The sequence below is a fragment of the Oncorhynchus kisutch genome, linkage group LG8, assembly GCF_002021735.2.
Source record: "Oncorhynchus kisutch isolate 150728-3 linkage group LG8, Okis_V2, whole genome shotgun sequence".
Classification (NCBI taxonomy): Eukaryota; Metazoa; Chordata; class Actinopteri; order Salmoniformes; family Salmonidae; genus Oncorhynchus; species Oncorhynchus kisutch.
In genome coordinates, this window is record NC_034181.2 from 25,674,679 (window position 1) to 25,746,219 (window position 71,541).

A 71,541-nucleotide genomic window follows, 5' to 3' on the forward strand; every position below is an offset into this window, starting at 1 on the left:
CTGCCAGCTACCCTTCACATGTCTCGCTCATTTTTCTTGACAGCACTAGCGCCATGTCCCTGCCTGCTACCCTTCACATGTCTCACAGGAGGCTGCTGAGGGGAGAACAACTCATAATAATTTAAATGTTTTCTTTTTTTATTTCACCTTTATTTAACCAGGTAGTCTAGTTGAGAACAAGTTCTCATTTACAACTGTGATCTGGCCAAGATAAAGCAAGCAGTTCGACACATACAACAACACAGAGTTACACATGGAATAAACAAACATACAGTCAATAATACAGTAGAAAAAACAGGATAGAAATGTATATATACAGTGTGTGCAAATGAGGTAAGACAAGGGAGGTAAGGTAATAAAATAGGCCATAGTGGCAAGGTAATTACAATATAGCAATTAAACACTGGAGTGATAGATGTGCAGAAGATGAATGTGCAAGTAGAGATACTGGGATGCAAAGGAGCAAAATAAATAAATAAATACAGTATTGGGGATGAGGTAGTTGGATGGGCTATTTACAGATGGGCTATGTACAGGTGCAATGATCTGTGAGCTACTCTGACAGCTGGTGCTTGAAGTTAGTGAGGCAGATAAGAATCTCCAGCTTCAGCGATTTTTGCAGTTCGATTTTTGGAGGCTATTTTGTAAATGACATCACCGAAGTCGAGGATCGGTAGGATGGTCAGTTTGGAGAGGGTACAGGTCGCAGTGGTGGGTAGTATATGGGGCTTTGGTGACAAAACGGATGGCACTGTGATAGACTGCATCCAATTTGTTGAGTAGAGTGTTGGAGACTATTTTGTAAATGGCATCACCGAAGTCGAGGATCGGTAGGATGGTAAGTTTGGCAGCAGAGAACTGGATGGAAAGGCGGCCAAAGGAGGAATTGACTTTGGGGGTGACCAGTGAAATATATCTGCTGGAGCGCATGCTGCGGGTGGGTGCTGCTATAGTGACCAGTGAGCTGAGATAAGGCAGGGCTTTACCTAGTAAAGACTTGTAGATGATCTGGAGCCAGTGGGTTTGGCGACGAGTATGAAGCAAGGGCCAGCCAACGAGAGCGTACAGGTCGCAGTGGTGGGTAGTATATGGCACTGTGACAGACTGCATCCAATTTGTTGAGTAGAGTGTTGGAGGCTATTTTGTAAATGACATCACCGAAGTCGAGGATCGGTAGGATGGTCAGTTTTACGAGGGTATATTTGGCAGCATGAGTGAAGGATGCTTTATTGCGAAGTAGGAAGCCTATTCTAGATTTAATTTGGGATTGGAGATGCTTAATGTGGGTCTGGAAGGAGAGTTTACAGTCTAACCAGACACCTAGGCGTCCACATATTCTAAGTCAGAACCGTCCCGAGTAGTGATGCTGGGCGGGCGGGCAGGTGCGGGCAGTGATCGGTTGATGAGCATGCATTTAGTTTTACTTGCATTTAAGAGCAGTTGGAGGCCACGGAAGGAGAGTTGTATGGCATTGAAGCTCGTCTGGAGGTTAGTTAGCACAGTGTCCAAAGAAGGGCCAGAAGTATACAGAATGGTTTCGTCTGCGTAGAGGTGGATCAGAGAATCACCAGCAGCAAGAGCGACAGCATTGATGTATACAGAGAAAAGAGTCAGCCCGGGAATTGAACCCTGTGGCACCCCCATAGAGACTGCCAGAGGTCCAGACAACAGGCCCTCCGATTTGACACACTGAACTCTATCAGAAAAGTAGTTGGTGAACCAGGCGAGTCAGTCATTTGAGAAACCAAGGCTGTTAAGTCTGCCAATAAGAATGTGGTGATTGACAGAGTTGAAAGCCTTAGCCAGGTCAATGAATACGGCTGCACAGTATTGTCTCTTATCGATGGCAGTTATGATATGTTTAGGACCTTGAGCGTGGCTGAGGTGCACCCATGACCAGCTCGGAAGCCAGATTGCATAGCGGAGAAGGTACGGTGGGATTCGAAATGGTCGGTGATCTGTTTGTTAACTTGGCTTTCGAACACCTTAGAAAGGCAGGGTAGGATAGATATAGGTCTGGAGCAGTTTGGGTCTAGAGTGTCTCCCCCTTTGAAGGGGGGGATGACCGCAGCAGCTTTAATGGCATTTAATGGCATTAATGGCCGTAATGGCGCAAATGGAATGGCCTCAAACTTCTGGAAACCATCTGTTTGATGTGTTTGTTATCGTTCCACCAAGTCCGCTCCAGTCATTACCACGAGCCCGTTCTCCGTAATGAAGTTACCACCAACCTCCTGTGGTTCACACAGGGAGCACCCAATGCTTTTCGGTCAATGACTGAGAGTGGCCAGATGCACAATGGATACTGAAGTTCTGGGAAGAGGAACACAATATTGTAACTGACTGCCCGGTCTGGAGGGGATCTGCGCAGAACAATGTTTCATTGGGTTATGTAAACATTTTTCTATAGCAATGACATCAGCAGGACATACAGCTATTTTAAAGAAAGGATGGTTAGACGTCAGTTCTTGTGTAACCCGAACAGCAGAGCTATGTTTCCTCTTCAAATCTCTTCTTTACCCCAAAACGACTCTACAGGAGAAGGCTACAGGCTTCAGTAGCTTATCCCAATGAAAGTATTCAGAGAATTGATTGATGGGAACCTCTATCGCGTGTTTGTATGAGTGTGTGTGTCTGTCATGTGTGTGCGTGTGCGTGTGTGTGTGTGTGTGTGTGTGTGTGTGTGTGTGTGTGTGTGTGTGTGTGTGTGTGTGTGTGTGTGTGTGTGTGTGTGTGTGTGTGTGTGTGTGTGTGTGCATGTGCGTGTATGTAGCTCTGAAATGCCATATCTGTCAGGCCTCACCAGGATTTTGGAGGAAGCCTGAGGGGATCTCTCTCCCCAGATAGACGTCACCATGTGGAGCAGCGCTCTGGCCGTGTGTCTGTGCCAACCCCAGAGGGAGAACCACTGATAACATTTCACATGGCATTTCCCTTTACTAGTGCTGTGCCATGGGGTCTGAAGAAATGCCAGGGGAGCATTGGTTGTATCAGAGACATTTAACTCAGCGATCAGTTTGTTTGATATGCCTGGCTGCTTTGAGTTGGCTCAGGAGTTTCTCATTTCCATGTGACCTGCACAGGAAAAACCTAGGAAAAACTCTGTTCAGGAAAAACTCCTGTCCCTAGTTCTAACTAAGTAGGATTGTAAATATACTGATTTAGACTTGCCTATGGTTCATGTTCTATTATTTACTGTAGAGAAGGTGAGTGTTGACATGTGCTCCATGGTTTCACTGGCTTGATGAAAACCACAGGGATGCGTTACAATGATTATATGTACAGTATACGACTGATAGGGGGCGCTGTGTTGAAGCCATCGTGCCTCCATCTTGGCACTCCCCCACCGCTGTAAAAGTTTTTTGGGCAGCTATAGAAATGCATATATTAATGTTTACATGTGTTTTTGCCACGTATTCTATTACAGGCACCTTGATGCATACTTTTCATTTATATCATGTGAGCTAAAAATACAAATACTTAAAAAAAATATATATATAAAATGAATTCTATGAATAATTCTATGAATTATTATGGAGAATTGCTCCTACTGGGGAGTGCCTATATGGCCGACCGGTGGCTTCAAAGCCTCTGGATGGCCAATACATAGCATCAGCATTCCAGAGTTTATATACATCATTGATGTGTTAGCGACTTGTTGTGGCTTTGTGGAAAACATGTGTGAAGCACCAAGGAGAGGGAGAGAGAGGGAGTGATGGAAGGAGAGAGAGGGCGTGATGGAAGGAGAGAGAGGGAGTGATGGAAGGAGAGAGAGGGAGAAAGAGATGCATAGAAATAGATGGAGACTGGGCCATTTATCACCCAGTGTAACAATATCACCATGTTATTTAATGTACCCAAACCTTGTGCTGTGAAAAGAGATGTTACCTTGCAGAGTAATTTGTAAACATCATCATTGCAGCTAAGAATGACAGATAGGCCTATATCATCTTGTGTTAGCTGCTGCAATATCTGCAGAGTTCCTGTACTATAGACATATTTATCAGAGCATGAAGTACATACTGTCATCATTACTATTGTACATCAAAACATGAACTGTTACCATGGCAATCGAGTCACACTGGCCTCCAACATCAATACACTGGAGGACAGTCAGAGTGCATATACTGAACACACTAAATGCTATATTATGCTTGTTTTTAAAGGCTGAGTCTCTGAAGTTATTGTGGAGTTACTCTGGACATTGAGCAGAGCAGAACCCAACATGCCTCAGAGGGAGGTGCAGTGTGTGTGTGTGAGTCGACCCACACCTTGAAAGCCACGGTGAGTCATGATATAGAGATCTCTGGTCCCCCACCTCCGGAGTTACCTCCACGTGTGTTGTGAAGCGAACCTCAACATGAAGCTGTGTATTTAAACCCTTGTCTCACTTGTAGCGTCAGTGTTAGATGCTCCACCAGTCTGTATTTAGTCACACTCACAACTAGCAGTGTTCCTCTGGAAGGCCCACCAACCCCTTAAACATAGCTGCTCTGTTCCCTCCCAGCCAGGGGAAGATCATGTTGTTTCTCTTCGATTATCCCTCAGGCAGATGGAGGCTAATGAATGTGTGTTGGAGAAATTAGTATTAGCTGTAAACAGTGATACCTGCCACTGATAATTGTGTTTGCTGCGTAATTGTCTGGCCCGATATCAATTATATGTCTCTGCTTGACAAACAATTTAATGCCAAAGCCAAATAGCTTTGAGCTGTGTGTGCTTGCTTAAAAACACCATTCATGTTTTGGGAATTAAAAGAAAGCGAGGGCGACTTGAGTTTAGCTTGACAGAACATTATTAAAACAAGTGTAGATTTCATGGTGACAAGCAAGAATGGAATGTCACTTCCACAATAATGGATTAACACATTAGAAGGTTGGTCTATCCACGCCCAGTAGTTGACTTTCAACCCTCCTAATTCCAATGTTGACTGTGACATTCACCCAGTAAAAACACTCCCACGTAGCTCAGAAACACTGCTGAGTCAGAGAAACACAAGATGAATAAATAGATGATGCTTTTAGATCGATAATGCACACTTGTGTCTCCCTGGGAACTTGACCTCAAACTGTCGCCATACTTACTGTGGCATTTCTATCCTGTTTAGTTGATAAGTGCCAGGCTGATGTGTTCAGGCTGATGTGTTCAGGCTGATGTGTTCAGACTGATGTGTTCAGGCTGATGTGTTCAGGCTGATGTGTTGAGGCTGATGTGTTCAGGCTGATGTGTTCAGGCTGATGTGTTCAGGCTGATGTGTTGAGGCTGATGTGTTCAGGCTGATGTGTTCAGGCTGATGTGCTGAGGCTGATGTGTTCAGGCTGATGTGTTGAGGCTGATGTGTTCAGTAGTGAAATACAAAGAAAATGGTGTGTGTTTTAATGATATTGTAGAGATTGAGGGGGAACAGCCAAAGTTTGTCCAAACCTATTGGCAAAGGCCATAGGGTGTTCACATTTAGGGAGGCTACTACAGCATATGTTGGAAGAACAGGCCTGTAACACTGCTGTGTAAGAACAGTAGCATATTTTCTCCCTGATTTATGTATTACTTTCTGAGGGAGAGAAGTTGACCTCTGTGTGGCATGCAGTAGCAGATGCCAGGCTGGTGCCAAATCTAATGAATGTCATTGATTGTTGAGATCCTGTGACAGCAGCAGAATCATTACTTGGGTGGACTGAGAGGAGGGGAAATTTCAGGCAAGTTGCAACTCAATGTGCTGCTAAAACACATTACAGTATTGTGTTCATAAATCACCATCACAGTGTATACAGCAAGCATGTTTAACACCAGTAAATTAGCCTAACTTTAACACTTAGTACAACTAACTATCAATACTAGGCTTAATCCTTGTGTTTTGTGCTCGGTGTTGTTCACATTACTGATGAATCTGCCTCATTGACAGGAAAAGATCCATTCTAGCATGTGACAGATGTATGTCCTGGAGAGGGGAACAGGATATCCCTTCACTTCAAGGAAGTCCGCTCTGCCTCCTGACGTCATACAATGGGAGGGAAAGCAGACCCACCTCTGGAGAGCAGTGGTCAGCCTTGTGCACCTCTCACACCATACTGCTACATTATGCATATTTATGATGCACACATGTTACATATCAGTCATGCCTGTCATCCGTCAGCCTACAAATGATATTCTTGTCATAAATACTCGTGAACCATGACAGCTGTTACGACACTCCTACAACGCAGGTTGTGTACCAAGTATTTTCAATTTATTAGTTTGTGATAGATTTGTTCATTCATCCACTACTGTGGATGAGCTGTCAATCATCATATTAACCTGACTGAAGTGTCAGTCAATGGAGCGGACGTCATCTCTGGGGAAACATCTGTTAGGCTGAAGTTACCCATATGCACAGATCTAGGATCAGCTTAACTGCCCAATCCTAAAGTTAACCAATAGAGGGAAAACTGAAAACTGACCTTAGGCCAGTGTCCAAGGGAAGCTACATCGTACTCAGTTAGACTCAAGGGATGCTGCCATTTTACTGGCTGGATTTAACAGGAACTTATTGGCTGGGTATTGGCAGACTGTCATGGCATTGTGGGTACTCACGTGCTTACGCATATCCATTTTACTAGCCCTGGTTCTCGTTGCCAACCAGGCCCAGAGGGTAGAGCCAAGCTGAACAGCCATCCCTCCTGCAGTGCCAAGCTGCATGAATGGGCAGGACTAGATATATCCATTAGCTCTGTGTGCCCTGTAAAATACCAGGAGAGGGTACAGTACAGCTGAATTCTCACATCTAGAACTGTGCTCTGCTCTCTGACATGCACAGGCTTGCATGGAGAGCTTACAATATGCATGAGACAGATTAAAACCTATTCACTTGTTTTCACTTTTATTATGAGTGGAATGGTTTGCATTAATGGTTTGGGATTTGTGATTAAACAATATCAAGGTTAATGCAATATGATCAGAAAGTGATTTTGAAAATCTTTATTTGTTTATTGAGAAGTCTGTCTTAATAACTCACACAATGGAATAGGTACAAACTTACAGTTTCATGTCTGGTTCAAAGCTTAGCCTTATATGTATCATCTAAATATGTGGCTCTGGTTCAAAGAATGTACAGCTACATACAGCAAAGAGGAACTTAGTAATTGCTTCCTTCCCTCAGTGTGCACTTACCAGTTTAAAGAAAGGAGTGAACCGTTGGGAAGAAAGTTACTCCGACTGTGAACTGACGTAATGTTCCCCATTTGGTACTTACTGTTCAGTCTGTAACAATAATCATACGGTATAAAATCCAAGACTCAGAACTTGTGAATTAAACATTATCAAAGGCAGCTTTAATCTTGGAGTCAGGGTAGCAGCATGTGAAAATACACTGTTCTATTTGTGGCACAGGCTACTTTAAAGAAGCTGTGAGTCACACTTTCGCCCAGAGAAAACTTTGTGACGATAGTTGAGGGAGAAAGATCCCCTCTGGCACCCTAGCTTAGAGATTCTCTTGCTGAGCCTGTGCACATGTTAGGAGTTCTCTGCTGACAATGTGACATGAAGCAGCCTGTGGTTGAAGAAGCTGAAGAACCTGCATAATCTGAAGTGAACAGATTGTTGTCAGACACTGACACTCCCAGGAACATCTTCTGAGCTTAGTCTTTATGTTAGGACTGAACTCCACTATCTAAATGGATTTTTAAATGAGCTAGGCTGCTGTAAATTATTCATGTTGGTTAAGAAATCCTCTAAGATTGTGCAACTGGGCCAGTCTCCTATGCTGACTCAATAACAGTTGGATTAAGGTACCTCTAGAAGATGATCTCTGGTGAGTTTGGTATTTTACCCTCTAATTGCTGAGATTAGGATGGAAAGACGCTTAACCGATCCTAGATCTGTGCCAACTATTGAGGTGGTATCATGCAACTCCTACTACTCTATCCAACGTACTATTCCTTTTCTGCAGGATGTTCGACCTCCTGAAATGTGTTTGGATGTGGAGAAGAGGGGGCATATTGGTCTTGGCGTGCATGGCATGCATCACATCATTTGATGTCAGCGTTTGTAGTTTATTTGTGTGACTCTGACCGAAGGAACCACCGACTCCAGAGGCTGTCGATGTCAAACCACATGAATTGAGACCTGGAAGTGTCATAAATAATGCCTGTTCCTTCCTCTTGTACTTCCTGCCTTGTCTCGTTGTGTGTTCATGTTTATGTATGAGGAGCATGTATAATTTACCTTCAAGAAAGTTACTCAAGCATCCCGAGTGGCACATTGCAGCCTGAAGTTTGATTCTCCGACACAATGATGCGGCTGGCTTCCGGGTTAAGCGAGCAGTGTGTTAAGAAACAGTGCAACTTGGCGCCTCTCGCAAGCCCAATGGAGAGTTGCAGCGATGAGACAAGATTGTAACTAGTAATTGGATAGCACAAAATTGGGGAGAAAAATGGGGTACATTTTTAAAAGACAGTCATTCAAGATGGATATCCAAGATAATACATGTTTAACCTGTCTTTACATAATGACTGGAGGAGAAAAGATATTCGACCACTGAAGATGACTCATCAGGTACAGTAATTGAGGTTAGCTGTATATATATTTTCTCTTAACACTCACAAACACACACAGAGACACACACACACACACACAAACACACTCACACACACTCACACATACACATACACAAACTCACACACACACACACACACACACATTCACACACTCGCACACGCACACACAGGATTCAGTGCCTTGGCTGACAAGACAACCATTTTAAAGACACTCCACTTTCAGCTCTGAAAACCTCATGGTTCACTGACGCTCTCAGGCTCTGCTGTTAATAACAGAACCTGTCAACAGACAAGTCATTTTTCAGGAAGGGAATAAATAAGTGGTGGGAAATGTAATCCAAATGTTAAACCGCTATCTCAGTAAACGCTATTATTACGTTATCATTATCATCAATTCTATGCGATGCAATGCTGAACATCTGTGAACTGTAAATGGAGAGTGAGCCAGGGACAGGCCTCGTCAGAACAGAATGAGAAGATGAATAGACAGGCAGAGCTGAGGTCAGAGGCAGGCTGACGAGGAGAACCACGTCAAGGACCAGGCTGTCACTAGGACTGTATGTCTCTCTCTCTTACGTAACCAAAGTCCTTCCCATAGAAATAGAATTCTTGATCGAGCTCTACCTGTTTCTATGGATACGAAGTCAAACAAGGTGAAAGCAAATATCATACAGTTAGGAATGAGTAATTCAATAGGATCTCTATGGGAAAGATGATCTTAAATAGTCAAACAGGAACATCAAGCACTGATGCAATAATAACCGTGGCATAATTTTACTACATTTATTTAAATGAATTCATTTAACCATTATTTTATCAGGGAGTCATAGTGACACCAAGGTCTATTTTACAGGTGAGTAAAAAGAATGACAGAATATATACATATGAAAATATAAAAACCAAATGCAAGCAGAATGAAAAACAGTCATTTATCAGTAATAAGGTCCTGAATCAGCTTTCTGAATGGTCCTAGAGGCACTAAAACATCACATTTAACATTTTGAAGATTGTTCCACAAATGAGGTGCAAGAAAAAACCTGATTTACCGAACTAGGTAGAGACCAAAATAACTTTGAGTTAACATCCCTGAGACTGGGTGTGGTAACTCATAAGTCTAAAGTGTAGTGATGTTAGTTACCGTGGGAGTTTTTGTAAAAGGGGGGTTGTTCTTACAAAGCAACTTTGAACGGCTATCAATTGAGAAAGCAAAAGAATGGACAATCTGAAAGTAGAAATTCAATATTTCTCATCCACCCACCCTAAACCTCATCCACCCTTACCTTCATATTCCTTTACCATCCACCCTCACAACAACCAATTCAATCAGCTATTTCCGGTCTGGAAATAAAAGTATTGTCATTTTCCAGCTCCAATGTCAATGTGACCAATGCTGCACTCTGAATCATCATCAAGCTTCCTCAATTCACCAAAGTGCTTTAACAGACCCTCACGTCTCCCTCTGTTCCCTGACATGTGAATGCACTAGAAACTGCTGACATGGGAAACCAGTCAAAATTGAACTGTAGGAATGTAAATGCAAGTGAGTTTAAAGTATAATGTATTGCCTGAGGCTTTGTGGAATTCATTCTGTCAGTATTTCACAGTTCTTAATCAAAACACCCGGGAAATGTTTTACACCTGGGGAGAGTTTCACTAAGACAGGTAGTTCATTGTATCTCTAAGAATAGCAACCATTTCATAGCAGTCTTTAAAACACAATTCAACCATAAACGCTTGAAATAAAGACAGACCATTTGATATGTGCAAACCCCAATAACTCAGTCATATATATATGAAAAAGTTTTATTAAATACTTCACTTTTGTACACAATAAGTTCTTTTTTTCCAATGTCTAACAGTGTAATGGCTCTTCTTGTATGATCAACATCATTCTCCCCCTCCTTCACAGTAAAACAGTTATGTCCATCTGTCCTCACAGAGAATGAATCACAGTTTGAAGTTAGCTAGTGTTTCTCCCCACACATAGCCTCCCCGCCCTCTGCAGAAGTGCTGTGTACATTACAGTCCTGTAGTGTAGGGTTTCCCAAACTTGGTCCTGGGGCCTCCCCTGGGGCCACATTTAGTTGTTTTGCCCTAGCATTACACAGCTGATTCAAGTAATCAAAGCTTGATGATGAATTGGTTATTTGAATGAGCTGTGTAGTGCTAGGACAAAAAAAAAAAAACGTGCACCCAGGGGAGGCCCCAGGATCGAGTTTGAAGCATACATCAGCCCTTATGGTTCTACTTTCATTAGAAAAAATAACATAACAGTTTTATCTGGTTCCAGCCCAGAGTTACTGTCCTCTTCACTTCCACACTCTTCCTCAAAAACAGATGGTTTTCACATTCGTACCTCCATCTCCTCATCATAACATAACATCCAGTCATCTTATCCTCCGATTATCAACATACACATCAGCCCTTTTCTGTTCAAAGTCATTGTGCTCAATACACTGTCCTTTCCAGAGCCTCTCCATCCAGATTCAGCTGCAACTCTGCTGATAGATTGGCAAAGGTTACCAATCAGCAGTCCATTGCTTTACACAGGTCCGACCCCATTCACTGTCCCACCACCTGCCACTGCTTCCTGGTTCAGTGCTGCAGTAGCATGTTGAAGTCTGTCCGGCTGTATAAACGGTTCCCCGCGTGGTGCTGCTTCCTGGTTCAGTTGCAGCGCTGCAGCAGCATGTTGAGTGAGTACTCCATGCGTTGGCGCAGGTCTGCGGGGCAGCCGGAGGTGAGCAGGGAGCTCAGTCTGAAGGTGGAGGACACACGCTCCTCGTTGATGTATGTCAGCATGTACTCCTCCCTCTGGGTGCACAGGATGATCTTGGTGTGGTCGTGGTAGAAGTTGACCTGTTAGAAAAATATATATGGTTTAATAAAGTACTGAAAATACAACAAATAGCATAATACCAACATTAATGTAGATTATCTCATATTTAACCCCCCTGGGAAACTGATGAACAGTGTGCCTGAAATGTGGAATAAGTACATTTGGGTTCTTATCTGAAAATATATCTATGAGTCGATAGAAGACAATAACTGATTTGAATATTTAGCTGATGTATGTGTTATGCATTTACATGAAGTGTTCTGTGGATTTACCATAGCTGCACTGTGTCTATTTTGCATAATGTCTATTTTGGCTGTGATGATGTGTGTTTACCTGAAACGTGCCGTCGTTGAAGAGCATCATGAGGGCACGGTCAGACTTGAGCCACTGCAGCAGGTAGAGTCTGGGCATGTGCGTGTCTGGCTGGCTCACTAGGTCTCCACCCTACACAGAAAACACAGGAACAGGTTTAATCATTGACTGAGAGAAGATTAGGAGGAGGAGGAGAGAAAAGACGACAGAGGGAGAGAGCAGTACAGGAAAGGAGAGGGGGGCTGGAAAGGAGAGTGGAGTGAAGGACCGGGAGGAAGGACAGGAAAGGAGAGTGGAGTGGAGGACTGGGAGGAAGGACAGGAAAGGAGAGTGGAGTGAAGGACCGGGAGGAAGGACAGGAAAGGGGATTTTTTGGGGGAAATGGAAAAAGTAGGAAGATAGTACTGAGAGGATAGATAGGATCAACAGGAAAGGAAACGAGGAATAGAGGATGAGAGGAGAGGCTAGAGGCTAGACTTACATCCATCAGGTTCTCTTCCATGTAGTGAGCGAAGTACTTGAGGACGGTCACCTGACCTATGAAGTGCTCAGGCACGTCAGATGTGGAGAACACAGAGCACTGACCCAACTCAGCATAGTAGTGGACAGTCCTACAGACAGAGAGAAGAGACAGAGGGAAAAGAGAGTTAGCAACCAAAATAAACACTTGCATGTTTCTGAAGGACAAGATGCATGCCAAACAGATGTATTTATCAGTATGACAGCAAAGACCTTCTCTGTCGCTTACTTTTTGTTGACTTTTACATCTGAAGCCGGCAATACTTTCCACTTCTGTTTATTTACGCCCATCAAGCATTGTGATGTTCAATCTGACAGCTGAATGTAAAAACCCATAGAGCCTAAACAATCTCCAACTAAGGTATGAGTGATGTGTTGTGTGATAAAGAGAACAGAGTACGCACTTCTTGTCTGCGAGGAGGCTCATGTGTGTCCCGTTGTTGAACAGAACGCCCACTATGTGGTCTGAAAGCTGGTAGCCAAAGCCATACTTGTTGGAGTAGTCCACCCACTTAGTGACCCACTGCAGATTACTGCACTCCGTCCCTTTGGGGATGTCATCCGCTAGAGACAGAAAGGTAGTGGTGATTAAAACACAATTCAACCATATGCAATAACAAAGGGAGTCCCACTTTATCATATTAAGTTAAATTGGTGTTGGAATCATTTCTTTACATGGTAGTAAGTACTACAGTATAATTACACTGTACCTGCCTTATTTAAACAAAATCATGTCTCATCTCCAGGATTATAAGTGCATTAGGCTTACCTTTGGGCATGTTTTCCAGGCATCCTCTGAGAACGCTGGTGATTGTCTCAGCCACACTGCCAGTGGTGCTGTCCTCTAGACATTCGCTACTGCTGCTGCAGCTACCCAGACTGCCCCTGACAATAAGCCGGATGGTGTCTCGCGTCGTCGGGGGCAGGCCCTCTGTTGCCAGGGCGACAGGCCTCCCAGCAGATGGTGACGGTGGCCTTCCATCCTGAGGTGAGGAGAAAGAGGGAGGGGTTAAATAACATGGCCTCACACTTTCCTTTATCATGATTAGGTATTTCCTCATACAATTGCTTTTCCATAATCTGACTTTTCACTACTCCCCTAATGCTGTGCATTACAGTAGTCGGTGTTGACTTTATATTTTATTTCATCATGACTATCATGGTCAAATAGAGAGTGATGAGCTTCTCACCTCAGTCATCTGTTTGATCTGCTGCTGCTGGCTGATAACCGTGTTCTTCAGGTCATGTCGAAGCTTGTAGATCTCCTCTTCCTCTTTGGTGAGTTTATCTACCAGAGACAACACACAGTCAGCAAATATTCTGGATGGCCTCACCCTGCAGCCTCTCATTTATACCAGATGTGTGATTAGATAGGAAATCTGCCAAAAACACTCATGATACATCAGTGGATTTACGACACCACAGCTTTAATCCTCACTTGGTAATTAGCAACATTGTATAATAATTTTACAAGGTAAACAAATTTGAACTGATTTAATAATTGGCGACATTGACTAAGGCGGTCTTATGAGGAGAATAATTGATATACTCACTCAGAGTCTCGTAGTATTTGACCTTGTCTCTCTTCCCGCCGAAGAGGGCAGCCGCGGCCTTCTTGAAGAAGCTCTTGGCAGGGCTGGAGACGTGGAACTCTGGAGCGGAGTGGCAGCAACTAGCAGGAAGACGCTCTGGCACAAAACCCTGGAAGGAGGGAGAGAGGGGGAGATGTTAGGAGAATGAAAAAGTGCAGATAGGATTATTTGTCTATCATAAGTAGGAAACAGAATGTTAAAACAAAATTAGATTTGCAGTCTCATGCTCCATACGGTACAGAGAGAGCAAGAGAGAGAGGCTGAGTGAGGGCTAGCTAACTCACCTGTGAGAAGAAGTCATGGCGCAGTATGTGGTCCAGGTGAGGTCTGTCCTCCGGGGTCTTGGCCAGGAGGCTGGAGATGAGCTGTTTGGCCTGGGGCGACAGGGAGGAGGGCAGGGAGTAACGCGCCTCCCGGATACACCTGTACGTCTCCTTCAGATTGGTGGTCTCGAACGGGGGTCTGCCCAGGAGCATGGTGTACCTGGAGAACGGAGGGGGAGACTTAGTTGGTGACTGGTTGTCATAACAGTGTATTTACATATGGAATGGAATTTTACAGAGCCGTCTATTGACAAAAAACTTGAAATTAAATAGAATGTACTCACATGACACAACCCAGGGCCCAGACGTCTGACTCGCAGCCGTGGCCCTGCTTGTTGAGCACCTCAGGGGACAGGTAGTTGGGTGTCCCACAGATGGTCTTCCTCCTGTTCCCAGCAGGCTCTAGCTTGGCAGCCAGCCCAAAGTCTCCCACCTTCAGCTCCATCGTCTCACTCACAAAGAAGTTACCTAGGAGGGGAGAAGAAGATCACAAATATTGTACCATTTACTGAGTCATCAATAACATAAAGTGGTTGGTTTATAGATTGACAGGTGAAGGTTGCAGGTTTGAATCCCTCTGCATTGTGCTTGGCAAAGCCGATTGAATGATAACGACTCTGGCTTCTATTGTGTCTCTTGCCATAGATGCTTACCAAGTTTGAGGTCTCTGTGTAGGATCTCTTGTTCATGCAGGTACTTCAGCCCTGAGACGATCTGACGGAGGTAGTATCGCACTTCCGGCTCTGTGAGCACTTTGCGTGCCTTCAGGATATGTGCCAAAGACTGTACAAAGATAACATGGGAAAAAATATTAGATCAGTCAAGGCAGTCTATGGAAAATAAAAACAAATTATTTTTTGTTTCCCCATTTTATATCTGCTGCCCAGTAAGGGCTGTACTTTTGAGGTGCTGCTACTGTATGTAGGAATTTCTCAGTTCAGTTCAGTAATAAAGGCTTAGTATTCAAGTGTAGCAGTTAACACTCACTCTTCTACTGCAGTATTCTAGGAGGATGTAGATGTTATCTTTATCCTCGAAATGATGGTAAAAGTGCACGATGTGTTTATGGTGGAGAACTCTGTGTAGCTCGATTTCCCTGTCAATCTATGGAGAAGATATATAATAGTGATTATTAAAAGCAATTCATTAACTAATTATTCAAAAGTCCTGGACATTCAGTTTCAATCTATATAGACATTATAATACATGATGAATAGTGGTGCGCGCTCTTACCTTTTCCCGTTGGTGCGGTTTGGAGACGCGCGTGTGGGGAATAATTTTCGCTGCATAAACTTTACTCGTGGACAGGTCGGTCATCTCATAGCACTTGGCGAAACCTCCCTGAAAAGAAAATAACACAATCATATTGATAAGCACATTTACCAGGTTCCTTTTAAGTGTGCATGCTTTGGAATAACAGTGTACTATTCCCAAAGTAGACACATAAAGAACCATATTGTCTTTGCGTAATTTGCGTTTTGTTGTAATTCATTGATGGCTACCTTTCCCAGAACTTTCCCACGGCAGTAACATTTCCCGGTGGCAGGATCCGTGATAATCTTCGACATCTCTGCAGGTGCATGACCGTGGTCCTCAGTTCTCTTTCTCCGCAGTTCACAGGACCCGGGTTGGTTGGGCTCGTACATCCTGTTGCTATTCGTCGGCTGTTGAGAGATATTCCTCAGTAATTCCATAGCGAGGTGATGACTTCGTTGCTCGTACTCTGAATGCAGTCAAGAGTGCTTGGGTTTATATGCAGCCTGGTCTCATTGACTAGCCAGAATGATATCGTAGGCTCCGCCCCTTTGTCTGGCTGGCTCTACGACGTCAGTCTAGAGATCCGGTAGAGCTCCCTCACAGTCAGGACTGGCATGTCAATGACTGGTGTTAATATGCTTACGATAAAGGAAAAGGCTTGGATAAAATGAAAAATATTTACCCAATCTTGCAATCCTAAATATTAATCATCATCATCATTATAATCTTCATTATTACCATTACATCATCATCAACACCATATACTCAGTGTCAAGGTGTGGGACAGTGTCACATACCAGACTTATATCAAGCACAAGCAAAATCTTGATAACAACTCATCAAATCTGATAGTTGGGTGAATCAGTGATGAAAACCAAATGGTTAAATCGTGTGTTCTGTATGTACAGTATTAATCAATCAATCAAATGTATTTATAAAGCCCTTTTTACATCAGCCGATGTCACAAGTGCTATACAGAAACCCAGCCTAAAACCCCAAACAGCAAGCAATGCAGAAGTTTATTTATTTATTTAACTAGGCCAGACAGTTAAGAACAAATTCTTATTTACAATGACCGCCTAGGAACAGTGTTCAGGGGCAGAACGACAGATATTTACCTTGTCAGCTTGGGGATTCGATCTAGCAACCTTTCTGTTACTGGCCCAACACTCTAACCACAAGGCTACCTGCTGCCCCATATAGAAGCATGGGGGCTAGGAAAAACACCCTAGAAAGGCAGGAACCTAGGAAGAAACCCAGAAAGGAACCAGGCTCTGAGGGGTGGCCAGTCCTCTTCTGGCTGTGCCGGGTTGAGATTATAACAGTACATGGCCAAGATCGTCAAACGTTCATAGATGACCAGTAGGGTCAAATAACAATAATAATCACAGTGGTTGTAGAGGGTGCAACAAGTCAGCACCTCAGGAGTAAATGTCAGTTGGCTTTTGATAGCCGATCATTCAGAGTTAGAGACAGCAGTATGTGTTGTAAAATCATATACATTGCTACAGCGCATAGAAATGCTACAAAATTGTGAGTGTAAATTAATACAACTATGGTTTTCTGCCACTATGATTTTAATTTGAGGTTCTAGCACCATCAGGTGGTTATTTTACAGTCCTCCAGGTTGGAATACAGTTTAACGATCTGCCAGTATGTCATAGCAGATTACCATAGTTCCTGGGCACAGCCATGGGTACTCTGTGGTGTACAGCAGAGCCCTCTGCAGGCTTTAAATCTGTGGGTTATGATCACATTGACCCAGGCTCCCAGTGGAGACCGTGTGCCACCTTGATTTCCCTACATAGCACATTACTTTTGACATGATACCGATGGGCCCTGGTAAAAAGTAATACACTATATAAGAAGTAGGGTGCCATTTGGGATGCACAACCTTCCCACCTCCTGTGTGACTGCTTCTGTCTGCTGACTAAGGGGGAGACGTGCAAAGCCCCCACCCCCGCCACATCTAAACAACAGGAGTTGGCTTAAGAATTTGCCCGTGCTTCCCTCACTGGTCTACTACTGTTCCTCTGCTCTCTCCTGCCTGCTTGGCATGTGGAAAGACAATACAATTAACGTGCCTTTTTAGTTAGAGTGGGGATTATATGATATGAAGTCAGACAAATGCTGGGCTCTCTACTGTATGTCCTGCTCTAACCTCTATATCAATGCACACTAGCCAGTACAGTGATCAGCTTGGATAACTAATGCTCTTCTAGCTTGTTCCAAAGTAGCCTCCTGTAACTCAGTGGAAGTTAAAATGACTAGGTCCTACAGAATGGACATTTTATAAGACAATAACCCAGCTGGGAACAAAAAACATTGTCAACATCATCCAGAAAATAGAATTGTATTAATTTCTCTCACAGTTTGCAACCTTACTTTCACACCACAGTGGGAAAGACTAATTGACATAATTACTTCAAATGCTCTGCATATTTGTTCTCACCAGGTGAGTAACTGGCACCTGGTTTAATTACAGTGTAAGGACATGTTTATAATTCCCTTCCTTTACATTTGACCAATGAAGCTTGGCACACACCTCACCCTTCATATATTGTTCAATAAATCAACAAACTGCTCTTGCTAGTATTACAATGTGTGGATGAAGCTCTTAATTTGGAATTAGTGAAAACACGAGATGAACTGCTACAAAAAAGACCCACTAAAGCTAAAGAACACTCTGTAATGTTCACCTCCACATATACTTTGAAGTCGCGCAAAGTGGGAGATGATGTCAGGAAACAATGGCATATTTTATCATCGGACCCAGCTCTGCCAGCTGAATTTAAGAATCCACGATTTATTGTATATAGGAGGAAGCAATTTACGCGAGAAATTGGTCCATGCCAACTGCCAGCCACAAAAGAAAATGAGCCGGGCTCTTTAACGCCCTCTTCCGAATGGTGCACAGTGCAACAATATGATGGAGTGTGAATATTTCTGCCACCCACATACAAGAAAACGGTTCCAAATAAATGACATCATTACGTGCTCCACCACCCATGTTATTTACATTATTAAATGTCCATGTGGGCTGTGTTCAGTAGGTTAAACCTCTGCTTCTCTCAAACAGACAATTAGTGAACGTAATAGTTCAAGCAGGAGAAACGACAGGTATTATCTAGTCACAGTACATTTTAAAGTCCAAAAACATGACATTTCTACCTTTAGAATTTGTGGCATAGAGAAAGTGAAGATATCAGACATGGGAGGCGATATAAATAACACTCTGAGCAAAAGACAATGTTTTGGGATTTTCACCCTCCAGACATTATTTCCTAAAGGACTTAATGATGAAATGCCTTTATACATTATGTTGTAAATGTGAACATGAATTAATGCCACCATTTCAAATTACTCTGATGTTTTTCTTGCGCTGTAACCAATGATTTATGAAAACTTGCTTGATGGGTTGATGTCCTCATTGTGGTTTGACAGACGTGTTGTTACGCCCTGACCTTAGAGAGCCGTTTTATATCTCTATTTGGTTAGGTCAGGGTGTGATGTGGGGCATTCTATGTTATGTGTTCTGTTTCTTTATTTCTATGTTTTAGCCGGGTATGGTTCTCAATCAGGGACAGCTGTCTATCGTTGTCTCTGATTGGGCATCATACTTAGGTAGCCCTTTTCCCCTCCTTCAGTGTGGGTAGTTAACTTTGTTTGTGGCACTTAGCCCTGTAAGCTTCACGTTTGTTGTTTTGTTGGCAACATTTTAAAATAAAAGGAAAATGTACGCTCACCACGCTGCACTTTAGTCTACTTTCAACAACACCCGTTTAATATGTTTTATGTTAACACTTAAGTAAGCATTACAAAATATAACAATAAATATAACAGAAATATTCAAATAATTTTCCCTCAACTCCAATCCCATTCGATGCATTGAACGGATGTGGGTGGAGCTATGTCTACATAAGGGTGTAAAAACATTTTTTTAACTCACAAATGCTCTGAGGAAGGCCATGAGGCCGATACGTAAGAGCAGTGATACTATCAAGAGCAGTGTGCAGGTTTCTTCTTTTTTCTCATCTTGTTCAACTGTTACCATGCACCTGCAACAAAGATAGCTCAGATGTGCGAGTGCCTTTTGAATTTTGAATAAATCAAAAAAGAAAATGTACACAAAGACAGAAGCAGTTGGCGATACTGGGTTTGATTTGGGGTGATAATTAGCATATATTGGGTTTGGTGTGAACCAGTGAATGACATTAGGACTAATCCAGTCATCGATGCACAGTATAAGGTCATAGGGTCATGCCTGGCCCAGGGCTGAGCGTACAGTGCTGATGTCATAGGCCCAGGCCTGGTTGAGGCCGTCGCCCTGCGAGGCTCGGTGGGGCCACTGGGGGAAGGGGAAGCGGCAGGCGACGACACACGCGTCATCGGGAAGCTCCCTCAGAAGCTTCTCACACAGCACCTCCATCTGAGGACCAATCAGAGAGGCTGGTTTTAGTCATCAACCAATCAGATCAACACTCTCTTGATCCAGCATACCCAATAATTTCTGAGTTAAGACTGTTTGAATATAATTTAGTTATTAAAAATCTAATTGTAGAAATAATCGTATTATAAGAGCAGGAATTGTTCTTGCTGTGCGGAGGCCTAGCATGGATAGAGCGCTTACCAATCCTGGGGCTAGGAATACAGTCACATTGTTGTAGTTTGACAAATCAGTCTGTCAAATGAGAGAAAACACATTTAGTAAAGAGTATGTGTCTAATAAACACAATGTTAAAGAACTATACTGTACCTTCCAGAAGTCCTTGTTGACAAAGTTTGCCTGGCTGGGTGGTACTCCTGTCCAGCGTGCCTTCACTCTAGCATATGCCAGCAACATGGAGTTTATCTCAAATCCAGTACACTGGAGGCCAACAGAGTAGGCAGCAAACACCTAAGACAAGAAGGTAGAGGAAAGTTGAGTCATACAACTACCTATAACTTCACTGCAGCAAAAGAGTGACTTCACTATCATTTGTCTGTTGCTTGTTGTCCTCGCCACACAAGATCCCTTGCTAGAACAGAGAGAAATGTAAGTGTCAGACACGGTATGTGTCCCAAATGGCATCTTATTCCCTATATAGTCCTCTAAGAAGTACAGAATATAGGGGAGAGGGTGCTATTTGGAACAAAGCCTCTATTGTTCATAGCAGAGTTTTATTTCACCAGAGCCAACTCACCAGTCTCCCGTCTCCTGATCCCAGATCAACTAGTTGGCCTCTGCGTCCCTCCAGCAGCTGCATGACGTTTACGATCTGAGCTTTACTCGAGGGCAGGTAAGGCACCTGTATGAAAATAATATTGCCAGTCAATAATATGGGAGACGGTTAGCCTGGTCCCAGAACTATTTGTATTTTTTCTAACTCCATTGGTCATTGTCCAGCCAAACATGACATCGATTGACAAGAAGTTGGCATGTAGCACAAACAGACTGGGACTCAGGCTAGCGGACGGGGTATGTGGGAGACGCCACTGAGTTGTATATCACCTTAATTGGTTCTAGGTAGGACATACTTATCCCTTGGGGTTTTACAGTTGTAGACAAATAAAGCACTACTGTAAAAAAAAAAAGCCAGGGGATTGAATGGAGCCTAATGTCATCAATTCAGCTGCATAGGTGGAAAAAGCCTTGCAAAAGGGCCTTGCACATACAAGATGAGACATCAATGACCCAGCCAAGACCAAAACAAGACCCAGCCAAGACATTCATACAAAGGGTTGGAAACATGTGGCGATCCAATCTATCTTCCATTCTTTATGGCCCTGACCCCCCCCCCCCCCCCCCCCCCCCCCAAATCCCTTGGTTGGTATTACCCCAATTCGTGATCAACTGTGCCTGACGATAAAGTGCTCTTGTCTGATGATTATGATGAACTGATGGTGAAGAGAATAGCACAGGATCCATTAATCAAAAACACTGCATCATGGCGTAATTTGAAAAAACAACCTACAAATATGACTTACCAAATTGTTCCTCTAAAAATATTTGACTTACCAAATACACCCCTTTCTTAATTTGAAGGCACCATGAAACACACATGGAGCATTCCAAGACAAGCAGCTAAGCATTCTTAAGAGCATTACTGTTTATTGATTTCACTGCCCTTCCTGAGCACATTCGTGTGAATGAGATGTACCTTGAGTCTTCTTGGAACTTTGCGGAAGCCAGGAAGGGCAAACATAGTCCACATTCCGTAGAGGCCAGCGAGAAAAGCCCCAGTAGCAACTGTCAGGATGGGGTTGTCCTTACTGCTATGGACCATCCTGGAGCCTTGATCCTGGAGAATGAATTCTGTGGAGTCCTCCATGATAAACTGTCTCTATTAGGCTACATAAAGCAGTGGTTAGCATCCATATTTGTACTGTACTAGGCCAATCAAAACAGCAGAGGCAACAGTCAGGTAGACAGGGATAGGCTTAATGTCTTGATTCATTGTTTATTTTTGACACAATCATAAATAAATATCGGAACACAAAAGTTGTTGCCGGCATTCAAAGTAGTTGTAAAGCAATGCAAATAGAGTTTCTCTGATATTGACATTTGCAACGTGTAATAGACATCGAGAATTAATAAAGTAATTCAATAGACATGCAAGGATTCAAGCCCCCAGCAGAGGGTGCCATAGTGTTATATGATCGTGCAAAGCAATTTCTAGAAAACTTTTGTTTACGAAACTTCAGTCATCAAAATCTTTTCAAAAGTAACAATTGTTCAAAGCGAATATGCTACTATATCAATGCATGCGTTAATATTGGTGAGTTGATCATTACCCAAGATGTTTAGCAAGATATTTCCCATATATGTTATACACGTTGATTCTGTAAGCCTATGTGTTTTATAGAACATTTTGCAGACACATTTGTAGACGAGAAAACATGTGTTGTAATATTATTGCACGACATAAATTGGTTACTTAAGATAGTTGCACAAATAGGCTACAATTTAGTAAAACACGCACATTAGGCTTTGCAACTGCGACCTACCTGACGCGCCCCCGTTTTAGCAATCCCTTATTTTATAGGTCAATGAGCCATTCAGGCGGCCAGTAGACATCAATCAAAAGGCCAAACGCTTAATTCCCGCACATGAGTCATTAATAAATAACACACCCAATCAAATCCGTTCCTGGTACATGGATAGGTAATTTCATTCCATAACTGAGGTTACCAACAACTAAAGAATGGGTAGTGGCCACGCTACAGCCAATGAAATTGCCTGTCTATCTCATTATGTAACTTTTGTTGTGTCTGGTAGTGTCATTAAGTAACCCAATATAACATTTTAATCAGATATATTGTCCGAAACACTTATATTTTACACAACACAATCTAGTCAGATGTAGGCCAAATGAATGATGCTTTATAGGGCAACATGGAAGACTTCAAAGTCATATTTATTATCATAATGGCACTGGAAGTGTGCAGAGACTTTCTCCTGTTTCTCCAGTTTTGCCTTTTGTCTGCAGCACCTTCACAAATCAGCTTTGGGTGTGCAGTAGATTCAGCCTATTATCATAATGACATACAGAAGGTTATTGTGACCTTAACTCAGACTAGTCTGACAACCTGATTCCTCCCAGCATTTTGTTCTCCTCAGGACTGTAAGAAATAGCAACATAGATTAGGTGTGGTCTAGTTGATCACAATTGTAACCATTGGATAGCCTGGTCCCAGAATGGTTTGTACTCTTGCCAACTCCATTGCTGGCATTGTTTGTCATGGCCATGAGTGACAGGGAGGTGGCATGAAAGTACAAACAGACTGACACTCAGGCGAGTCAGACCAGAAATAGCAACAGAGAACAGGTGCGGTCCAGTTGTCTAGAACAGTAGCCACATGAGCCTGGCACAGATGATAAATGGGCTGAATGAAATGTGGAGGGGCTGTTGACTATGATGGCATATTATTGTATATTGGTAATGTAAAGGGGGATACCTAGTCAGTTGTACAACTGAATGCATTCAACTGAAATGTGTCTTCCGCATTTAACCGAACCTCTGAATCAGAGAGGTGCGGGGGGCTGCCTTAATCGACATCCATATATACACTACCGTTCAAAAGTTTGGGGTCACTTAGAAATGTCCTTGTTTTTGAAAGAAAAGCCATTAAAATAACATCAAATTGATCAGAAATACAGTGTAGACATTGTTAATTGTACATTACTATTTACTATAATTCCTATCCAAGTTTGTGTGACATTGGCACAATATTTCCCACATTTTCTAACATCCCCCATCCAAGGTTTAAAGACAATATTGCAAATCTCATAAAGGCCATACCTAGATGTTTGAATGTGCTGTATTTTGCTGTATAGGCCTACCCCTATATACTTTTGCTGTATAGGCCTACCCCTATATACTTTTGCTGTATAGGCCTACCCCTATATACTTTTGCTGTATAGGCCTACCCCTATATACTTTTGCTGTATAGGCCTACCCCTATATACTTTTGCTGTATAGGCCTACCCCTATATACTTTTGCTGTATAGGCCTACCCCTATATACTTTTGCTGTATAGGCCTACCCCTATATACTTTTGCTGTATAGGCCTACCCCTATATACTTTTGCTGTATAGGCCTACCCCTATATACTTTTGCTGTATAGGCCTACCCCTATATACTTTTGCTGTATAGGCCTACCCCTATATACTTTTTCCATTATGATCTTATCTATTTTCCAAGATGATGATAAAGGCATAATTGTAACTGACACATTGTTGCACATCTTGACCCCATCTGCTTAACCCCGGCACGCCGCTGCCAGAGACGCTATCAATCATGTGCACCAGCACCTCCTCTTCTGTTTACTGTTCTCTGAAGCGGAGCATGATTTCTGGGCGGGGGCTGAGAGACTGACGGCAGTGATGCTCAGAACGAGTAGCCATTATTGACTTTACAAATAATTAATTTCAGAAAGAAGGTCTTGTAATATCGGTCGAGGTTTACTGTTTTCATTAACATTTGGCTCATATCACAATACATTTTGTTTTATTTATTTATTATTGGGAAGCACAGCCTACATGGATTTATACGGAAAGGTAAGATCTTACCAGCATCTATCTGTATAGCATCCAGGTTTAATGAGGCTATACAGAACTCCAAATACACATCATCATTACATTGAACAAATTAATGTAGTAGACTAAACGCACATTTGTGAAATGTAATATTGTTTATTCTAAAAGAATGCATAGTTTTTGCTAATGCCACAGAGGAAATGTTATAGTTGCCAAAATACTTCATTAGTAAAATGAAAATGGTCACAAAAATATTTTGTAAAAATGTTTATGCAGTCTTCATGTAGTTTTAAATGGTTTTCTTGAGCTTATCAAGAGTAATGCAGGGCCCACAGCTGTTGTCAAAGTGACTGTGTTGTATGCTGAATGATGTAGTCACATCGCTTTAATATTCCAATCTCCTGGAGCGCTTTTTGCATTATAAAGACTACAAGCCCCATATTGTGAACTTTGACGTCGTTGAACGTGCTTACTACGCTTTCCAACGGTTCAGCTTCGGGAAAACACGGGGACAGCTCCGAGGTGCTGAAATTGCCTCGGCTCAAACAGAACCGTCTCCAACAGTAAGAATTTATATAACAACAGCCTGATATATAAACTAGGAAAAGCCACTGACTGACACGAAGCCTTCGAATGAGGTTTGTTTGCTGTAATGTCGTCAGATATGTTTTCTTCATCATGTCATTTTTTCTAGACTGTGATATAATTTCGGAAAGAACTGGATTGACCTAGGGCGGCTACTATAGATTACAGTGTATTTGCGATTATCCAACATTCTGTGAGGTTTTAACCAATTTAAGAGGACTACATCTGTGTAGCAAAATGGAAGCGTGTATTTTCGTCGTCATCATAACATTTTAAAATGGAAATTAGCGCATTAAACACCTAAAATGATGTGTCCTTGTATAGCTTATTGCGTAAGGTAAAATTACATTTTGTTTACGAAACATTGTACCGTGTTGTTAATAGTGCAATTGTAGACTTGCTTGATGTAAAACCGAAAGCATCATTCTTCGTGTAACAGAACAAACAGAACAGGCACATGCTTGACATGGCAGATTGCTGAGGCACAGTGAAAACATTAAGGCTATTAGGAACAAAGATGTCTGCTGTAGCCTAGTTGTATTTTTGTAGAATGCTGACAAATGATGGCGAATTTTGCAAGAACGATTCAACATTCCACATTTTGTATTTGCTAGAGTCAGTAATTGGATTGTAGAATTGATTGGCATACCCCTTGATAAATCAAAGTCTAATTGATCAAACACCTTGTGAAGGATCTGACTGATGTTCATTGGCAGGCACATAGATGTGAGGATGTAGAACACAGGTGGACTCTTCAATTCCCCAGGGTGTGTAGTGCCTTTCTGGTTTATTCCACTAAGCCATCTGCTATCAGACACACAGTCTGTGTTTTTAACACCTAACTGAGAGACTGGTGTGTCAATCTGGTCTGAGCATTTCATATTAGTCTTACGTTAATCAGAGACACTCCATTTAGTATGAAATGTTACGTTTTGTATGGTATGTATTCATTTTGTGGTTGTTCACCACCCATTTCGTATATAATATATGTTACGAATTACAATTTATATTATATGTTACTGTAACAGTATAACTTTAGACCGTCCCTCGCCCATACCCGGGCACGAACCAGGGACTCTCTGCACACATCAACAACAGTCACCCTCGAAGCATTGTTACCCATCGCTCCACAAAAGCCGTGGACCTTGCAGAGCAAGGGGAACCACTACTTCAAGGTCTCAGAGCAAGTGACATCACCGATTGAAACGCTATTTAGCGCGCACCACCGCTAACTAGCTAGCCATTTCACATCCGTTACACTCACCCCCCTTTTGACCTCCTCCTTTTCCGCAGCAACCAGTGATCCGGGTCACGGCACCAATGTAACAGTATAACTTTAGACCGTCCCCTCGCCCCAACCTGGGCTCAAACCAGGAACCCTCTGCACACATCAACAACAGTCACCCACAAATCATCGTTACCCATCGCTCCACAAAAGTCACGGCCCTTGCAGAGCAAGGGGAACCACTACTTCAAGCTCTCAGAGCAAGTGACGTCACCGATTGAAACGCTATTTAGCGTGCACCACTGCTAACTAGCTAGCCGTTTCACATCCGTTACATACGAATTTGCCAAATGTACAATATGTTACACATTTGCAAAAGGTAGAATATGTAAACAATTTACAAAACGTATGATATGTTACTAGGTGGCTAACGTTAGCTAGCTGGCTAATATAGCTAGGCTAGGGTTAGGTTTAGAGGTTAGGGTTAAGGTTAAGGTTAGGATTAAGTTTAGGAGTTAGGTTAAAGGGTAAAGGTTAGGGGAAGGGTTATCTACAAGGGTTAAGGTTAGGGTTAGGGGATGGTTTAGCTAACATGCTAAGCAGTTGCAGAGTAGCTAAAAAGTAGTAAGTAGTTTAAAAGTTGATAATTAGCTCAAATGTTAAAGTTTACCCTGATGAGATTCGAACTCACAACCTTTGGGATGCTAGAGATTTGCGTTATATGACCAACCACACTACTTTTGTTTTGCCTTAAGTAACCCCTGTCCTATGTAACCATACCAAACGTAACATCATATTAGTTTGAGTGTCACAGGATTTACGTTTACTATGTTATGTCTAGTCTATGAAACCAGGCTGAGTCTGTGTGTGATTAGTTGAATAATTTATTCTTCTTTTACACGTCCTTAACGTCCCTCCTCCATGCAACATTTCTAAACCTTAAATAGTACCATTTCTAATTCCAATGAGTTGATTTTAAGTTTGTCATGACCTTTTACACTGTGACTCCTGATATTACCAGATGTCTGCCACTCAGGGGACCACTCAAGGGAAGGAGGGCGGGGACCAGAACTTTGATTACATGTTTAAGCTGCTGATCATTGGGAACAGCAGCGTGGGTAAAACCTCCTTCCTTTTCCGCTACGCTGACGACGCCTTCACCTCAGCCTTCGTCAGCACTGTGGGCATCGACTTCAAAGTCAAGACTGTCTACAAGAATGACAAGAGGATCAAATTGCAGATCTGGGTAAGTCTGTCTCTAAAGTCCAGGGTACTTACTATTGTAATAGATCATGTCTAATGTAAGTATAGCTTTTCAACTACAGTTTGGACAAATATCAGCTATTCATTCAACTGCAATATTGATCTTATCTTGCCTTGGTTAATGAACAGTAATTTTGATCATTTGATCTAAATACTCAACAGTATTAAGCTCAAAATGTCAATGCCAGTTTTAGTAGATTACCAGTGCTGTAAAATGGCTACATTCAAAACAGTTTAACAATGGCCAGAAAAGCCATTAAGCAGTGCTGAGCTTTTCAAGATGATTCTGCCTTTGCAACCACACACCAACTTACTTTTTTGCATGACATCATGGAGAAACTCAATACTTTGTATCTCTCATTGAAATCTATTTTGATATCACCAGCGTATTGCCACTAGCTCATAAGTAGTATGCATATTAGGAGACATCCTGACCTACAGTAGTCATAGGAACTATAGGCTCCTGTTAGAAGTTGCCCGCAGGCACAGCTCTAGTTTACATTATCCCAACCCTAACATTAACCATTAGAAGGAAAAATACATAAGAGACCATAAATCAGCCTCTAGAGGCAAATTCATTCTTCTCCTACAGGGGCTCGGCATCAGCCTAGAGTAGTCAATCTATTTCAGACATTGTCAGTCTCTCATCATTACAATTATGCACTCTCATTCATTCCCAAGGGGCTCGTAACTATTGAAATAATCAGTGTCTTCTCATGTAATTTGTATTCTAGCCTCCCAAGGAGTTTTTGGAGGACTAACCTAACAGTGGGCTAATGGAGGTTCTATTGAACATGAAACAAAAGCCTTTACTAATTGTTAAGGGGAGTCTGGAAAAATAAACTCCCCTGTCCAATCTCCCTTTCTTTTAACCGAATGACCCTGGTCTGTAAACCACATTAGACTGTCAATCCATAGCCAGGCCCCTTCCCCTGTCCCCTACTCTTGATCAATAACTATCTAGCACTGTGACAGGTTTTAACTAGATGGCTCATGGTTGGCCAAGCATTCATTCCCTCCATTTCTCCTGAGTAATTTGTTTTCAGAAAACACACTTGTAGTTAAACTTAACAAACATAATTGTTTGCTGCTTCAAATATTATGGTTACCAAGCAACTGGTATACTGACTTCTACATTGTTATAGATTTCTATGAGCCAACTAGGATCAAGTCACAATTACATTTGAGGTGGCTTGTGCCGCTTATCTGTATGAACAAGGCCTAGAGTGATTGAATGCGAGACAGGGCAACGTAGAGAACCGAGACAGGGCAATGTAGAGAACCGAGACAGGGCAACGTAGAGAACCGAGACAGGGCAACGTAGAGAACCGAGACAGGGCAATGTAGAGAACCGAGACAGGGCAATGTAGAGAACCGAGACAGGGCAACGTAGAGAACCGAGACAGGGCAACGTAGAGAACCGAGACAGGGCAATGTAGAGAACCGAGACAGGGCAATGTAGAGAACCGAGACAGGGCAATGTAGAGAACCGAGACAGGGCAATGTAGAGAACCGAGACAGGGCAATGTAGAGAACCGAGACAGGGCAATGTAGAGAACTGAGACAGGGCAATGTAGAGAACCGAGACAGGGCAATGTAGAGAACCGAGACAGGGCAATGTAGAGAACCGAGACAGGGCAACGTAGAGAACCGAGACAGGGCAACGTAGAGAACCTAGACAGGGCAATGTAGAGAACCGAGACAGGGCAATGTAGAGAACCGAGACAGGGCAACGTAGAGAACCGAGACAGGGCAATGTAGAGAACCGAGACAGGGCAATGTAGAGAACCGAGACAGGGCAATGTAGAGAACTGAGACAGGGCAATGTAGAGAACCGAGACAGGGCAATGTAGAGAACTGAGACAGGGCAATGTAGAGAACCGAGACAGGGCAATGTAGAGAACCGAGACAGATGGATGTGTCATCGTTAGCAGGATGCTTGTAACCCTTAGCTGAAGGACATCATCACTGAATAACACTCCTCTCAGACTGTGTTCCCCTCCTGTGGTTGGCCGACTTTGCCTAAGGCTCTTTTAATTAGGAGGTTTCGGAGATGGAAGAATTTGTTTCTGAGCAGCTCTGAGGCAGCTAAGGCTTCAGTTTAAAGCCTTCTTCCTCCAAACACCCACTCTTTCTCTCTCTTAGAGAGGCAATGCTGTTCGCTGTCATATTTACTGTCTGTTCCACCAATTCATTGGTCCCAGACAGGACTGTAGCAGTTAATCAGCTGATTTGCATGGGACACAAATCACACACACTTTATCAGGAAGCAGAAAAGCAGGGTTGAATGTAAACAGTTTAAATTATGAGTAATAAGGGTAATTGTTTTTTGTCAGTGAAGGAAAGACAAGCAGGTTCTAACAGAGGCAGAATTGCCAGAGAGAGCATTCAAATGAATAGCTCTAGGTTGTCTAATTGGGCGTTTTGAGAGAACTGTTCCTTCAGTGGTCATTTTATAATAATGGATGATGTCCTTGTTGGATTTACAATATTAAACACATGTGAAATAGTGTGTCATAGTCATTTGCAAATACAGTTACGTTTACTGGTTATAGTTTTATGTATTATCATAATCATGTTTGAGTACTGTACTATTCGAGCCACAGTATACCAGAATTGACCAGTAAGATTCAATCCCTACTGTCACTCTGCACTGACTGTACTAAATGTTCTGTCCATTTCTTGGGCTTATTCACACTGGGGTCCATGGTGATGCATAAACAAACGCAGTCAGGTAGTTTCTAATGGAACTCCTGTTCACTGGACTCAGCAGGATTTTTCTGTCTTGCTGTTTCTTTTAGCTAAGAACAAGCAAAGCTGCACACTCAAATAACCCAGAGATAAAAAAGGTCATCGTCAGGCACTTTGCCCTGAATCGATATTGTAATGAAGTGTGTGGATGCATACAGTCTGTCCTCAGTATTCAGCCAAGAGGAAAGTCAGCAGTCAAAGCATTGTTTAGATTCATGTTTAATGTAAAGTAATGTCACAGTCTGCCAAACAAGAGAACCATTAGCACAATGTGTGAAAAAGGCTCAAATGATTTCCTTTCAAAACATTATATAGGACTCAGTAATTATTTAGGCCTACTGTGCATATTGTATTGTACAACAAATAACACACACACACCTGTACACCCTCATGCATGTGTATAAGTAGGTGCACATACAATACATCAATGTGTTAGTGTGTATTATTGCGGGTTTCCATTGCTCAGCCCAGCTGCTGTATGAAGGAGATGGAGGCAGGCAGCCTTTGAGCTGTGTGTGCTTTTGAAGGTCAGAGATGTCCTCTGGCCACCACACAGACATAATTATAGCCATATTCACAGAGCAGAGCAGGTCTCTCTGGAGCTAATGTAACCCAGCACTGTTTTGGCTTAGAATCCCCTACAGAACACAGATGACAGATAGTTTTAGTGTTTTCGCAAAAGGACAGTGGGATTTTGACCCCTCCAACGACCTACTTCAAACATGAGTTGGAAATCAGACAAAATGGCCATTTGCCATTTTCCTTTTGATGAATCAGACAGTCTGCTACATGACTGATATGCTATCTAGAGTACCAGCTATGACAATCAATAGCCCCTATACAATATGTTTACTGTAAGCCCATAGACATTACATAATACAATATGGCACTTCCAGTAGGCCTCAGCCACCACAGTGGCTTTACTGGGGAGACTTGAACCTCTAGAATCTGTAAATAGATAATGACCTTCCTATCAATGACAGCCATGCAGCATACATGATAATCATAGCCGGCCAAACCAGTCAGCGATGCATTATGCATATGATAATCACAACCAGCCAAACCGGTCCAGAATAAATACACACATGAAGGATGGGAGACTTTCTCTGTGACTAACTGTTAGTTATCTGTGTGACTGTGTATGTGTGTGTCTGTGTGTCTATGCATGTGCATTTGTTTGTGACCAGCAATAATAATGTTCTGTATCTCTCCAGGACACGGCAGGGCAGGAGCGGTACCGGACCATCACCACTGCTTACTACCGCGGAGCCATGGGCTTCATCCTTATGTATGACATCACAAACGAGGAGTCCTTCCATTGTGTGCAGGACTGGTGAGTTTTACTGGGGTACAAAACATTTTCACCCTCTCTAGGAGGAAAACGGGGGCCAAATAGCATATGTTTCTTTTCTCATCGAAAGCCAATACGTACCAACAATACATCAGCACGTTGGTAAGACTGCAATGTTGTGTCAGTACATCACGCATCATGAAATACACGAGGGAAGGAAGCAACTTCAGATGCCATGTTATGTTATGGATTAAGTACTGTTTATCTTAACCACATTCTCAGAATGACTACATATCTTTATGGACAAGGACAACAGAAGAGGTGTGTTGTTGTTGGGTTGTATTGAGACAGGATGAGTATAAGATTTCTCCCTGCGAAGAAACAGACCCAAATAGCTGACCTTCATCCCTTTCTGTATCTCCTTATCTAAGCGTATTGATTAGAGCGCTTGCTGTCAGAGAGCCACTAGCCCACCTGTGTGGGGGTCCCTGGGAAGGTCGGGCAAAGTCATGAATCGCTGTCTTTGTAAACCACACAAGCTATTTCCATCTGAATACTGAATACCTACACTAACCTGTACTGTGTGTTTCCTGTACCCTGGATTCAACATGATTTATTCAGGACTGGAAATAAGAACACAAGAGGAGTCTATTTCATCAGTCACAAACAATAGGTTTCTGGGATAAAGTCTACCAGAATGTTGATGGATGCACTTGACAAAACTATGAACTGTCTCAAGGTGAAACAAAAAGAGTGTTGGCATTGTGTGTGGGGCATAATGTGTAGAAATGAGACTGGTTAAACATCTCTGTTCACTGTGGTTGTGTAATGTAATATGAACAAAAATATAAAGATGCAACAATTTCAACAATTTTACTGAGTTACAGTTCATATAAGGAAATCAGTCAATTGAAGTAAATTCTTTAGGCCCTGATCTATGGATTTCACATGACTGGGCAGGGGCGCAGCCTTGGGTGAGCCTGGGAGGGCATAAGCCCACCCACTGGGGAGCCAGGCCCAGCCAATCAGAATGAGTTTTTCCCCAGAAAAGGGATTTATTACAGATAGAAATACTCCTCAGTTTCATCAGCTGTCTGGAGGCTGGTCTCCGACAATCCCGCAGGGGAAGAAGCTGGATGTGGAGTTCCTGAGCTGGCATGGCTACACGTGGTCTGCGGTGGTGATGCCTGTTGGATGTACTGCCAAATTCTCTACAACAGCATTGGAGTCAGCTTATGGTAGATAAATGAACATTAAATTATCGGGCAACAGCTCTGGAGGACATTCCTGCAGTCAGCATGCCAATTGCTTGCTCCCTCAAAACTTGAGACATCTGTGGCATTGTGTTGTGTGACAAAACTGCACATTTTAGAGTGGCCTTTTATTGTCCCCAGCACAAGGTACACCTGTGTAATAATCATGCTGGTTAATCAGCTTCTTGATATGCCACATCTGTCAGGTAGATGGATTATCTTGGCAAAGGAGAAATTCTCACTAACAGGGATGTAAACAAATGTGTGCACAACATTTGAGTGAAAATAAGCTTTTTGTGCATATGGAACATTTCTGGGATCTTTTATTTCAGCTCATGAAACATGGGACCAACACTTTACATGCATTTATATTTTTGTTTTGTATAGTTACAGTAGCTAATGACTGGTATTATCCTGGAGCTGTTCAAATCACTGAACTTTTTCTCTAGACCAGGTATTCCCAAACTGGGGTAATGCCGTCGGGGGCACACCAAATAAAAATGTGATTCACCTTTTTTTTTTTTTTACATTTCTTCACATTTTCTTATTTCTCTGTGATGTGTTTCTTTATTTCTATGTTTTGGCCAGGTATGGTTCTCAATTAGGGACAGCTGTCTATCGTTGTCTCTGACTGAGAATCATACTTAGGTAGCCCTTTTTCCCTCCTTTCAGTGTGGGTAGTTAACTTTGTTAGAGGCATCATAGTCCTGTTAAGCTTCACGGTCATTTTGTATTGTTTATGGTTTTTGTTGGCGACATTCTAAATAAAAGGAATATGTACGCTCACCACGCTGCACTTTGGTCCGCTTCTTACGACGTCCGTGACAATTTGCCAAGGCAGGATACTCTGGCAGTGGCTTCTGATTAAATTATATTTTCACAGAACCTCTTGTTGCAATTTCAATGAGGCTCTCTTGTTCAAATATCGGTAAGTGGACTGGAGGCAGGGCATGAAAGGGATAACGAATCCAGTTGTTTGTGTCATCCGTTTTGGGAAAGTACCTACGTAATTGCGCACCCAACTCACTATATCACATTTGACATTGTCCATCAGCTTGAGTTCATTTGCACAAAAAAAATCATACATTGATGGAAAGACCTGTGTGTTGTCCTTGTTAATGCAGACAGAGAAGAGCTCCAACTTCTTAATCATAGCCTCAGTTTCGTACTGCACATTGAATATAGTTGAGGAGAGTTCCTGTAATCCTAGATTCAGATCATTCAGGTGAGAAAAAACATCACCCAGTTAGGCCAGTCGTGTGAGAAACTCGTCATCATGCAAGCGGTCAGACAAATGAAAATTATGGTCAGTAAAGAAAACTTTAAGCTCATCTCTCAATTAAAAAAAACATGGCAATACTTTGCCCCTTGATAACCACCGCACTTCTGTATGTTGTAAAAGCGTTACATGGTCGCTTCCCATATCATTGCATAGTGCAGAAAATACACGAGAGATCAGGGGCCTTGCTGTAACAAAGTTAACCATTTTCACGGTAGTGTCCAAATGTCTTTCAAGCTGTCAGGCTTGCTGCGGCCCCGGACTGGGCACCCTCGCTGGAGGCTCCGGACTGGAGGACGTCGCTGGAGGCTCCGGACTGGAGGCCGTCGCTGGAGGCTCCGGACTGGAGGCCGTCGCTGGAGGCTCCGGACTGGAGCGCGCCGCTGGAGGAGCCGGACTGGAGGCCGTCGCTGGAGGCTCCAGACTGGAGGCCGTCGTTGGAGGCTTCGTGCCATGACTCCTCACTGGAGGCTTCGTGCCATGGATCATCACTGGAGGCTTCGTGCCATGACTCCTCACTGGAGGCTTCGTGCCATGGATCATCACTGGAGGATTCTTGCCATGGATCATCACTGGAGGCTTCTTGCCTGGACCATCACTGGAGGCTTTGTGCCATGGACCATCACTGGAGGCTTCTTGCCATGGATCATCACTGGAGGCTTCGTGCCATGGATCATCACTGGAGGCTTCGTGCCATGGATCATCACTGGAGGCTTCTTGCCATGGACCATCACTGGAGGCTTCTTGCCATGGACCATCACTGGAGGCTTCGTTCTGGGGGCAGGCACAGGACTCACCAGACTGGGGAGACATACTGGAGGCTTGGTTCTGGGTGCAGGCACAGGACTCACCAGGCTGGGGAGACATATTTGTTCTTGGTGGAGGCACCGGATACACTGGGCCGTGGAGGTGCACTGGAGGTCTCGAGCATAGCCTGCACAACCCGTCCTGGCTGGATGGTTATCTTTGCCCTGCAAATGCGGGGCGCTGGCACAGGATGCACTGGGCTGTGCAGACGTATCGGAGACACAGTGCACAGAGCCGGCGCAGGATATCCTGGGCTGAAGAGACGCACTGGAGACCAGGCGCGCTGAGCCGGCACCATCCTTCCTGGCTGGATGCTCACCCTAGCCCGGCAGATGCGGGGAGCTGGGATGTAGTGCACCGGGCTGTGAACACGCACTGGAGACACCGTGCGCTCCACCGCACAACACTGTGCCTGACCAGTACCACGCTTCTCCCCACAGTAAGCACAGGGAGTTGGCTCAGGTCGGGCTTCCTAGCTAGCCGTGTTCCCTCGTAACGATGGGCCCCTTTACCAGCTGGCTGCTTCCACCTGTTCCCATGGATGGCGATCCCTTCCGGCCAGGATCTCCTCCCATGTCCAGGATCCTTTGCCGTCCAGGATGTCATCCCATGTCCAGTCCTCCTTTTTACCACACTGCTTGGTCCTTTTGTGGTGGGTAGTTCTGTCACGGACGTCGTAAGAAGTGGACCAAAGTGCAGCGTACATATTCCTTTTATTTAGAATGTCGCCAACAAAAACCATAAACAATACAAACGACCGTGAAGCTTAACAGGGCTATGATGCCTCTAACAAAGTTAACTACCCACACCGAAGGGAGGGAAAAAGGGCTACCTAAGTATGATTCCCAATCAGAGACAACGATAGACAGCTGTCCCTGATTGAGAACCATACCCGGCCAAAACATAGAAATAAAGGAACATAGAAAATAAAACATAGAATGCCCATCCCACATCACACCCTGACCTAACCGCTGTTAAGACACTGATGCCCTTTGCAACCACGTACCTATGTGAGAGTGGATTCTCGGCCCTCACTAGCATGAAAATGAAATACTAGCACAGACTGTGTATGGAAAAATAATGAGACTCTCTTTAATACAACCCAACATTGCAGAGTTATGTGTATCCTTTCAATTCACAATTTTTGATGAACAAATAAGGTATTATATTTAAGATGGCTAAATAAAGAGCAAAATTATTGATTATTATTATATTATTATTTTTGTCCTGGTCCTATCAGAGTTCTTTGTCACTTCCCACGAGACGGGTTGTGACAAAAACTCACACTCATTCTTATGTTTAATAAATGTATCTTATAGTGTGTGTGTGGCAGGCTTACAATGATGGCAAAAGACAACATTTGAGAGTGAGCTGACCCTGGTGCTAGAGGGGGTACGCAGCTGGAGGTTGAATGGAGGTACGGGTTGAATGGAGGTACGGGAATATAAAACGTTTGGGAACCACTGCTCTAGAGCATAGAGCAGACAGAGCACAAGAATGCTTTATCATTCTATCCAACAACCTAAACATACTTCTTCTAATGGTAGGTTTTTATTCCATTCTCTATTATTCTTCCTGGTTACAAGGTTTAGGGCAAAGATGCATTGTTTCCATGGCAACGGCTCCTTCCCTGCCAGGCTTTATGTGAATGAGCTCGTGTCCTGACACAAACTCATTTCCTGTGTATGACGCAGTTGTCTCCTAATAGGGACGAAGGCACGCCTATGCTCTTCACAGAAATAGACGCTGCTGCACCTCTCCTCTTCTCTCCTCTCCTGGTTATTGATAACTGAAACACATAACTAATAATTGTGAGAGATAAACATAGACATCGGTAATCATTTTGACACTAAATATAGGATAACCTAGAGGTCAATTATATGTAAACATTTAATGCAAACCTCAGTTCAGAAAAGCTGTTTTTTACTGGGATGTGATTTTGTGTTATAGCAGTCAATAGCCAGATGTGAATTGACCTATATCTCAACTCCTATGACCAGTCTGATCTGGACTGAGCAGTGCTGACATCACAGTACATTATTGTGTTCCGCTGGTGCTCTGGCCTTCTTTCTGTGTGGCCACAGGGGAAATGTGTTCCTGAAATGTTTCTCCCAGATTCCAGTCCGACTGTAGCACCTCATTGTCCTGATCTGATGATATAGGAGGTGTGTTGTTTTCACTGTATCAGCTTATCACTTATAGCGTCTAGTAGATAGATGCAGTGCTCTGTTTTGAGTTTTAGTTCCTGTTTTCTTCTGTTCATGTGTGTGTGTATGTGCATGTGCAGGTCGACCCAGATTAAGACCTATTCGTGGGACAACGCCCAGGTGGTGTTGGCTGGGAACAAATGTGACATGCAGGAGGAGAGGGTGGTGGCTGCAGACAGTGGGAGACAACTGGCAGAACAACTGGGTGAGCTGCTGTCATTTCATTGATCAGGGACACTTTATATAAGCAGAGATAAAAGAATGAACACATTGAAACATCAACAGTCAGATACAGTGCCTTGCGAAAGTATTCTGCCCCCTTGAACTTTGCGACCTTTTGCCACATTTCAGGCTTCAAACATAAAGATATAAAACTGTATTTTTTTGTGAAGAATCAACAACAAGTGGGACACAATCATGAAGTGGAACGACATTTATTGGATATTTCAAACTTTTTTAACAAATCAAAAACTGAAAAATTGGGCGTGCAAAATTATTCAGCCCCTTTACTTTCAGTGCAGCAAACTCTCTCCAGAAGTTCAGTGAGGATCTCTGAATGATCCAATGTTGACCTAAATAACTAATGATGATAAATACAATCCACCTGTGTGTAATCAAGTCTCCGTATAAATGCACCTGCACTGTGATAGTCTCAGAGGTCCGTTAAAAGCGCAGAGAGCATCATGAAGAACAAGGAACACACCAGGCAGGTCCGAGATACTGTTGTGAAGAAGTTTAAAGCCAGATTTGGATACAGAAATATTTCCCAAGCTTTAAACATCCCAAGGAGCACTGTGCAAGCGATAATATTGAAATGGAAGGAGTATCAGACCACTGCAAATCTACCAAGACCTGGCCGTCCCTCTAAACTTTCAGCTCATACAAGGAGAAGACTGATCAGAGATGCAGCCAAGAGGCCCATGATCACTCTGGAAGAACTGTAGAGATCTACAGCTGAGGTGGGAGACTCTGTCCACAGGACAACAATCAGTCGTATATTGCACAAATCTGGCCTTTATGGAAGAGTGGCAAGAAGAAAGCCATTTCTTAAAGATATCCATAAAAAGTGTTGTTTAAAGTTTGCCACAAGCCACCTGGGAGACACACCAAACATGTGGAAGAAGGTGCTCTGGTCAACTTTTTGGCAACAATGCAAAATGTTATGTCTGGCGTAAAAGAAACACAGCTCATCACCCTGAATACACCATCCCCACTGTCAAACATGGTGGTGGCAGCATCATGGTTTGGGCCTGCTTTTCTTCAGCAGGGACAGGGAAGATGGTTAAAATTGATGGGAAGATGGATGGAGCCAAATACAGGACCATTCTGGAAGAAAACCTGATGGAGTCTGCAAAAGACCTGAGACTGGGACGGAGATTTGTCTTCCAACAAGACAATGATCCAAAACATAAAGCAAAATCTACAATGGAATGGTTCAAAAATAAACATATCCAGGTGTTAGAATGGCCAAGTCAAAGTCCAGACCTGAATCCAATCGAGAATCTGTGGAAAGAACTGAAAACTGCTGTTCACAAATGCTCTCCATCCAACCTCACTGAGCTCGAGCTGTTTTGCAAGGAGGAATGGGAAAAAATTTCAGTCTCTCGATGTGCAAAACTGATAGAGACATACCCCAAGCGACTTACAGCTGTAATCGCAGCAAAAGGTGGCGCTCCAAAGTATTAACTTAAGGGGGCTGAATAATTTTGCATGCCCAATTTTTCAGTTTTTGATTTGTTAAAAAAGTTTGAAATATCCAATAAATGTCGTTCCACTTCATGATTGTGTCCCACTTGTTGTTGATTCTTCACAAAAAAAATACAGTTTTATATCTTTATGTTTGAAGCCTGAAATGTGGCAAAAGGTCGCAAAGTTCAAGGGGGCCGAATACTTTCGCAAGGCACTGTAGATACGAAGATCTATAATGCTTCAGCTCATTCTGATTCGCAGCACCAGTGCCTACATGGGCTTCTGTAAGTCCATTGACTTATTGTAAGCATGACCTACAGTATTTGACAGCCTTACATTTCCACTAAGACATTACGTCAAGAGATTTCTGAATGTGGATAATTTACTTATTGTAAACATCGCCAACAATATATTATTCTGTCTCTCTATCCCTTCACAGGTTTTGAGTTCTTTGAGACAAGTGCCAAGGACAACATCAACGTCAAGCAGACCTTCGAGCGCCTCGTTGACATCATCTGTGACAGGATGTCCGAAAGCTTGGACACTGACACCGCCGTTACCATGGGAACACCCAGCGCCAAACTGACAGACAGCGCCCCGCCCCTCCAGCAGCCCGCCTGCAACTGTTAGTGGTTCCTCCCAGTTACTGTGTCGCCAAGATACCCAGTCCCTTAGATGTAGTCTGCATCCTAAATTACATCCTATTACCTATTTCAGAGTTTCTTAAACTATGGGTTGGGACACAAAATGGGGCCTGGGTATGTGAGAGGTGAGTCGCATTATAGAATACATCTATAATCACACACAATTTCTTCTTAATATGAGTCGGAGGACGATTTGGTTCACGGGATGATGGTACATTTTTTATTTGGGTCTTGAGCTGAAAAAGTTTAAGAACCCCTGCCTTATATAATGCACTACTTGAGCAGGACCCACATAGTGCTCTTGTCAAAAGTAGTTCACTATGTAGGGAATAGGGTGCTATTTTGGATACAGACAGTCTTAAAGGTACAATGCCGATATTTTTTTTATCTTAATATCGTATAATTTCTGGGTAACAATAAAATACCTTACTGTTATTGTTTTCAATTCAAATGGTAAAAAATAAACAAAAATAGCTTCTTAGCAAAGAGCAATTTCTCAAGCAAGAATTTTGCTATGGCAAGTGGTCTTGGGAGTGGTCTGAGTGGGGAGGGGAAAACTGAAAACTAGCTGTTATTGGCAGAGAGGTTTGGAACTCTCTTTCTTATTGGTCTATTTCCTAATTTAACGCCTGGTGTTGTCAATAGGCAGGCCAAAACTCCATTCCACCAAAACAGGCTGAAATTTCAGGCGGCCTTTTCAAACTGCTCTTACACTAAAAGGGCATTACCATAATTTACACAGTCACAGTATTATTCCAACCTCATAGTATGGAAATATATATAAAACACAGGAAATCACATTTTTTACTGTACTGGGCCTTTAAAGCAGGGGTGCACAACTAAAGTCCTGGATGGCTGCTGTGAAGGCTGACTTTCCTCCTTGCCTTTTAGTCAGAGATTGACCAGTGTAGCTGCTGTAGGTGCACTGTCTGGCCAATCAGTGACAGTAGTTGATCAATTAAGTGCCAGGATGGAAGGAAAACCAGCAGGACTTCGTCCCTAGTGGACTGGGGTTGTTCACACTTGTCTTTCTGTATCCTGCACTGTAACAGAAAACTGTAATTTATTCAGTCATTTTGAGTATGATCATTAGTAAAATACTCTGAAACTTTTTACTACAGCATACTGTATATTATGGTACATTGTGGGAAAACGTTTTGGTCGGAGAAGTCATTGCTTTGTTTCGAATGGTACCGTAATTCCCCCGCACAGAATACAGCACCATACCGTATCTTTTGAGCGCCAAAAACCTTTTGACCACTAATGGGTGCATGGTATTGTTGTGCATCTCAAAAATGATATTTTTGTTTTTGTTTCGCTGTTGAATCAGGCCCTAAATGTTCTGCATGTCAGCATTCAAGTTTTCAAGATATTGAAAACGCATCATACTGTGACACTTTCGGTATTTTGAAAGTTCATTATCTTGAAAACTTGATTGCTGACATGCAAAAAAATAAGGGACTGTATCATCGGTGGACTAATGAAAAACATACAGAAAGGTAATATTCCCTTTAACATATTTTGAGGCTTGCACCTGCATGTGAGAATGCTGTACCAATTTGACTGCTATGTGGTGATAGTGACCCATTCATTCATAATGTATAGTGGACAGATTAGAGTGGCAGCAAGTCAAACCTTAAGTGGTTGAGCATGTTGCCAGGTCCTTTTGGTCTGTTTTGCCCTGTAGTTGCTGTCAGTTTGGAAACCTTGGTTAAGGCCTCTAGATGGGCATGTGATACAAAACACCAAATATGAATTAATATGATATAATGTGTAAACACTTTACATAGCAGCCAACTTGCTTGCACCACTCCATTGTAATTACAGTAAAATACTGTAAAGTACAAACCCCTCTCCTAAATGAATTTCATTAATCCATTCATTCATTCTGATTACGGTAGAATGAACTTTTTTGTAGTATAATAGGGTACATTTTACGGTATTGTACTGTATGTGTCATTACCAAGTACTTGCATTGATACAGTATTTATATAATAGTAGGTGTACTGTAATATGAAATACAGATTTAGACTTGCCACTGAGCTGCCTGTAAGTTACTGTCAAATTCACAGCAACTCCTTTACAGTGTGGTGTGTTATCCGACCGCTTTTATCATTGAACATCAATGGCAATCAACTAGCCTTGGTGCCAGTTTGTTTCTGCTCTCTTGCCAACTCTTTATGGAATTGTGGAGTTGGCAAGAGCACAGATCAGTGCCCAGGCTAGCAATCAATGTATGTCCCTCTCCATAGCTGTGTTGAGGAACAGATACACACTTCACACCTTTACCTGGAAACACAGAGGGTCAATATAAGTCTGAGTCGATGTAGGCCTATTATAGTGTGGCTGATAATAGGACATTACAAACATACATTATTCTCTTTAGCTTACCATACAATATTTACAAAAATGATGCTTGTAAAGGCTTTTAGAATTCAATGTGTGGTCAATGCACGTACTGCACAGTAGCTTTCCAGCTGGCTTCAAAGACTTGTTATCAATTGTAATTCTGTGAGGAGAACCCATAGCTGTCACTGTTTTTACTGTCCATCGTAAAACCTGCCGGACACACAGTTATAATCAGTGCTTTCATTTATTTATCCTTCTATTTATGTATTTATTTGATTTTGTATGTATTGTTGTTACATAGTCTTCTGCCACAGCCAAACTATATCATTAAGTGTACTGTATACAAACTGGTAGGTAGTAGTGATTTCTGTTTGCAGTTTGTGTGTGCGTGCGTGACCGTGTGCCTGTGTGTTTTAGGAAAAATTAATGAGTGTGGCTGTGTGAGTACTTTCAATCATCTACCTTGGATAAAAACAAATGTGGCCTTTTAGTATTTCCAACATGGCCTCTTCTCCTTTGTGCTCACCTGCCGCATTTATTTCATATTTAATGAATATACTATACATGCATTGTGTCTATGTGAGTACTGTATTATACTGTACATGTGTTTTGTAGTAATAGTCCTGATGTGTGATCTGATGAGTGTCTGCATTTCTGCTAAACTGAATAGATCCTCTTTTCCTAGCCTTAATAAGAATAATACAAGTGTGATGTCAAATAGCCAATAACCTAAGTTGTGTTTTTATACCCAGACCCTTACATTTAGCTTTACCCAAACAATAAACCCTTCCCTCATTTCCAGCAGATTGACATTTCTTGTTTTGAATCTTGCCCTGGAGGCAGAACTGAGTGGTTTCTGCTAGATAGGCCAGCTGCAAAGTAGAAATGGTCTATGTTGTAGAAATTTATGAAAACAAACATGTGATTTTTGGTCTTAATTTAAGGTTAGGGTTAGGCATTAGGTTTAGCAATGTGGTTAAGGTTAGGGTTAAGGTAAGTTTAAAATCAGATTTTATGAATTTGTGGCTGTGCCACCTAGTGACCACTCTGCAGAGCTGCCTCCAGTACATGATTTATGTCAATAAATACCAACCTACTCATTTCCACTTCTCAAGAGAAATTAAAACATATAATTCACAAATTAAACACAGCCAAGATATGATATGTTATGACCGATGGATACTGAAGCCATGATAGATAGTCTGTCTGACTGGATAAACAGCAATATTCTATGAAACAGACAAAACATCCATATTTCATATACCTGCTCCAGTATATGGGTTCCCTTTTATAAGAAACTAGTGCACCTTTTCCACATCCCTGACCAGCTTAGGGATCATGTTATTATTGTCACTCCATCCTTGGCTGAAGCAAATTGTCCTTTACATCGAGAATGTCCTATAAATCCCAGTAAAGATAATCTCTTCTATATATTAAGTGAATAGTTACATTGATCCTTTAGCTACAAATTACCTAGAAACAGAATAGTAAAAATATATAATTGTGCCAAAAAACTGGCTGTAGTTTGTTTTGCGCCGTCTAGAGTTTCTGCATAGAAAAATGAAGGTTCAGAAATGTTGCATGAAGACATTGAATTATCTATATTTCTATCTATAAAGGTGTATATTGTCTATGATTAAGTGCATCCTCATAGCTTTGTCTGTGGGGTGCAATGGGCCAACAAGTGCAATATTCTATGAATGATTTCCTGTACATAGTACTCCTAGTAGTTATACCTGCAGTAGAGTGACTGTTCTAATGTTCTTGTTGTACTGTATGGCACTGCAAGCATCACACACACTAAATATGTGCTTTATCTGGGATTCGCTGTGAGGTGAAGTAGTGTGTGTGTGTGTGTGTGTGTGTGTGTGTGTGTGTGTGTGCGTGTGTGTGTGTTACTTATTGTACATGTTGACCTTTTCTACTGATGTATTCATGTACTATTTACTATATACTGTTCTTGTTAGCTAACTGTTGGTGAACTCGTACTATACGTCAAGATGCAGTGTTGTGAAAGATAGTCAGGGAAATTAGTATATGCCATATGCCGTACTGATATTAAGTCTATGTGATAAAAAAGGGAAATATCTCAACTCAAACATGATGTCTGTGTGAGACATTATTATTTACCTGTACATCAATAATAGGCATTATCCTGCTGAGTTTGAGACTACTGACATCGCTCCATTCAAATCCCCTGTCATCTACTTCTTCATCTGTGATCATGTACAGTATATTCATGACTGCCACTGGCCGGTGAAAAGCCACTTCAACATGTCATTACTGATGAAGGCTTAAGATGATAATAATGAATAACAATAATAATAATAATAATAATTCATTGTACTTATGAAGTGCTTTTAAAGAACTTGAAGAGGCTTTACATGAAACTATAGTATACTCACGCTCTGGTCACCTCATTAAAGTGTGGACTGATATTAAACTGGATATATTATTTGTACCTTTAAGTGCAAGCAATGTACAAACTATGTTTTTGAGATGATAGGAAATAAACTAATTGTACTCATGTCATGTGTGTATTGTGTTTGTGTGTGGAGATCCATTGGCTACCTCTTGAGATCGGTGTTCAGCTTGTCAGTGTGTTTGTGTGTGGAGATCCATTCGCTCCCTCTTGAATATCGGTGTTCAGCTTGTCAGTGTGTTTGTGTGTGGAGATCCATTCGCTCCCTCTTGAGATCGGTGTTCAGCTTGTCAGTGTGTTTGTGTGTGGAGATCCATTCGCTCCCTCTTGAATATCGGTGTTCAGCTTGTCAGTGTGTTTGTGTGTGGAGATCCATTGGCTCCCTCTTGAGATCGGTGTTCAGCTTGTCAGTGTGTTTGTGTGTGGAGATCCATTCGCTCCCTCTTGAGATCGGTGGTCAGCTTGTCAGTGTGATCACTCTATTTCTAGAGAAAGTATGCCTCCTAAGGGACAAACTGGGGAAGTTAATATTTTACAAGTTCTACCCATTCAAGAAGAATTCAGCTGGTTTTGCTGCCTGTGTCCTGTATCACCAAACTGTGAAAATGTGTTTGAGGCTAGGGTATGGGTTGAACAGGGATGTGAACATGAAACTAAGGCTAGGGTTTTGGCTACTTTTGAACCGGGGTGTGGACACGAAAGTAGGTTCAGGCTAGGATTAGGGTTGAACCGGGGTGTGGACATGAAGCTAGGGTTAGAGTTTGTGTTGTTTTTGAGGCTAGGTTGAACTCTAACCCTCAACCCTGACTCTAACCCAAGCTTCATGCCCACCTCCCAGTTCAACCTAACCCTAACCCTAGCCCAAACTACAAACAAAACCCTAACCTCATGTGGTTTTGGTAATGTCCGTTTTCACCACTAGAGGCCTTGCTTTCTCCACATACATCTAGTCTGGAATCAAACATATACAGGCCGGGACAAGTGCTGCAGAAGTCCTCTTAGCACTGATCCAGACTACCCAAGCCTAAATCCTAACCTTATGGATGGACTAGGACATACACTATATATACAAACGTATGTGGACATCCCTTCAAATTAGTGGATTCGGCCATTTCAGCCACACCCGTTGCTGACAGGTGCATAAAATCGCTCACACAGACATGCAATCTCCATAGACAAACACTGGCAGTAGAATGACCTTACTGAAGAGCTCAGTGACTTTCAATGTGGCACCTTCATAGGATGCCACCCTTCTAACAAGTCAGTTCATCAAATGTCTACCCTGCTAGAGCTGCCCCGGTCAGTTTTAAGTGCTGTTATTGTGAATTGGAAATGTCTAGGAACAACAACGGCTCTGCTGCAAAGTGGTAGGCCACACAAGCTCACAGAACGGGACCGCCGAGTGCTGAAGCGAGTAGCTCGTAAAAAACATTTGTTAGTTAGTTGGTTACAGTTTACAGCTATACAATCCCTTCTGCGCTTTTATCAAGACACACAGTACCAGTCCCTCCCAATACTGTCTCCCTTTGTTCTGTAGATGTTTTACACAAACCAACCAAACACAATGGATAAAGTGCTATTTATGTAGTTCTTAAAGGAAATGCATCCATTCAATTCATGAATTGAATATGAGCATCCTGTCAACAAAGGAAGTAAAAAAACTAAAACAACAGCAAAGGCACAGGACACAACGTGGAACATCTAGGTGACTGGAGCCAGTATTACAGCATCTGATGTTGGATGTCACCAGAACCATATAAATATATGGCTCTGGATGTCACTCGGAGACAAACATACAACAATGACATACTTCAAACATACAGAAATGGCATACTTCAAACATACAGAAATGGCATACTTCAAACATACAGAAATGGCATACTTCAAACATACAGAAATGGCATACTTCTGACATCTGCAGACAGAGAGGAAGTGGGTGGGCGTACAGTATGTTAGCAGAGTTCCCTGCCATTAACTAATGCAAGGCATGTTCCTAAATATAATGTTCTTCCCAACTCATGACAAACAAGGCGACGGGGATGTACAGTGGCTTGCGAAAGTATTCCCAATTGAGACCAGGGTCTCATTAACAATGAAGCCCTGTGTACAAGCATTTGTACAGTCAAGAAAATGGAACATAAAAAAATTACAATGCCCACATTTGTACTATTGAATGTATTTAAGCTTGCCATAAAAGTGGTTGAATACTTCTTCAATCAACACATTTCAGCTTTTCATTTAAAACATTTCTAAAAACATGATTCCACTGACAATTTAATCAATTTTAAATACCGGCTGTAACAACAAAATGTGGAAAAAGTCAAGGGGTGTGAATACTTTCTGAAGCCACTGAACATATATACAACTGTAACAATGATAAATGTCTGTTGGGGCGTGCAGCCCGACAGTATGCTCTCGATGGTGCTCCTGTAGAACCCGGAGGGCCCCCAGGGACAGGCCAAATTTCTACAGCCTCGCTGAGTCGCTGTCATGCCTTCTTCAACAAGATGTCCGTGTGGTTTGACCAGTTCAGCTCCTCGGAGATGTGTACATTGTAGGTCTCAATGGCAACCCCATTGATGAGGATGGGGGAGTGCCCAGCTTGCACCCTTGTGGGGCCCCGTGTTGAGGATCAGTGTGGAGGAAGTTAATGTTACCTACCCTCACCACCTGGGGTTGGCCCATCAGAAAGTCCAGGACCCAGTTGCATAGGGAGGAGTTCAGTCCCAGGGCTCTACCAACTTCCGGCACCGACTGAGATGGCCGCCTCACTTCACGTTCCTAGGAAACTATGTAGTATTTCGTTTTTTATGTAATATTATTTCTTACATTGTTACCCCAGGAAATCTTACGTTTTATTTCATAGAGCCGGGAGGAACTATTGGATATAAGAGCAACGTCAACTCACCAACATTACGACCAGGAATACGACTTTCCCGAAGCGGATCCTCTGTTTGGTCCACCACCCAGGACAATGGATCGGATCCCAGCCGGCGACCCAAAACAACGGCGCCGCAGAAGGGGCAGACGGAGCGGTCTTCTGGTCAGGCTCCGTAGACGGGCACATCGAGCGCACCGCTCCCGAGTATACTACTCGTCAATGTCCAGTCTCTTGACAACAAGGTAGATAAAATCTGAGCAAGGGTTGCATTCCAGAGAGACATCATAGACTGTAACGTTCTTTGTTTCACGGAAACATGGCTCACTCGGGATACATTATCAAAGTCGGTACAGCCACCTGGTTTCTTCACGCATCGCGCCAACAGAAACAAACATCTCTCTGGTAAGAAGAAGGGGCAGGGGTGTATGACTTATGATTAACGAGACGCATTGTGATCATAACAAAATACAGGAACTCAAGTCCTTTTGTTCACCTGTCCTGGAATTACTTACAATCAAATGCCGACTGCATTATCTACCAGCAGAATTCTCCCCCCCAAGCAGACACATCGACGGCCCTGAAAGAACCTCATTGGACTCTATGTAAACTGGAAAACATATATCCTGAGGCTACATTTATTGTAGCTGGGGATTTTAACAAGGCTAATCTGAAAACAAGGCACCCTAAATTTTATCAGCATATCGAATGCACAACCCGGGCTGGTAAAACCCTGGATCATTGTTACTCTAACTTCCGCGATGCATACAAAGCCCTCCCCTGCCCTCCTTTTGGCAAATCTGACCACGACTCCATTTTGTTGCTCCCAGCCTATAGACAGAAACTTAAACAGGAAACGCCCGTGCTCAGGTCTGTTCAACGCTGGTCCGACCAATCGGATTCCACGCTTCAAGATTGCTTCGATCACGTGGACTGGGATATGTTCTGCATAGTGTCGGACAATAACATTGATGAATACGCTGATTCGGTGAGCTAGTTTATTAGCAAGTGCATCGGTGATGTTGTACCCACAGCGACTATTAAAACCTTCCCCAACCAGAAACCGTGGATTGATGGCAGCATTCTTGCAAAACTGAAAGCGAGAACCACTGCTTTTAATCAGGGCAAGGTGACCGGAAACATGACTGAATACAAACAGTGTAGCTATTCCCTCCGCAAGGCAATCAAACAAGCTAAGCGTCAGTATAGAGACAAAGTAGAGTCACAATTCAACGGCTCAGACATGAGAAGTATGTGGCAGCGTCTACAGTCAATCACGGACTACAAAAAGAAAACCAGCCCCGTCGCAGACCAGGATGTCTTGCTCCCAGACAAACTAAACAACTTTTTTTACAGTGCCACCGACACGACCCGCTACCAAAACCTGCAGGCTCTCCTTCACTGCAGCCAACGTGAGTAAAACATTAAAACGTGTTAACCCTCGCAAGGCTGCAGGCCCAGACGGCATCCCCAGCCGCGTCCTCAGAGCATGCGCAGACCAGCTGGCTGGTGTGTTTACGGACATATTCAATCAATCCTTATCCCAGTCTGCTGTTTCCACATGCTTCAAGAGGGCCAACATTGTTCCTGTTTCCAAGAAAGCTAAGGTAACTGAGCTAAATGACTATCGCCCCGTAGCACTCACTTCCGTCATCATGATGTGCTTTGAGAGACTAGTCAAGGACCATATCACCTCCACCCTACCTGACACCCTAGACCCACTCCAATTTGCTTACCGCCCCAATAGGTCCACAGATGACGCAATCGCAATCACACTGCACACTGCCCTAACCCATCTGGACAAGAGGAATACCTATGTAAGAATGCTGTTCATTGACTACAGCTCAGCATTTAACACCATAGTACCCTCCAAACTCGTCATTAAGCGCGAGACCCTGAGTCTCGACCCCACCCTGTGCAACTGGGTCCTGGACATCCTGACGGGCCGTCCCCAGGTGGTGAAGGTAGGAAACAACATCTCCACCCCGCTGATCAACACTGGGGCCCCACAAGAGTGCGTTCTCAGCCCTCTCCTGCACGCCCTGTTCACCCATGACTGCATTGCCATGCACACCTCCAACTCAATCATCAAGTTTGCAGACGACAGTAGTAGGCTTGATTACCAGCAACGACAAGACGGCCTACAGGGAGGAGGTGAGGGCCCTCTGAGTGTGGTGTTAGGAAAATAACCTCACACTCAATGTCAACAAAACAAAGGAGATGATTGTGGACTTCAGGAAACAGCAGAGGGAGCAGCCCACTATCCACATCGACGGGACAGTAGTAGAGAAGGTGGAAAGTTTTATGTTCCTCGGCGTACACATCACGGACAAACTGAAATGGTCCACCCACACAGACAGCGTGGTGAAGAAGGCACAACAGCGCCTCTTCAACCTCAGGAGGCTGAAGAAATTTGGCTTGTCACCAAAAACACTCACAAACTTTTACAGATGCACAATCAAGAGCATCCTGTCGGGCTGTATCACTGACCGGTACGGCAACTGCTCCGACCACAACCGTAAGGCTCTCCAGAGGGTAGTGACGTCTGCACAACGCATCACTGGGGGCAAACTACCTGCCCTCCAGGACACCTACACCACCAGATGTCACAGGAAGCCCAAAAAGATCATCAAGGACAACAACCACCCGAGCCACTGCCTGTTCACCCCACTATCATCCAGAAGGCGAGGTCAGTACAGGTGCATCAAAGCTTGGACCGAGACACTGAAAAACAGCTTCTATCTCAAGGCCATCAGACTGTTAAACAGTCATCACTAACATTGAGTGGCTGCTGCCAACATACTGACTCAAATCTCTAGCCACTTTAATAATTAAAAATTTGATGTAATAAATGTATCACTAGCCACTTTAAACAATGCCACTTTATATAATATTTACATACCCTACATTACTCACCTCATATGTATATACTGTACTCTATACCATCTACTGCATCTTGCCTATGCCGTTCGGCCATCGCTCATCCATATCATTTTTATGTACATATTCGTATTAATTCCTTTACACTTGTGTGAATAAGTTAGTTGTTGTGAAATTGTTAGATTACTGCATGGTCGGAACTAGAAGCACAAGCATTTCGCTACACTCGCATTAACATCTGCTAACCATGTGTATGTGACAAATAAAATTTGATTTGATTTGTGGTGAGCTTAGAGGGCACTATGGTATTGAAGGCCGAGCTGAAGTTAATTGACAGCATCCTCACATATGCATTCCTTTTGTCCCGTGGGTGAGGGCAGTGAAATGGCAATTGTGTCGTCCATGGATCTGACAGGGCGGCAGGCGAATTAGAGAGGGTTGAGTGTGTCGGGGAGGGACGAGGTGATGTGGTCTTTGAGTAGCCTCTAGAAGCACTTCATGATGACGGAAGTGAGTGCTACAGGTCGGTAGTCATTCATCTCAGTTACTTTCCCTTTCTTGGGCACGGGGATGAGAGTGGACATTGTGAAGCAGGTGTGGATAAATGTCCAAAAACACAACAACTAGCTGGTCTGCACATCAAATCAAATCAAATGTATTTATATAGCCCTTCGTACATCAGCTGATATCTCAAAGTGTTGTACAGAAACCCAGCCTAAAACCCCAAACAGCAAGCAATGCAGGTGTAGAAGCACGGTGGCTAGGAAAAACTCCCTAGAAAGGCCAAAACCTAGGAAGAAACCTAGAGAGGAACCAGGCTATGTGGGGTGGCCAGTCCTCTTCTGGCTGTGCCGGGTGGAGATTATAACAGAACATGGCCAAGATGGTCAAATGTTCATAAATGACCAGCATGGTCAAATAATAATAATCACAGGCAGAACAGTTGAAACCGTCACATGCTCTGACGGCACGGCTAGGGATGCCTTCTAGGCCAGGAGCCTTGCGAGGGTTAACACGCTTGAATGACTTCCATACGTCCTCTGTGGAGATCGTCAGCGCGTAGCCCTCGTCCTCAGGGGCTCTCCTCGGCAACTCAGAGTCATTATGCTCGACGTGTGAGAAAAATGGGTTTAGCTCGTCCGGCAGGGCAGCGTTGGTGACAGCGACGTGACTGGATTTATTTTTGTAATCCGTGATCGTTAGAAGCCCCTGCCACATACGCCTCGTGTCCAACCCCCTGAATTGCTTCTCTATTTCGTCCGTATACTTGTGTCTCGCCATCTTGATCGATCTGCATAGGTTATAATTGTGTTGTTTAACCATGCAATTGTCCCCGGTCACCTTGCAGTGCTTATAAGCAGCATCTCTCCTCTTCTGTTTCCTGACAAGGCTGCTACAGTTTATGATTCGGGCATCACATCATCAATGCCTTTTTTTATGAATACGGTGACTGTCGGCGTATTCATTTAGGTAATCCCCAGTGGCGCCTGGGAAATATTCCAGTCTATGTGATCAAAACAGTCATAGAGCATGGATTCTTTTTTAAATATTTTATTTTAAAGGATTTTCTTTTGCAATTTTGTACAAAACAAAAGCACACAAGATTTTTTTTAAACGCAGCTGCCAGACTTATGAAATTAAGCATTGCTTAGGCAAGACATGGGACAAGAAGAGAGCAACAATGACAGTTGCAACAACAGTAAGTGTTCCTAGTCAGTGTTCACAGTCAGTCTCTGTCCAGACAGTCCAGAAACTGAACCCAATCCTTGAGATATCTGCTGGAGGAGTTGGTCCTAAAAAACTATTATTTTCCAAGTTAATGGTGCCTCAACCAAAGGGGAGGTGGTCACTTCCATTCTGTGAGGACAATTTGTTTTGCAGCCACCATTGCAAACATCAGAGCCTGTTGTTCTTCATAGGACCATCTTAGAACAGACTCTGAGCAGCCAAAGAGAGCTAGTTCTGCGTCTGGGTCAATGGCCCTCTCATATACCTGTGAGTACAAATCAAAGATGTTCCTCCAATAATTATTGAGTAGAGGGCAGAGCCAAAACAGATGAGTTAAGGAACCCTCTGAGACTTTACACCTGTCACACAGTGGGGAGGCCTGGGGGTAAATTCTATGTCATTTGGTTTTGGAGTAATGAAGTCTATGCACAACTTTGCATTGTATCAATTGATATCTGGCATTGATGGAACAGGAGTGAATTCTAGACTGGGCTTCTCCCCATAGACATGAGATTTCAATATTTAACTTTTTACCCCAGGTCTCCTTGAGATGACTAGTATGGCCTCTGTGTAGAGGTGTTATGAATTGGGAGGGCGCTGTAGCAAATCATAAAACGAATGTTGTACTGGAGGTGTCAGCATTTTGAATTTTCCCTTTGATATAGTGTCTGACTTGTAAGTAACGGAAAAAATGTGAATGGGAGAGATTGAATGTATTCTTTAATTGGATGAATGATGCCAATTGATTATCTATGTATAAATCTTTAATTGTAGCCAGTCCCTTCTCCCTCCATTCAAGAAACACCTTATCAGAACGAGATGGAACAAAACAATAATTAAAGCATATCGGGGTGTATACAGAGGTATCAGGCACCTTACAAACATGCTTAATATGGAATTTCTCAAAGCAAAGTTGTTGCATATCAGTTTGTTTGGGAACTCTGCTTTGGAGAAAAGCAAGGCTGGAAGAGAGGAATTTGTGACAGACTTGAACTCCATATTTAGCCACACGGGGCCACAGTGTCCAATTTATCAGGGAAGCCAGTTGCCAGTACGTAAAGTGTCCAATTTATCAGGGAAGCCAGTTGCCAGTACGTAAATTCTCTGGCATTTGCAGCCCAGTAATTTGTATTTTTTATTTTATTTGACTAGGCAATTCAGTTAAGAACAAATTCTTATTTGACGGCCTAGGAACAGTGGGTTAACTGCCTGTTCAGGGGCAGAACGGGGATTTGAACTTGCAACCTTCCGGTTACTAGCGCAACACTCGGCAACCACTAGGCTACCCTGCCGCTTAAAGTTGGGTAGACCTAAGCCTAAGTGGCCTTTTGCAAGTGGGCTTTACGATTGCGGTGGTTTCTGTAACCCCAGACAAATGATAAGAATGTCGAGTCCAAAGTCTTCAAAAATTATGAAGAAAAATTGGGAGATTCTAGCAAAGATAAAGGAACCTGGCGAGAAAACATTATGCCATTAATGCGCCCCATCATAGAAAGAGACAATATTCTCCAGCTCTCTGTTTGGTTTAGGTTTGCAACCAGTTCACTGTAGTTTCGCTTGAAGATGAACTTTGGATTTCTAGGTATTTTTTAGTCCCAGGTAAATTAAGTGGTCATGCACCACTTTAAATGTTATCCTCTCTAGCTCACTTGTAAATTTATCAGCGATTACCGAGATCACCTTTTTCCTGATTTATTGAATAGCCAGATAGTTTGCCAAATTAATTAAGTCTAGTAGTTTAGGGACAGGGGCTACTGGGTTCGAGAGGTATAATGATACATCGTCTACATATAATGAAATGCGGCTTTCTATGTTTCCTACTTTAAGACCTTGGATATTAGGATGATCCCTTATTTGTATCGCCAGGGGTTCAATGGCGACAGCGAAGAGCAGAGGACTGAGTGGACAAACCTGATGTAGTTCAAAGGGACTGGATTTGTCGCTGTTGGTCAGAATAGAGGATGTTCGGCAGGCATAGCGCATTTTGACCCAGGTGATAAATGAGTCGTCAAATCCAAATCTAGTGAGTGCTTCCAACATATATGACCATTCTATTTGGTCAAAAGCTTTCTGAGCATCTAGCGATAGAACAGCCGCCTTGGAGCCCCTCCCCTGATTTGCATAAAGAATTTTCAGCAGCCTGCGCACATTAGAAAAAGAGAACCTGCCGGGGATAATTCCTGTCTGATCCGGGTGAATAATGGTTGTTGCATGTTTGTTCAACCTTTTAGCGAGCATGTTGGTGATCATTTTATCAAAATTAATCAATGCTATTGGTCTATAATTTGCAGGATATGATGCCTCCCTGCCTTTTTAAAGGAACGCAAATATTGGCTTCATACAATGATTTCGGCAAAATATTATTTTCTGTTGAATCAGTGATCATCCCGAGTAAGAGGGGAGAGAGAACTTCACTGGAGGTTTTATAAAATTCACAACCCAAACCATCCGGGTCTGCAGCCTTTCCAGGTGGGAAAGCTTTTATTACCTCGATTATTTCCGCTGTTGAGTTCAATTCTTTTTTTGGCACTATCATCACGTTTTGGCAGGCTGATGGAATCAAAGAAGGCTGATACATCAGAACCAGAAGCATCGGATCTGGAAGAATATAACTGAGTAAAATTGTTTGAAGCAGTTGTTTCTATTTTAGGGTCTGTCAGCAAAGTGCCCGCCTTGGACCGGATTTTATGGATGACTCTATTTGCCTGTGCACTCTTTAGTTGTCTGGCCAGCAACTTTTCCGGGTTGTCCTCTAGTTCAAATGGTTTTTGTCTCAGCTTTATTAGCAGGAGGTTGCTGACCTGTGAACCAAGAATAGAATCGTATTCATATTTTAATTAAAAAATATTGTTGTAGTCAACCTGAGAGAGTGAAGTTCTGTATGTCTCCAACTGCCTGCGATTCCCTTTTTTGTTACGGCAGACTGAAATAATATGACCTCTCATAACCACTTTAAAAGTTTCTCATAGTGTAGCATCAGATACCACTCCTGTGTCATTAGTCTTGAGGAACTCATTCAACTTGGCTGTCATGTGGTCAATGAATGTTTGGTCTGTGAGCAAGGAGGGGTTAAAACGCCAACTGTAATTCTGTTTTGGTGAAGAAAGATTGAGGAACAACATAGTTGGACTGTGGTCACTTATTAAGATGCTATGGTGTTTAGAATTAAGCACAAAAAAGACATAATTTCAACGTCTATTTCACATTTCTTTTCAACGTAATTTTGTTGAAATGACGTGGAAACCATGTTGATTCAACCAGTGTGCCCTAGTCCAGTTTCAACTGTTCTGCCTTATTATTATTTGACCATGCTGGTCATTTCTGAACATTTGAACATCTTGGCCATGTTCTGTTAAAATCTCCCCCCCTGCACAGCCAGAAGAGGACTGGCCACCCCACATATGCTCTCTCTAATTCTCTCTTTCTTTCTCTCTCTCAGAGGACCTGAGCCCTAGGACCATGCCCCAGGACTACCTGACATGATGACTCCTTGCTGTCCCCAGTCCATCTGACCGTGCTGCTGCTCCAGTTTCAACTGTTCTGCCTTATTATTATACGACCATGCTGGTCATTTATGAACATTTGAACATCTTGGCCATGTTCTGTTATAATCTCCACCCGGCACAGCCAGAAGAGGACTGGCCACCCCACATAGCCTGGTTCCTCTCTAGGTTTCTTCCTAGGTTTTGGCCTTTCTAGGGAGTTTTTCCTAGCCACCGTGCTTCTACACCTGCATTGCTTGCTGTTTGGGGTTTTAGGCTGGGTTTCTGTACAGCACTTTGAGATATCAGCTGATGTACGAAGGGCTATATAAATACATTTTATTTTATTTGATTAGTGATTTATTTTAAGTGACTGTAGAAGTACTTGTTCTCACTAAGATGTATTTATCCATGACGTTAAGATCTATTTTACCAAACCAGTCTGAGGTCTAGCTGTCTGGTTTAAAACTGCATGTCTCCTGTCTCTAGCCCTTCCAGACTTTATCATTGCCTTCAACAGAGTCATATTGTCACGATCATCATAATGATTGGACTAAGGTGCGGAGTGCGTAGAGTTCCACATATTTTAATGAACCCAAACAAGTACTAACAAAATATGACGCTACTGGTGTGCACACAAGCAACTAACTGTAGACAAGATCCCACAAATCACAATGGGGAAAATGGCTACCTAAATATGATCCCCAATCAGAGAAAATGATAAACAGCTGTCTGATTGGGAACCATACCAGGCCAACATAAACCATTAATCACCTAGATGACCCACCCTAGTCACTATCACACCCCAACCAACAGAATAAACAGTTCTCTATGGTCAGGGTGTGACACATATCTAGAATCCATTCACATCCCCTCAGTCTCTTTCAGTCTGTCTTCCATCCAAGTCTCCTACCTGTTAGTTCATCTTTACAGGGAAAACAGGAGCTGGGGTAGGGTTCAGCCTCATGAGGTTTAAAACACAAGTAAAAACATTTGTTTAAAATGAGTTCCCATTTCTCACTATAAATAACCCATTTGGAATCCTGATTTATAAAAAGCTCTGATTCTGAATGATGTGATCTTTAGCTACTAGATAACCCTTTAAAAAAACGGTTCCATTGGCAGATATTGTGAAAGTGTGTCCCAGTTGAGTGTCTTTGTGTGCTTGCGTGCGCATATCCAGTTTGAGTATGATGTTTGATGTCTGTGCACTGTGGCAGGCCTCTAACATCTTGATCGTTTGGTTATGTCTTCCCCTTTAACCCTGGATCGCTAAGTTTCTATTCCATTATAATCCCTGCCCGCAGCTGAGAGCCAGTGGAAACTATTCACCTCTGCCTTAAACAAACCCTACCATCTGGGGCCCGAAGAAACAATTTTACCTGTGTTTTTGTGGTCAGGCGTGAAGAACATTCTGGATAAACCACTACAGAACCAACAACTTCAACCATAACCATAGCACCACCCTAACCCCAAACTCAGACTGAAATGCTAATGTAGCCAACAGCAGGGTAGCATGCCTCATGAGGATATTGAATAATATCCCTCTTCTCCCACAGTCAGATGTTGATGATGATCTTGTAGGAGACACGTGTGACGTGTGCCTTCTATAAACACGTCCACACCTATAGAAGAGTTACTGCGTTGACTTTGCTCTCACCTCTTCTCGTCACCAGAACACTAAGGACAACTGTCCTACAGTCATCAACTCCTCCCAGCTGGACACAGAAGGATGGACATGGAGACGAGTGTGACAATGATGACAACGGTATCCTGGACGAGGCAGACAACTGCAGACTAGAGGTCAACTCTGACCAGACATATGAGAACAGTCAGTCACTCCACTAGTTTCATTCCCTACTGTGGGTGTGCTCTCAAGTAGTTCCTCACTCTGTGGGTGTGCCATACCAAGAACCCACTGGCTAATCTGTGTGACTGTGCCAGATGACAACATGGGTTATGCGTGTGCAGGGGACTTGGACCAGCATAAAGTGATTAGACTGTTCAGAGGATAGTCCAGTACTACCGTCACAGGATAGTGTCGTGTCTTTGACATGCTATTCTATAAAATAATTTCTCTGTAATTAATATCACCTGATTGAGCTAATCATGTAATTAACTAGAGTTGGGCACCACAAAATATAATTTATAGAGCTGTTATCTTCCGAAAACTCTTAAAGACCTAGTAATATTTTACATCAATAGCAGTCAATATCAATCATCATCTTAATTCAGTCTCATCTGAAAGTTGTAAATTCTTGGTTATCTGCACGAACCCTGGCTAACAATTTGAATCAGCAATACAAAATTGGTTTAATTATTTATTTACTAAATACCTAACTAATCACACAGAATTACACATACACATAATTAAATCATAACTTGATTACAAATGACGTCATATAGGAAAACGTCCCTAGCGGGCGGAACAGATATGACAGCTTGTTACACAAAGGAAAAGGGCTCGGTTTGAGTGAAAGAGCGGGAAGACTGAGGGACACAGGGAGAAGCTGTGCAATCGTAAATACAGTATCTGATGCATTCTAAATTACCGCCCATTCGGAAAAGGAAAATGCAAGAAATATTTACTCTGAGCTGCGCTTCAGTAGGTTGGTGGTAGACGGAAGGCCGTGTTGCCAAACCGAATCCTTTGAAGAATGTCTCTAGTTGTCAATTGGATACGTTGTAGTAACATCGTTGGGTGATAGACGGGATACTCTGTCTGTTCCTTCCTAACCCTCGTTGCATCTGCTGTTGCTAACTCAACGGCTAGGAGGTATCACTTCTGTAGTGAGAGTTCAAAGTTCACGCTGATTTTGGCTTCTTTCTTAGTTATCTGAACCATTCTGACATAGGACCGTCGTCCTCACATCTTTGGAACAGGAGGTTATATTGTCAAGGGCATATATAGGAAGGGAGAGGAGGGTGTGTTTGAAACATTTTATAGCCCATGTCCCTCCACAGGGGCGGGCCACTGATTGAGCAGAGCCCTGTCTAATGAAAACCCAAATCTCACGTTTTAGAAGCTAAAATCACATTTCATCCCATCACGAATAATGTCATATTCAAACATTTAAATTGAACAACAATTCCATGTGAATCCGATAACTCTGATGTGTAGACTTTCCACTGTAGAGTTTGTCATCTTATCATTGATGAGAATTTCTCAGATGACAACCGAACTGACATCATATTCATTAAGTACCACCGCATATGTTCAATTGGTTGGATTACCAGAATATAGTTAATTTCCCCCCACCTTCTGATGTTCCCAGAATCTCTGTTAGCCAAGGGTTTTGCAACTGTAACATCAGTAGGGTAGAGAGGAAAAGGGGGGGGGGGGGAGAGGTATTTATGACTGTCATAAACCTACCCCCAGGCCAACGTCATGACACTGTACTATTAGAATAGGTTCAACTAGAAGATTGATGATTGTAGTGTTGTAAACCTGTATGTGTGTTATCTGTTCCCCTTGTCTTTTAGTTAATCTATTAATAAACATGCTGAGCCTTTGGTAAAATACATTTTCTGGGTCTTTTGTTTGGTGTGTAACTAAATGGAATAGATTGCAGTGTGATTTCTTCCCCAAGGCACTATTTCAAGCTGAGGCTAAAAGTGATTAGCTTTATACAAACACAGACACACACAGGCTGTTCATGTTTTATTTTTTGTTTGATGACAAACTAACTGTGGACAGAGAATTCGGGCTCTATTGAGTCTGTATCGCTGAAGAGTTGCAGATTGGGCGATAGAAATGTAAAGGTAATTTCCGATGGAGCCGACAAGACATATACAGCGTTTACTGTGAATGCAGTCTTTGCTAACGCGGGAACATTGCCTTTAAATGTCAATCACACTGTAATGCTGAACGTCTGCCATACGGATTGAATAGAGTCCTTAGTGTGAGCAGTGCGTTTGGAGACGCATGCACGCACACACATACACACAATGTTCTTCACAGACAAACTCACGCAAGTGCTCCTGTTAAAATAAATGAAACAAACACACTCCCGTTCCATTCACACTCCTGTGTACACACCTAGTGGTCATCTTAACAATGGAGAACAGGAAGGGACATCAGCATACAGCCTAATCAGACTATTTTGAGCCTAACGGTTTAACATGACCTTGACCTGATGGTGCTGAGCTGTAGAACACCATGTCATGGCCATCTGGCTCTGTGGACAAACAACTTGTCTGAAATGACATATGGACACAATCTGCTAATATCAAACATGTACAGGAATTGATTAGTAAACCAGTTTTACACCAGGCGTTCCAATTCACCAGGTGTCAATTCAGCATCATACAGTTAATTCAAGTGAAATGATATTTCGTAAATCTATTTTTATACAATCTATGGCAACTTTTAATTGTTGAATTGAAATTCTGATTCACTCCATGACATTACTGAATGGATGGATCCCAACCCTATTGTTCACAGCTGACCCTTTCAGATCCATGACATTACTGAATGGATGGATCCCAACCCTATTGTTCACAGCCGACCCTTTCAGATGGGTTTAACCCCTTCAGGACAATGGCTGAGGAAGAAACTAAAGTCACAGTGTGTACTTTATGGCATAAATATGACTGCTGGCTCATAGGGTTATGTGATTATTCTATTCAGCAATCTGAAATCGAAGGAGAAAGACTTCATGTTAAATAGAACATTTTTCCAGTTTTTCAAATATTATATTAAACGAGTGTACATATAATAGTATCAAAAGGGTTATATACTGTAGGGTTGTAAGTATGACAACAGAATCATTGGGATTTCAGGAGAAAGTTTTTTTTGCTCCCTGTCAAGTCTTGATCTGGGTTTGTTCAGTCAGTAACAACCAGTGTTAAGTAACCTACACTACACTAAGGTCCCGGTCCGTTTTGAACCCTATCCCCTTCTGTTTTCACAGTCCTGAAAAAGCCTCTGAAAGTGACCCTTCAACAGAGAGCTAACCAAGGATCAGAGGTTTGTGGTAGTGAAGAACTTTAGCGTGTCAATTCTTTGTTTCTGAGATCTACCTTTGGCAAATGTTTGAAATCAAACTGTTGATCTTCCCTCCATGATCGCCTCCCTCCCTCCATTAGTGAGTCTGGTCCCAGGGCAGTCCTTTACCAGCCAGGCAGCACACTGCTAGTCACACAGGCCTATTTGGAAAACAACACTACAAAAAAGTGTTGTGTACAAATGTCTCAAAAGGAGTGTGGACACAATCCATCATATCTACTCATAATTGAAAATGATTCACATGACCATGTGAAGACAGGCAAATCAAAACATTTGGATTCGTTGCATAGAAAACGTCTTCTACAAAAGGGCGCAATAGCAAGCAAGACACTTCCAGCTTATATGTGAGCCTGAGAAATGGAACTTCTCTTTATGGGAATAACAGAACAATATGGAGGTCTGGGTCCATCATGGGAAAACAGATGCTTCGCACACATAAAAATCACAAATGTAAGCAAACATGTAAAAGGGTTTAATTGACATTGGTACTCAAGGGTGCTGGGCATCCCATAACAGAATCAGGGCACCACTATGATCATGTGGTCCCACATAAATTACTGTAGGTATTTTGGTCCAGCCCATTGTTTTAGGCACCCTGAAGAGTCCCTGCATGTAACAGAATACTCCATGTATCAAAGGTAGTAAAAAAATAAAAAGACAGCAACTGCCTTCAAGGAAACAATAGCTTAACCATGTAAAGTAGGGGGGAAAAGGAAATTAAAAACAACACAAAAACCCCATGTAGAAAGCTGAAGGTAGTGTTGGGCTGTGTTTCAGTGTGTGTGTGTGTGTGTGTGTGTGTGTGTGTGTGTGTGTGTGTGTGTGTGTGTGTTAGGCCTCGAAGCGTTTGGGGCAGACCATGGGTGCGACCAGGGTCCAGATGTAGAGGATGAGACACACCCAGCACGACGCCATCTTGATCCAGAACACCGACCAGCTGCCATCCAGCAGCTTATCTATTTTATGGTTGTCATAGCTACAGGAAAACAAACATATCACACTCTTAGTGTTATGCTGAACTTAAATGAATAACTAGAGACACAAGCTAGTTACAGTTTCCCTAGTAACTCTTCCACTTGCTGGAACCTAGTGTAAAGTGTTTCCTCAGCAACTCTCCAAATAACTGGAACCTAGTTAAAGTTTCCCCAGTAACTCTTCTACTTACTGGAACCTAGTGTAAAGTGTTTCCTCAGCAACTCTCCTACTTACTGGAACCTAGTGTAAAGTGTTTCCTCAGCAACACTCCGAATAACTGGAACCTAGTTAAAGTTTCCCCAGTAACTCTCCTACTTATTGGAACCTAGTGTAAAGTTTCCCCGTAACCCTCCTACTTACTGGAACCTAGTTCAAGTTTCCCCAGTAACTCTACTACAAGTTACATTTATCACAGCAACTCTCCTACTTACTGGAACCTAGTGTAAAGTTTCCCCAGTAACTCTTCTACTTACTGGAACCTAGTGTAAAGTTTCCCCAGTAACTATCCTACTTACTGGAACCTAGTGTAAAGTTTCCCCAGTAACTCTCCTACTTACTGGAACCTAGTGTAAAGTTTCCCCAGTAACTCTCCTAACTGGAACCTAGTGTAAAGTTTCCCCAGTAACTCTTCTACTTACTGGAACCTAGTGTAAAGTTTCCCCAGTAACTCGTCTACTTACTGGAACCTAGTGTAAAGTTTCCCCAGTAACTCTCCTAACTGGAACCTAGTGTAAAGTTTCCCCAGTAACTCCTCTACTTACTGGAACCTAGTGTAAAGTTTCCCCAGTAACTCTCCTACTTACTGGAACCTAGTGTAAAGTTTCCCCAGTAACTCTTCTACTTACTGGAACCTAGTGTAAAGTTTCCCCAGTAACTCTCCGACTTACTGGAACCTAGTGTAAAGTTTCCCCAGTAACTCTTCTACTTACTGGAACCAGTTGGTGACTGTCATCATGGCATACATTGAACCCAGGCAGAAGACAAAGTGGAAATAGGTGTAGCTGTAGATGGTTCCCCCTCTCTCATCATACAGAACATTTTGGCCTCCTCCAGTCTTCTCCTCATCATAGTCATCTGGACAACACAACCACAACAACATTATTACAACCTTACATCATCGCAGCAACATATACATGTATGATGGACAGAACATTTTCTACCCAATAACACTTTCACCATTTAATATTCCTGATTTCTTTCCATTGTCCTGGTCTATACTATATGTCTCTCCCTCCCCTTTTCCGGACAGGAAACTCCCTGAAAATCAGTAGGTTTCCTGAGAAGGGCTCCTGTTTTCTTAATTAATTGTAATGTTCTAAACTGTACATCTGCTTATTTAAAATATGTTTTTTTCTGTGTAATAAATTCCTAAATGAAATGACGTGCTGTTCTTTCCCTGGCTGCAGTGCTGCTATCTCCCACCAGAAGGCAGATGCAGCCTTCTCTCATGTCTACTGCTACCATCTGATTGGTCTAGCTCCACACCACCATAGTCCCCTCCTGGTAACACTGACATCATCTCTGGTTACTGACCAATGCTGTTCCTGCATCTTTACTGTTAATATGTGTATGAGAGAACATACAAGAACACTGCCTCTTTCTGCTGGTGTTGCAGTAGGGAGATGATAGAAAGAGAACAGTGGGAGGGAGAGAGAATATGTGGGTATTTACCTGTGTCATCTCCAAAGCAGAAACAGCAGCGAGCTCTCTGAAGAAGAGAGGGGAGTTAGTACAACAGGAATGTACCAACCAATCAACTATACATCCCCATTTCACTAAACACACTAAGCTTGTGTGTGTGTGTGTGAGAGAGAGAGATTAGGTCTTCTTACCTCAGTCTCAGGCATGCTGTTCCTACACACACGCAGTGCTGCAGAGCTTCGTCTGGTGGTGGACGTCAAACTACACACACAAACACACACACCAGTAAGCATTCCGTAGAACTGTGTATACCACTACATATGACTAATAAAACTTGAAACACACACACAGGAATGACAGAAGACATTTTCCCAGTAATTTGTGGTTGAGAATAGCTCAAGTCTTTTACAGAGACGACCACAGGAGATATGTCTGAGCTTAATGTGAAACACATGTGGACACGCACTACAGATCCAGCTAATCACACACACCCTCTGAACAGCACCAGCCAATCAAAAACACTTTCACATCTACTCAAGCCAATAAGACATGACCTCACTGCAGCTACAGATCTCTAACCTGGAAGCATTCTAATAGTCTAAAGAGCACAGCCCCTATCCTCTCTGCACTGATCTAAAAACACAGGATAGGTGACAGCAACACGTGTTGGGAATTTTAGGTTGTTCAGGTGTGGAAATGCTGAATTCAAAAGATAAGGGGAACCACAGCGGTATGTTTAAGGTTTATCACAGACAGTTTGCACACAAGGGTAGACAGAAACATTCTCCAAAGACTCAAGCTCTAAGCCCTCATTATATCCCCCAAGCTGGGATCAGGAGTCACAGAGGTTGAGCATCCTTATCTGTTTGTTCTCTCAGGCCCAGGGTCAGTACCAGGCTCAGTTCCAGGCTCAGGGTCAGTACCAGGCTCAGGGTCAGGCTCAGTACCAGGCTCAGGCTCAGGCCCAGGCTCAGTGTCAGTACCAGGCTCAGTACCAGGCTCAGGGTCAGTACCAGGCTCAGGGTCAGTACCAGGCTCAGGGTCAGTACCAGGCTCAGTACCAGGGTCAGGCTCAGTACCAGGGTCAGTACCAGGGTCAGTACCAGGCCCAGGCTCAGTACCAGGGTCAGGCCCAGGCTCAGTACCCGGCTCAGTAACAGGCCCAGGGTCAGTACCAGGCTCAGGGACAGTACCAGGCTCAGTACCAGGCCCAGGGTCAGTACCAGGCCCAGTACCAGGCTCAGTAACAGGCCCAGGGTCAGTACCAGGCCCAGGCTCAGTAACAGGTCCAGGGTCAGTACCAGGCTCAGTAACAGGCCCAGGGTCAGTACCAGGCTCAGGGTCAGTACCAGGCTCAGTATCAGGGTCAGTACCAGGCCATAACATAACTGTGTGTGTCTTACCAGGAGTAGAGCACACAGCCGAACATGATGACAGTTCCCACTACTGATACAATCCTCTTGTCGCTCTCTGATCCAGAGTTGAAGGGAAATACACAAACTGTCGTATTCACCCCATTAACCTCCAACACTAAACAGAAACAGAGAGAGAGAGAAAAGGAGAGGGGTAAGAATGAGAGAAAACAGGAAAAAGAGGAGGATAATATTTAAGTTTGTTAGTACTGGAGAGCTGCAAGGGCACATCAGACCAGAACACAGTTTAAATGGAGGCATTTTAAGTACAATTTAACAAAAAGCTCTGACGAAGGCCTTGAGGCCGATTCGTAAGTTTAATAAAGAAAAGTGATACTTTAAAGGGTTTCTCTTTACTTTCATGTTATTCAATTGTTACTATGTACCTGCAAGAAAGATGTGCAAGTGCCTTTTGAATTTTAAGTGAACTTTAACAAAATGCAAACACATAAAACCTGTTAATAGGTCAATCAGATAGGCAATGAAACACTGGAGCTCCATGGCTGAGCCTCCAGTCTACTTACTCTCTTTGGGCTTGCTGGAGAAGGCTGAGAAGGTGAGGTACATGACGTACACACTGATCACTCCTGGCTGGAGCAGGCCTGACTTAGGCTGGACTGGAGGGAGAACAGAAGGACTGTTAAAGTGTGTGTGTGTGTGTGCGTTCCAGTGTGTGTTCCAGTGTTTGTATAGCCAATACTAACGTCTCTGTATGAAGGGCGATATAGCCAGCAGGGTGACTATGAGACAGAGGCTGCTGTTGACCCCCAGGAACACCTTGTTGAGCAGACAAGCCTGAGAGTGTGTGTAGAACAGAGCCATGAACACCACAGCTCCTACTGCCATACTGAACAGCACCAAGGTGACCATGGCCAGTGCTCCATACCACAGACGGTTGTCGTTCACACCTGAACTCCTATTGAGGGGGGAAGGATGGGAGGAAGAGAGATGGATGGGAGGAAGAGAGAGGAGGGAAGGATAGGAGGAAGAGAGATGGATGGGAGGAAGAGAGAGGAGGGAAGGATGGGAGGAAGAGAGATGAATGGGAGGAAGAGAGAGGAGGGAAGGATAGGCGGAAGAGAGAAAGGGATAGGAGGAAGAGAGAAATGGATAGGATGAAGAGAGGGATGGAGGGAATGATAGGAGGAAGAGAGAGATGGAGGGAAGGATAGGAGGAAGAGAGAGATAGAGGGAAGGAAGGATAGGAGGAAGAGAGAGATGGAGGGAAGGAAGGATAGGAAGAAGAGAGAGATGGAGGGAAGGAAGGATAGGAAGAAGAGAGAGATGGAGGGAAGGATGGGAGGAAGAGAGAGGGGATATAGTTATATTTTATTCCTGAGGCTTGCCAACAACCCTAAACAAGACAGGTTTAGGGTTGTTGGCAAAACTTCCACATCCAGATTACTTTCTCAGAGCTCCCCAACCCCATCGACACACAGACACAAACACACAAATACACACAGATGCACTAGTACTGATAGATTAACCGACATTTCGGTTATTTTATTTTTTTAAACAACTAATTGACCGCCGTCGGTTCAATTACTTGAATTCCATTTGCTTCAGTTTTTTTCTGTGAGCTCAATGTGCACATTCAGTTTCTTTAGAGATAAATCAGAGCCAGCCTGAACTGTGCAATGTAGAGTTGTAGTTTTCAACAGGCATATATTCGACAAAGTTTAGCTCATAAAACGTGGCAATTAACTACAATGACCATAATCCATTGCACATGTACTTTTCCGGTCTGTGTTTCTTTTATGCCTGCTACGGAAGAGGCAGAAGAAGACTCAATCGTGAGGGGATATAGAGAGCAGCCGTTGCTTTGTGAGGTACAATATATATACAAAAGTATGTGGACACCCCTTAAAATTTGTGGATTCAGCCATTTCAGCCACTCCCATTGCTGACAGGTGTATAAAATCGAGCACACAGCCATGCAATCTCCATAGACAAACATTGGCAGTAGAATGGCCTTACTGAAGAGCTCAATGACTTGTTGTGGCACCTTCATAGGATGCCACCTTTGTAACAAGTCAGTTCATAAAATGCCTACCCTGCTAGAGCTGCCCCGGTCAACTGTAAGTGCTGTTATTGTGAAGTGGAAATGTCTAGGAACAACAACGGCTTAGCCTCGAAGTGGTAGGCCACACAAGCTCACAGAACGGAAGCTCATAAAATTCGTCTGTCCTTGGATGCAACACCTACTACCGAGTTCCAAACTGCCTCTGGAAGCAACGTCAGCACAATAACTGTTCGTTGGAAGCTTCATGAAATCGGCTTCCATAGCCAAGCAGCCACACACAAGACTAAGATCACCATGTGCAATTCCAAGCGTCGGCTGGAGTGGTGTAAAGCTTGCCGCCATTGGACTCTGGAGTGATGAATCACACTTCGCTATCAGGCAGTCCGACGGACAAATCTGGTTTTGGCGGATGCCACTACCTGCCCCGAGAACACTACCTGCCCCAATGCTTCCAACTTTGTGGCAATGGTTTAGGGAAGGCCCTATACCCTGTGCACAAAGCGAGGTCCATACAGAAATGGCCTGTCAAGATCAGTGTGGAAGAACTTGACTGGCCTGCACAGAGACCTGACCTCAACCCCATTGAACACCTTTGGGATGAATTGGAACGCCAACTGCGAGCCAGACCTAATCGCCCAACATCAGTGCCCGACCTCACTAATGCTCTTGTCGCTGAATGGAAGCAAGTCCCCGCAGCAATGTTCCAACATTTAAGTGGGAAGCCTTCCCAGAAGAGTGGAGGCTGTTATAGCAGCAAAGGGGGGACCAACTCCATATTAATGCCCATGATATTGGAATGAGATGTTCAACGAGCTGGGGTCCACATGGTTTTGGTAATGTAGTGCATCTCCACTTGAAAAGACATGATCTAAGTGATTGATAGTTGGTATTCAGCAGTCATAGAGGACTGCCTTACTTACTTTGAAGATCTATAAAATAGGGATTTTGTCAGACAGCATATGCAGCAGCCCTATAGAGATGAGATGATGACTTGGAATAAAATAATAGTCTTTAAATAAAACAAATGTAATATGTAAAGTGAATAAGTGATGGTTAATAAGCGATAAGCAGTAATGAGCGGTCACGACCATTATGGGATTTTATTAATAGTTTTATTCTGTGTTGTTACAGCATTCAACCCAAAGAATCGAAACTGAAATCGAAAACGTGACTATTTTTAAATAATTGAACTAAAACCGAACCGCCCTCAAAAAGCACTAATCGCTCAGCACTAAGATACACAGACACAGACACAAACACACACACACACACCCAGTCACACAGCTGCAGGGTAATTGCAGTGACCTCTTGCCTTATATTCCCAGTCAGTGAAAATGGACAAACATTTTTCTATTGTGAGTGTGTGTGTGTGTCTCAGAGGGGGAGAGGAAACTGTGGGTATATACTCCGTTGTCATGTGCATCCTGTCTGCAACTTAAGACACTGACCAAACCCTCCTTTGTACTGTATACAACAAGGCACAATAGCTCTCTCGCCCTGTTTCTCTCTTTCTCTCTATCTCTCCCTCTGTTTCTCTCTCTCTCTCCCTCTGTTTCACTCTCTCTCTTTCTCCCTCTGTTTCTCTCTCTCGTTCTCCCTCTGTTTCTCTCTCTCTCTTTCTCCCTCTGTTTCTCTCTCTCTACCTCCTTCTGTTTCTCTCTCTCTCTCTATCTCCCTGTTTCTCTCCCTCTGTTTCTCTCTCTCTCCCTGTTTCTCTCTCTCTCTATCTCCTTCTGTTTCTCTCTCTCTCTCTCCCTCTGTTTCTCTCTCTCTCTCCCTCTGTTTCTCTCTCTCTCTCTTTCTCCCCTGTTTCTCTCTCTCTATCTCCCTCTGTTTCTCTCTCTCTCTCTCTCTATCTCCCTGTTTCTCTCCCTCTGTTTCTCTCTCTCTCTATCTCCCTGTTTCTCTCTCTCTCTATCTCCCTCTGTTTCTCTGTCTCTCCCTCTGTTTCTCTCTCTCTCTCTCCTCTGTTTCTCTGTCTCTCCCTCCCTCTGTTTCTCTCTCTCTCTCTCCCTCTGTTTCTCTGTCTCTCCCTCCCTCTGTTTCTCTGTCTCTCCCTCTGTTTCTCTGTCTCTCCCTCCCTCTGTTTCTCTGTCTCTCCCTCCCTCTGTTTCTCTCTCTCTCTCTCTCCCTCTGTTTCTCTGTCTCTCCCTCCCTCTGTTTCTCTGTCTCTCCCTCCCTCTGTTTCTCTGTCTCTCCCTCCCTCTGTTTCTCTCTCTCTCTCTCCCTCTGTCTCTCCCTCCCTCTGTTTCTCTGTCTCTCCCTCTGTTTCTCTGTCTCTCCCTCCCTCTGTTTCTCTGTCTCTCCCTCTGTTTCTCTGTCTCTCCCTCCCTCTGTTTCTCTGTCTCTCCCTGTTTCTCTGTCTCTCCCTCCCTCTGTTTCTCTGTCTCTCCCTCTGTTTCTCTGTCTCTCCCTCTGTTTCTCTCTCTCTCCCTCTGTTTCTCTCTCTCTCCTTTGGTTCCTCTCTCTCCATCTCTCTCTGTTTCTCTGTCTCTCCCTCCCTGTTTCTCTGTCTCTCCCTCCCTCTGTTTCTCTGTCTCTCCCTCTGTTTCTCTCTCTTTCTCTCTCTCCCTCTGTCTCTCTCTCTCTCTCTCCCTCTGTTTCTCTGTCTCTCCCTCCCTCTGTTTCTCTCTCTTTCTCTCTCTCTGTCTCTCTCTCCCTCTGTTTCTCTCTCTCTCTCTCCCTCTGTTTCTCTGTCTCTCCCTCCCTCTGTTTCTCTGTCTCTCCCTCCCTCTGTTTCTCTGTCTCTCCCTCTGTTTCTCTCTCTCTCCCTCTGTTTCTCTCTCTCTCCTTTGGTTCCTCTCTCTCCATCTCTCTCTGTTTCTCTCTCTCTCTCTCCCTCGGTTTCTTTCTCTCTCCCTCGGTTTCTCTCTCTCCATCTCCCTCTGTTTCTCTCTCTCTCCCTTTGTTTCTCTTCCTGTTTCTCTATCTCCCCCTGTTTGTGTCTCTCTCTCTCCCTCTGTTTCTCTCTCTCCCTCTGTTTCTCGCCCGCTCTCTCACCTGTGTAAATAACATTACACAGGAGTCCATCCTGGCATCCTCCCCTCCTCTCTCTCTCTCCCTCCTTCATAATCTTCCATCTCCAAAATAAGCAATCCTACACAAGGTTAATTCCTCCCTCTTTCTAGTCCTCCTTCCTTCAACACAGCACAGGGATCCATCCTCTTTTCGTCCTGCTGTCCTCCGTTTCTCCCTCCTTATGTGCCACCTTCCTCTCTCCCTTCTCAACAACCCTACACATTATTCCCTTCCATATAACAGAAATACTGAAGTACTTTAGGCTTGGAGGATGTGTGTCTATCCTATGTAATTCTGTATTTATGTGTGACTGTTTTGGCTGAAGACATAAAATAAAGCAGCAGGACAAAGAGAGCTTTATTATAAGTATTGATGTTGTTGTTGTTCTCACCAGTTAGTGTTCCATCTGTGAGCAAATTCCACCAGCAGCATGAGCTGGATCAGCAGGAAGATGAACCCTCCTAAGGCTCCAACATACCTCCACACTGAGGAGAGACAGAGAGAGGAGGGGAGAGGAAAATACAAGAGAGAGACAGAGGAGGAGAGAGGAAAAGAAGAGAGAGACAGAGAGAGAGGAGGAGAGAGAAAAGACAAGAGAGAGAGGAGGAGAGAGGAAAAGACATGAGAGAGAGGAGGAGAGAGGAAAAGACAAGAGAGAGACAGAGAGAGAGGAGGAGAGAGGAAAAGACAAGAGAGAGAGGAGGAGAGAGGAAAAGACAAGAGAGAGAGGAGGAGAGAGGAAAAGACAAGAGAGAGAGGAGGAGAGAGGAAAAGACATGAGAGAGAGGAGGAGAGAGGAAAAGACAAGAGAGAGACAGAGAGAGAGGAGGAGAGAGGAAAAGACGAGAGAGGAGAGAGGAAAAGACAAGAGAGAGAGGAGGAGAGAGGAAAAGACAAGAGAGAGAGGAGGAGAGAGGAAAAGACAAGAGAGGGAGGAGGAGAGAGGAAAAGACAAGAGAGAGACAGAGAGAGAGGAGGAGAGAGGAAAAGACAAGAGAGAGACAGAGAGAGAGGAGGAGAGAGGAAAAGACAAGAGAGAGACAGAGAGAGAGGAGGAGAGAGGAAAAGACAAGAGAGAGAGAGAGAGAGGAGGAGAGAGGAAAAGACAAGAGAGAGAGGAGGAGAGAGGAAAAGACAAGAGAGAGACAGAGAGAGAGGAGGAGAGAGGAAAAGACAAGAGAGAGAGGAGGAGATGAGAGATGCTCAACATGAGAGTCATGCTCAACATGAGCTCCTGATATATTTCATATTTCTTTGTTTTTAGAATGAGATAAACACTCTAATCGAAAAAGAATTCCAGACAAGAAGTGATGAACAACAACTCTATTCATTCAGAATAGAATAGTAATAGAATAGTAACTTTGCGTTTCAAGTTAAGAACTTTTGTCTCTAGCAACACAACAAGCTAGCCAGAAGAAACGAGCTAGAACAAACCTAGCAAGGGGAGTTAATACAACTACATCAAACGACCAAACTGAGTGAGTAAACCAAAATGGAGCACGGACTAACTTTAAACATATCTTCTGTTTTTTGTGTGTGAGGATTTGTCACTCTTTTTGCTGTTTTTTGAACTAAATTAGCGCTAGCTAGCAACAGACGAACAAATCGGTTGCCATGGCAACGGGGCAGCAGAACAGTAGTAGCAGAGCCCACAGGCACCATGTCCCCACTCCCCCTCAGCGCAGAATCCATTCTCTACCATAAAGAGGCCAAAAATGACACAACGAGGAAAGCTTTTAAACAGAAACTACTAAAGGGGAGGTCAGAAACACTTTTTGCAGACCTCTACAAAAACGATGACTTGAGTAATCTCATCTTCCTCACTGACCAGCCAAATGCATGGAGCTCAGCAGTCTGCTCTCACTACCCATCCATAAAGAAAGTGGGAATCTGAAATGGGTGGAAGCTGAAAGTCAAAGAGACAGATGACCCTGACAGCACCATGATAACAATCAACCTCTACAAGACTGGGACTGTCATGGTGCAAGGTAACATTAGGCTGTTTGAAACAGACTTTCAGAACATTAAGGAGAGAGCAGAGAGAGAGAAGGACACCACCAGTGACATGCCCTCTCACAAGACAAACTCCACCAGCACCACCCTCACCTCTACTCTCCCCACCCAAAAAGGCACATCCAGCACCTCTCTTCCCACCATAGTGGAGGACACGCCCCAGGAGGAGAGCGACCCCCTCAGTGCAGAGCAGGCTCAGGCCCTCCTCACCACCATGGCTGCCATGAGGCATGAGTTCACCAAACTGGAGGGGGAGGTGGTCCTGCTGAGAGAGAGCGTGAGCAAACAGCAACCAGACAACCACACCTTAGAGGAGCTCCTAACCA

General features: G+C 43.3%; 4 protein-coding genes across 5 annotated transcripts in view; 1 reads left to right on the forward strand and 3 right to left on the reverse strand.

The window, feature by feature from the left end:
• Positions 1-10,316: 10,316 nt before the first annotated feature.
• On the reverse strand, positions 10,317-15,858 carry plk2b (polo-like kinase 2b (Drosophila)). The gene is made up of 13 exons (XM_020490175.2): positions 15,619-15,858; positions 15,350-15,457; positions 15,104-15,220; positions 14,770-14,899; positions 14,401-14,584; positions 14,078-14,276; positions 13,755-13,902; positions 13,392-13,489; positions 12,971-13,184; positions 12,606-12,765; positions 12,164-12,293; positions 11,704-11,814; positions 10,317-11,390 (listed from the first exon to the last, which is right to left on the reverse strand). Exons 1-13 carry the CDS (start codon positions 15,808-15,810, stop codon positions 11,199-11,201), a joined length of 1,983 nt encoding a protein of 660 aa, XP_020345764.1. The 5' UTR covers positions 15,811-15,858; the 3' UTR covers positions 10,317-11,198.
• Positions 15,859-19,129: 3,271 nt separating this feature from the next.
• si:dkey-190g11.3 (adenine nucleotide translocase lysine N-methyltransferase) lies at positions 19,130-22,559 on the reverse strand. Of its 2 annotated transcripts, none has more exons than XM_020488787.2 (6): positions 22,487-22,559; positions 21,514-21,704; positions 20,557-20,661; positions 20,130-20,270; positions 20,004-20,054; positions 19,130-19,802 (listed from the first exon to the last, which is right to left on the reverse strand). In XM_020488787.2, the coding sequence occupies exons 2-6, from the start codon at positions 21,682-21,684 to the stop codon at positions 19,632-19,634; spliced, it is 639 nt and encodes a 212-aa protein (XP_020344376.1). In that variant the 5' UTR covers positions 21,685-21,704; positions 22,487-22,559; the 3' UTR covers positions 19,130-19,631. The 2 variants fall into 2 exon arrangements, with proteins under 2 accessions (XP_020344376.1, XP_020344375.1); XM_020488786.2 differs by lacking the exon at positions 22,487-22,559 and adding an exon at positions 22,361-22,480.
• A 2,325-nt stretch (positions 22,560-24,884) lies between these two features.
• rab3c (RAB3C, member RAS oncogene family) lies at positions 24,885-44,263 on the forward strand. The gene is made up of 5 exons (XM_020488785.2): positions 24,885-25,030; positions 27,224-27,448; positions 31,431-31,549; positions 37,134-37,258; positions 39,182-44,263. Exons 2-5 carry the CDS (start codon positions 27,224-27,226, stop codon positions 39,370-39,372), a joined length of 660 nt encoding a protein of 219 aa, XP_020344374.1. The 5' UTR covers positions 24,885-25,030; the 3' UTR covers positions 39,373-44,263.
• A 14,510-nt stretch (positions 44,264-58,773) lies between these two features.
• Positions 58,774-71,541, reverse strand: part of LOC109896006 (serine incorporator 5) — a 54,225-nt gene continuing 41,457 nt past the window's right edge. The window contains exons 5-12 of the mRNA XM_020490174.2: positions 69,594-69,687; positions 64,866-65,077; positions 64,686-64,778; positions 64,153-64,279; positions 62,941-63,010; positions 62,780-62,816; positions 62,038-62,182; positions 58,774-61,109 (exon numbers count right to left, since the gene is read on the reverse strand). Of these exons, the coding sequence (XP_020345763.2) occupies positions 60,965-61,109; positions 62,038-62,182; positions 62,780-62,816; positions 62,941-63,010; positions 64,153-64,279; positions 64,686-64,778; positions 64,866-65,077; positions 69,594-69,687 (923 nt within the window). The 3' untranslated portion in view covers positions 58,774-60,964. The remainder of the gene's footprint in view (positions 61,110-62,037; positions 62,183-62,779; positions 62,817-62,940; positions 63,011-64,152; positions 64,280-64,685; positions 64,779-64,865; positions 65,078-69,593; positions 69,688-71,541) is intronic.

Excerpts from the sequence above, each read along its gene's own strand:
- rab3c (XM_020488785.2), top strand. The coding sequence starts at position 27,224 with ATGTCTGCCACTCAGGGGACCACTCAAGGGAAGGAGGGCGGGGACCAG. Across the intron at positions 27,449-31,430 it reads GGATCAAATTGCAGATCTGG|GACACGGCAGGGCAGGAGCG; the intron begins GTAAGTCTGTCT and ends GTATCTCTCCAG. Across the intron at positions 31,550-37,133 it reads TTCCATTGTGTGCAGGACTG|GTCGACCCAGATTAAGACCT; the intron begins GTGAGTTTTACT and ends GTGCATGTGCAG.
- plk2b (XM_020490175.2), bottom strand. The coding sequence starts at position 15,810 with ATGGAATTACTGAGGAATATCTCTCAACAGCCGACGAATAGCAACAGG. Across the intron at positions 15,458-15,618 it reads GTGGGAAAGTTCTGGGAAAG|GGAGGTTTCGCCAAGTGCTA; the intron begins GTAGCCATCAAT and ends TTTTCTTTTCAG. Across the intron at positions 13,185-13,391 it reads AGATCAAACAGATGACTGAG|GATGGAAGGCCACCGTCACC; the intron begins GTGAGAAGCTCA and ends TCCTCACCTCAG.
- si:dkey-190g11.3 (XM_020488787.2), bottom strand. The coding sequence starts at position 21,684 with ATGGAGGACTCCACAGAATTCATTCTCCAGGATCAAGGCTCCAGGATG. Across the intron at positions 20,271-20,556 it reads GATCAGGAGACGGGAGACTG|GTGTTTGCTGCCTACTCTGT; the intron begins GTGAGTTGGCTC and ends TTCTTGTCTTAG. Across the intron at positions 20,055-20,129 it reads TCAACAAGGACTTCTGGAAG|ACTGATTTGTCAAACTACAA; the intron begins GTACAGTATAGT and ends CTCATTTGACAG.